At 48.8% G+C, this 72,089-nt stretch overlaps 4 protein-coding genes and 4 long non-coding RNA genes across 37 annotated transcripts in view; all 8 read left to right on the top strand.

Annotated features, from left to right (window-relative positions):
- Positions 1 to 1,456, top strand: part of LOC137840642 (janus kinase and microtubule-interacting protein 3-like) — a 6,238-nt gene extending 4,782 nt beyond the window's left edge. For 4 of the 7 annotated variants that reach the window (XR_011087465.1, XR_011087464.1, XR_011087463.1 and 1 more), the window contains 2 exons: positions 682 to 746; positions 1,162 to 1,456. Coding sequence is in view for 3 of the 7 variants with exons in the window: in XM_068652022.1 (XP_068508123.1) it covers positions 685 to 711 (27 nt within the window). In the remaining 4 variants the exon portion in view is untranslated. The remainder of the gene's footprint in view (positions 1 to 681; positions 747 to 1,161) is intronic. The other 3 variants (XM_068652022.1, XM_068652021.1, XM_068652020.1) reach the window with 1 other exon arrangement.
- A 660-nt stretch (positions 1,457 to 2,116) lies between these two features.
- LOC125974900 (uncharacterized) lies at positions 2,117 to 4,602 on the top strand. Its single transcript, XR_007483778.2, has 4 exons — positions 2,117 to 2,411; positions 2,589 to 2,759; positions 2,905 to 2,982; positions 4,510 to 4,602. It is a non-coding gene; the product is annotated as an uncharacterized lncRNA (long non-coding RNA).
- A 14,163-nt stretch (positions 4,603 to 18,765) lies between these two features.
- Positions 18,766 to 23,323, top strand: LOC137840647 (janus kinase and microtubule-interacting protein 3-like). Of its 10 annotated transcripts, none has more exons than XR_011087478.1 (9): positions 18,766 to 18,835; positions 19,094 to 19,525; positions 19,757 to 19,912; positions 19,973 to 20,095; positions 20,958 to 21,028; positions 21,165 to 21,269; positions 21,413 to 21,526; positions 22,630 to 22,694; positions 23,111 to 23,323. XR_011087478.1 is itself a non-coding variant. In XM_068652053.1 (9 exons), the coding sequence occupies exons 3-8, from the start codon at positions 19,830 to 19,832 to the stop codon at positions 22,657 to 22,659; spliced, it is 468 nt and encodes a 155-aa protein (XP_068508154.1). In that variant the 5' UTR covers positions 18,778 to 18,835; positions 19,094 to 19,525; positions 19,757 to 19,829; the 3' UTR covers positions 22,660 to 22,694; positions 23,111 to 23,323. The 10 variants fall into 10 exon arrangements, 6 of the variants coding, with proteins under 6 accessions (XP_068508154.1, XP_068508155.1, XP_068508157.1 ...); XR_011087477.1 differs by having other exon boundaries at positions 18,777 to 18,835; positions 20,021 to 20,091; positions 21,416 to 21,526; XM_068652053.1 differs by having other exon boundaries at positions 18,778 to 18,835; positions 20,021 to 20,091; positions 21,416 to 21,526; positions 22,633 to 22,694.
- Positions 23,324 to 24,595: 1,272 nt separating this feature from the next.
- LOC125974902 (uncharacterized) lies at positions 24,596 to 36,272 on the top strand. The gene is made up of 5 exons (XR_007483780.2): positions 24,596 to 24,720; positions 24,866 to 24,943; positions 26,471 to 26,561; positions 35,871 to 35,900; positions 36,111 to 36,272. It is a non-coding gene; the product is annotated as an uncharacterized lncRNA (long non-coding RNA).
- Positions 36,273 to 40,036: 3,764 nt separating this feature from the next.
- LOC125974894 (janus kinase and microtubule-interacting protein 3-like) lies at positions 40,037 to 44,587 on the top strand. Of its 8 annotated transcripts, XM_068652047.1 has the most exons (9): positions 40,046 to 40,099; positions 40,358 to 40,789; positions 41,021 to 41,176; positions 41,285 to 41,355; positions 42,222 to 42,292; positions 42,429 to 42,533; positions 42,677 to 42,790; positions 43,897 to 43,958; positions 44,375 to 44,587. In XM_068652047.1, the coding sequence occupies exons 3-8, from the start codon at positions 41,094 to 41,096 to the stop codon at positions 43,921 to 43,923; spliced, it is 471 nt and encodes a 156-aa protein (XP_068508148.1). In that variant the 5' UTR covers positions 40,046 to 40,099; positions 40,358 to 40,789; positions 41,021 to 41,093; the 3' UTR covers positions 43,924 to 43,958; positions 44,375 to 44,587. The 8 variants fall into 8 exon arrangements, 6 of the variants coding, with proteins under 6 accessions (XP_068508149.1, XP_068508148.1, XP_068508147.1 ...); XR_011087475.1 differs by having other exon boundaries at positions 40,037 to 40,099; positions 40,358 to 41,176; positions 42,680 to 42,790; positions 43,894 to 43,958; XM_068652048.1 differs by having other exon boundaries at positions 40,038 to 40,099; positions 40,358 to 41,176; positions 42,680 to 42,790.
- Positions 44,588 to 54,134: 9,547 nt separating this feature from the next.
- LOC125974890 (janus kinase and microtubule-interacting protein 3-like) lies at positions 54,135 to 60,452 on the top strand. 8 transcript variants are annotated; one of them, XM_068652038.1, is made up of 14 exons: positions 54,135 to 54,306; positions 54,478 to 55,525; positions 55,586 to 55,704; positions 56,571 to 56,641; positions 56,778 to 56,882; positions 57,026 to 57,139; positions 58,883 to 58,947; positions 59,161 to 59,223; positions 59,310 to 59,408; positions 59,494 to 59,592; positions 59,674 to 59,733; positions 59,848 to 59,913; positions 59,975 to 60,043; positions 60,121 to 60,450. In XM_068652038.1, the coding sequence occupies exons 7-14, from the start codon at positions 58,888 to 58,890 to the stop codon at positions 60,346 to 60,348; spliced, it is 744 nt and encodes a 247-aa protein (XP_068508139.1). In that variant the 5' UTR covers positions 54,135 to 54,306; positions 54,478 to 55,525; positions 55,586 to 55,704; positions 56,571 to 56,641; positions 56,778 to 56,882; positions 57,026 to 57,139; positions 58,883 to 58,887; the 3' UTR covers positions 60,349 to 60,450. The 8 variants fall into 8 exon arrangements, with proteins under 8 accessions (XP_068508139.1, XP_068508145.1, XP_068508141.1 ...); XM_068652044.1 differs by having other exon boundaries at positions 54,478 to 55,704; positions 57,029 to 57,139; positions 58,886 to 58,947; positions 60,121 to 60,452; XM_068652040.1 differs by having other exon boundaries at positions 54,478 to 55,704; positions 58,886 to 58,947; positions 60,121 to 60,452.
- A 113-nt stretch (positions 60,453 to 60,565) lies between these two features.
- Positions 60,566 to 61,365, top strand: LOC137840646 (uncharacterized). Its single transcript, XR_011087473.1, has 2 exons — positions 60,566 to 60,693; positions 61,063 to 61,365. It is a non-coding gene; the product is annotated as an uncharacterized lncRNA (long non-coding RNA).
- Positions 61,366 to 62,195: 830 nt separating this feature from the next.
- On the top strand, positions 62,196 to 64,728 carry LOC137840584 (uncharacterized). Its single transcript, XR_011087331.1, has 4 exons — positions 62,196 to 62,302; positions 62,480 to 62,650; positions 62,796 to 62,873; positions 64,376 to 64,728. It is a non-coding gene; the product is annotated as an uncharacterized lncRNA (long non-coding RNA).
- Positions 64,729 to 72,089: the final 7,361 nt, after the last annotated feature.

Genomic DNA, 72,089 nt, shown 5'->3' with positions numbered 1-72,089 from the left:
ACTTTTATTTATTACAGTCCTATGTTATACCATAATAACCCCCCGCACATTAATCAAATTGTCAAATCAACCCCGAACCATCGATTGTACATTCAGTACAAATCAGCGCACAACAAAGTAGATGAATATACACAACACATTTATTGAAGAAACATGAAATAGAATTACAAATCTTAATCACTCCAGAAACCGAACAATTTCACCCACTGATACCCGTGTTAATAAAATCATTCAATCCCAGAACAATTCGATTGCAAAACACAGTTCATGAAAGAGGGAATCAATTTTTAGCCAAGCAAAGAAATCAAGAAGTAAAAATCACATTTGTGCTTCTCCAAACAATTTATGTCACGCCACTATTCTCATAGTGACGGGTCCCTTGATCGAATTGACTAACAATATTGCTTTAAGCTGTTACAGAATACATTTTTAGCCAAGCAAAGAAATCAAAAAGTAAAAATCACATTTGTGCGTCCATGCGTGACTCACAATCCGACACCGTGTTCCTGTTTTATTTCTATTTTAACTTGCTTAGCTTATTTTGGCCCCTTTTTTGGTCTCATGTTTTGGTCTGGCGCCATCTTTTGGACAAATTTGGAATTTCAGCTCTGCCAATTTATTCCTGTGAACAATCCATATTTTACCATTTGCACCATCTCTTCCCCCCATGTTACATGACAGTAGAAATGGGTCACTATCAAAGCAGAGTAGCAGATCTGGAGTCAGCGCTGAAGCAACAAGGACAGGTAAGCTTATCAATGAGCACACCTTTTTCTCAGACAAAATAGCTACATTCTTCAGTCACTCATTCGTCTGGCATTACTGGACCGATACACTGCCAGCCGGTCTCAGACGTTGGCAGACGCTCCGATGCCGACGTATACCCCCCGCCACGGTGACAGAGGCACCGCGTCACACCGGCGCTCATCCAATCAGAAGGCAGGAAAGGCAAATTCACATGCAGGGCACTCTTGAACCAGAAGAGAGCGCCACAAAAAACGGTTGTTGCCCCAAAAGCGCACTAAAAAGGGTCAGAATAACAAGAGTCCCACCGGCCAGCCGGGGCCACCCGTCCATCCATTTCTTCAGGGGGGGAAAAAATTGGAGTCACCGGTGAGTACATTTTGCATTTAGCTCTGCTTTTCTGCTTCTGTCTTCAAGTGTGTGGCATCCTGCGACCAAAGATTCAGCCAACCCCAAAGCGGTTGACCTCAACGTCCCACCACCATTCCTACCAGAGCAGGTGACGTGATGCTTTGGACATCCTTCCGTCTCAGATGCCCAAAAGTACTCTTTGCCACATCTGCGGCAATACGGTGTCTTTTCAAATAAATCCAGCGTGGGCGGAACACGCACGTCTTCGGTTTTTCCCGCTTTGTTTGTGTGACAGCTGTTGTGAAAATTTTACACAAATAAAGTTGTATAGTACAGGTTTGGCCAAGCCGCAACTCCTGAACCGCATGCGGCTCTTTTATGTTCATATCAACATTTGTGTGTGTGTGTGTAGGTGTGTGTGTGTGTGTGTGTGTGGGGGGGGGGGGGGGATGCGTGCGTGTTGGCTTCACTTGAGTTCAATTTAGTATTTTCGTCAAAAGCGCATGTGGTGAAATTCCACAAAGTAGGATGGGCAAACACATTCCAGTAAACTATTAGTGTCAATTGGGCTCTCGAAATGGCAGGGAAAAGATGCACAGCAAAACGAAAATATGTAGATGAACACAGGACGTTTTTATCAGAGTGGGAAAGTTTCTATTTTTTGTTGAACGTGATGGCAAACCATTCTGCCTGATACGTCAGACCTCAGCGCATTTCAAAGATTCAAATCTTCAGCGCCATGCACTTCAGCTCACTCCATGCTAACATTGATCAGGCGTCGAACCCGCAACATCATGCTTAAGAGGTGGACATGCTAACCAGTGCGCCATTATGTCAACGCATAACAACTGTAAGAACTTCCGCCGGAATTCAAATCCGCGGGGAGAGTTAACTTGTTTAAAAGGGAGTGGGCAGAAGAATTATTTAATTTATTTAAATCTATTTGGAGTGTGCGCCATTATGTCAATGCATAACAACTGTAAGTCTACTAAACAAAACAGCGGTTGCTATATGACGTCTGCCACGTCGTGGTCACGTGACGCGGACGTGACGTCGACGCCTACTTTACATCCCACCGATCACAGGACCCCTCGGCTGCATAACCGCGCCCCCTTCCCAACCAATCGGATTTGCTATACGCGAAAACGACGCCAATGGGCGGGCTCTTCCGCCAGAATTTAAATCCGTGGGCGTGGCTCGCAACAGGAAGTAGGAAAATGGCGATGTTGACAAAGACACAGCGGATGGTAACATACGACTAACGAGAGAAATATTTTTATTTTCTGCTTGCAACTGGACCGTCCAGAGCGTACACGGTAAGTACAACTCATCGTTTTTAAAAAGAAGTACTTTTGTTGCCCTGAAAAGCGAGTGAGTGTGGCGTTTGGGGGGAACGTCGAATTTCGACGATTCTTTCTGGTCAACGGTTGTAAATGATTGCGTTGATTAAAAAAGAAAACTTGATGTAACTCTACTTTTAACTGCCGTTTCAGATAAGCGGGTATTACGTCGCAGTCATGTGCCGCGGATATGACGTAATTGGCTGAACTTCCACCAAAATTCAAATCTGTTGGCGCGATGGCCGTGAGCCACTGAGCAACGACGAATATCAACAGAAATATCTTTATTTTCTGCTTGCAACTGGACCGTCTACAGCGTACACGGTAAGTAACACTCATTGTGTTTAAAGAGATTTACGTTTGTAATAGCAACGTGTAGCTGAGGCGCTAGCAGAAGTGTAGCCGCGTTGCGTTGTACGTGTGAATATTGGTCCAGGCGAAATGTTAATGTTTAATTTCATTCCTTTAGGTTCCACGGTGTTTGTTGGCTGCAAGTTTTCCACTGCAAGAAGAGGCTCGTATCATTGACCAGGAGCGAGCTACAACGGTGAGTAGCCATAACATTTATGTTAAACACTTCCTATTTCATGTCTAACAGTACTTGATTTAACAAATAACCATAAATAAATACAGTGTGGGCACTGAAGTTAACATATGTGATTATACTGCCTAATCTGTCACCGAGTATATTGTTGCAAAGTAATATAAGATCCAAAGTTGTAATTCAGAATAGTTTTCAAAAGAAGGCCATTAGAATTATATACAAGTCTGATTACCCTGAACATAACAACAAGCTATTAATTAAATCACAAATTCTTCAATTCAAAGATTTGGTAGATTATCAGAATAATAATGTCTAACAGTAATTGATTTAACACATCACGATAAGTAGATTGAGTGTGGGCACTCTCAAGTTAACATATGTGATTATACTGCCTAATCTGTTACAGAGTATGTTGTTGCCAAGTAATGTAGAATAGATCCAAAGTAGTAATCCAGAATAGTTTTGAAAAGGCCATTAGAATAATAAACAAATCTGATTACCTTGAACATAATAGTTAAGTGTTGAATATGTCCTATGAAGTCAAAATTTGGCACCATCATGTGGTGAAATTTGGAATTGCATCACATCCAATTTTGCCTGGGAACAAACAGATTAAATAAATCTTAGACTTAAATAAGCCACTCCTTCTCAAACAAGTAAACTCTGCCCATTTTGCGCAGTAGATGTTCTGTTAATATCTAGTATTTATACAAAGTCATAATTTAAATTGCTTTTAACCTTCATTCATCGCTTCAACCAACATTACTCGCTCTTATTACCAACTTGTATCGATTTAACTGAGCGTTTAATACTTCCTATCAGGTCTCAAGTCAAGATTTGGCAAAATACAATTTCAGCAAATCCAATTTTGCCAGGCAACAAAAAGAGATTAAATAAACTAAATAAGTCTTCTTCCCATTAAATAAATCAGAAAAGTCTGTCTTGCAACCAGTCCTCTTCAAACAAGTAAAGTCTGCCCGTTTTGTGCCGTAGATTTTGTGTCTATGCCTAGTATTTATACAAAATCATAATTTAAACGACTTCATTCCTTCATTCACTTTGGAAATTTGGAATTGCAGCAAATCGAATTTTGCCAGGGAACAAAAATAGATCAATTAAACTAAATAAGTCTTCTTCCCATTAAATAAATTTAAAAAGTCTGTCTTGTAACCAGTCCTTTTCAAACAAGTAAAGTCTGCCCATTTTGTGCCGTAGATTTTGTGTTTATGCCTAGTATTTATACAAAATCATAATTTAAAGGATTTCATTCCTTCATTCACTTTGGAAATTTGGAATTGCAGCACATCAAATTTTGCCTGGGAAGAAAAGTAGATTAAATAAATTTAATAAGTCTTACTACTTCCCAATAAATAAATTAAATACGTCTTACTTGTTCCCACTCCTTTTCAAAAAAGTAGTTTAAAACGAGGGCCCTTCACTCAACCTTTAACCTCAACACCGCACGTCACATTGTGTTGTATCTGTGAATGTTGGTTGTGGCCAAATGATAGTTTTCTTTCATTCGTTTAGGTTCCACGGTGTTTGTTGGCTATATGTTTTCCACTGTCAGAAGGATGAAAATACAAAGTACAACGCTTGGACGTGGGCGACGACGTCACCGGTGAGTCCTTCCTTCCTATTTATTTACCTTCTAGGTGCTAGGTGCCGCACTGAACAACATTATGCCGCACTGAACAACACCATGCCGCACTGAACAACACCATGCCGCACTGAACAACATTATGCCGCACTGAACACCATGCCGCACTGAACAACACCATCCCGCACTGAACAACACCATCCCGCACTGAACAACACCATCCCGCACTGAACAACACCATGCCGCACTGAACAACACCATGCCGCACTGAACAACACCATGCCGCACTGAACACCATGCCGCACTGAACAACACCATCCCGCACTGAACAACACCATCCCGCACTGAACAACACCATGCCGCACTGAACAACACCATGCCGCACTGAACAACACCATGCCGCACTGAACAACACCATGCCGCACTGAACAACACCATGCCGCACTGAACAACACCATGCCGCACTGAACAACACCATGTCGCACTGGACAACACCATCCCGCACTGAACAACATTATGCCGCACTGAACAACATTATGCCGCACTGAACAACATTATGCCGCACTGAACAACATTATGCCGCACTGAACAACATTATGCCGCACTGAACAACATTACGCCGCACTGAACAACACCATGCCGCACTTAACAACACCATGCCGCACTGAACAACACCATGCCGCACTGAACAACACCATTCCGCACTGAACAACACCATGCCGCACTGAACAACACCATGCCGCACTGAACAACACCATGCCGCACTGAACAACACCATGCCGCACTGAACAACACCATGCCGCACTGAACAACACCATGCCGCACTGAACAGCACCATGCCGCACTGAACAACACCATGCCGCACTGAACAACACCATGCCGCACTGAACAACACCATGCCCCACTGAACAACATTACGCCGCACCGAACAACATTACGCCGCACTGAACAACACCATGCCGCACTTAACAACACCATGCCGCACTTAACAACACCATGCCGCACTGAACAACACCATGCCGCACTGAACAACACCATGCCGCACTGAACAACACCATGCCGCACTGAACAACACGACGCCGCACTGAACAACACCATGCCGCACTGAACAACACCATGCCGCACTGAACAACACCATGCCGCACTGAACAACACCATGCCGCACTGAACAACACCATGCCGCACTGAACAACACCATGCCGCACTGAACAACACCATGCCGCACTGAACAACACCATGCCGCACTGAACAACACCATGCCGCACTGAACAACACCATGCCGCACTGAACAACACCATGCCGCACTGAACAACACCATGCCGCACTGAACAACACCATGCCGCACTGAACAACACCATGCCGCACTGAACAACACCATCCCGCACTGAACAACACCTTCCCGCACTGAACAACACCATCCCGCACTGAACAACACCATCCCGCACTGAACAACACCATCCCGCACTGAACAACACCATGCCGCACTGAACAACACCATGCCGCACTGAACAACACCATGCCAAACTGAACAACACCATCCCGCACTGAACAACACCATCACGCACTGAACAACACCATCACGCACTGAACAACACCATGCCGCACTGAACAACACCATGCCGCACTGAACTACACCATGCCGCACTGAACTACACCATGCCGCACTGAACAACACCATGCCGCACTGAACAACACAATGCCGCACTGAACAAAACCATGCCGCACTGAACAACACCATGCCGCACTGAACAACACCATTCCGCACTGAACAACACCATGCTGCACTGAACAACACGACGCCGCACTGAACAACACCATGCCGCACTGAACAACACCATGCCGCACTGAACAACACCATGCCGCACTGAACAACACCATGCCGCACTGAACAACACCATGCCGCACTGAACAACACCATGCCGCACTGAACAACACCATGCCGCACTGAACAACACCATGCCGCACTGAACAACACCATGCCGCACTGAACAACACCATGCCGCACTGAACAACACCATGCCGCACTGAACAACACCATGCCGCACTGAACAACACCATCCCGCACTGAACAACACCATCCCGCACTGAACAACACCATCCCGCACTGAACAACACCATCCCGCACTGAACAACACCATGCCGCACTGAACAACACCATGCCGCACTGAACAACACCATGCCGCACTGAACAACACCATGCCGCACTGAACAACACCATGCCGCACTGAACAACACCATGCCGCACTGAACAACACCATCCCGCACTGAACAACATTATGCCGCACTGAACAACATTATGCCGCACTGAACAACATTATGCCGCACTGAACAACATCATGTCGCACTGAACAACACCATGCCGCACTGAACAACACCATGCCGCACTGAACAACACCATCCCGCACTGAACAACACCATGCCGCACTGAACTACACCATGCCGCACTGAACAACACCATGCCGCACTGAACAACACCATCCCGCACTGAACAACACCATGCCGCACTGAACTACACCATGCCGCACTGAACAACACCATGCAGGACTGAACTACACCATGCCGCACTGAACAACACCATGCCGCACTGAACAACACCATGCCGCACTGAACAACACCATGCCGCACTGAACAACACCATGCCGCACTGAACAACACCATGCCGCACTGAACAACACCATGCCGCACTGAACAACACCATGCCGCACTGAACAACACCATGCCGCACTGAACAACACCATGCCGCACTGAACAACACCATGCCGCACTGAACAACACCATGCCGCACTGAACAACACCATGCAGCACTGAACAACATTATACCGCACTGAACAACATTATGCCGCACTGAACAACATTATGCCGCACTGAACAACACCATGCCGCACTGAACAACACCATCCCGCACTGAACAACACCATCCCGCACTGAACAACACCATGCCGCACTGAACAACACCATGCCGCACTGAACAACACCATGCCGCACTGAACAACACCATGCCGCACTGAACAACACCATGCCGCACTGAACAACACCATGCCGCACTGAACAACACCATGCCGCACTGAACAACACCATGCCGCACTGAACAAAACCATGCCGCACTGAACAACACCATCCCGCACTGAACAACATTATGCCGCACTGAACAACATTATGCCGCACTGAACAACATTATGCCGCACTGAACAACATTATGCCGCACTGAACAACATTATGCCGCACTGAACAACATTATGCCGCACTGAAAAACACCATGCCGCACTGAACAACACCATGCCGCACTGAACAACACCATGCCGCACTGAACAACACCATGCCGCACTGAACAACACCATGCCGCACTGAACAACACCATGCCGCACTGAACAACACCATGCCGCACTGAACAGCACCATGCCGCACTGAACAGCACCATGCCGCACTGAACAACACCATGCCGCACTGAACAACACCATGCCGCACTGAACAACACCATGCCGCACTGAACAACACCATGCCCCACTGAACAACATTACGCCGCACTGAACAACACCATGCCGCACTTAACAACACCATGCCGCACTGAACAACACCATGCCGCACTGAACAACACCATTCCGCACTGAACACCATGCTGCACTGAACAACACGACGCCGCACTAAACAACACCATGCCGCACTGAACAACACCATGCCGCACTGAACAACATTATGCCGCACTGAACAACACCATGCCGCACTGAACAACACCATGCCGCACTGAACAACATTATGCCGCACTGAACAACACCATGCCGCACTGAACAACATTATGCCGCACTGAACAACACCATCCCGCACTGAACAACACCATCCCGCACTGAACAACACCATGCCGCACTGAACAACACCATGCCGCACTGAACAACACCATGCCGCACTGAACAACACCATGCCGCACTGAACAACACCATGCCGCACTGAACAACACCATGCCGCACTGAACAACACCATGCCGCACTGAACAAAACCATGCCGCACTGAACAACACCATCCCGCACTGAACAACATTATGCCGCACTGAACAACATTATGCCGCACTGAACAACATTATGCCGCACTGAACAACATTATGCCGCACTGAACAACATTATGCCGCACTGAACAACATTATGCCGCACTGAAAAACACCATGCCGCACTGAACAACACCATGCCGCACTGAACAACACCATGCCGCACTGAACAACACCATGCCGCACTGAACAACACCATGCCGCACTGAACAACACCATGCCGCACTGAACAACACCATGCCGCACTGAACAGCACCATGCCGCACTGAACAGCACCATGCCGCACTGAACAACACCATGCCGCACTGAACAACACCATGCCGCACTGAACAACACCATGCCCCACTGAACAACATTACGCCGCACTGAACAACACCATGCCGCACTTAACAACACCATGCCGCACTGAACAACACCATGCCGCACTGAACAACACCATTCCGCACTGAACACCATGCTGCACTGAACAACACGACGCCGCACTAAACAACACCATGCCGCACTGAACAACACCATGCCGCACTGAACAACATTATGCCGCACTGAACAACACCATGCCGCACTGAACAACACCATGCCGCACTGAACAACACCATCCCGCACTGAACAACACCATCCCGCACTGAACACCATCCCGCACTGAACAACACCATGCCGCACTGAACAACACCATGCCGCACTGAACAACACCATGCCGAACAACACCATGCCGAACAACACCATGCCGCACTGAACAACACCATGCCGCACTGAACAACACCATCCCGCACTGAACAACACCATCCCGCACTGAACAACACCATCCCGCACTGAACAACACCATCCCGCACTGAACAACACCATGCCGCACTGAACAACACCATGCCGCACTGAACAACACCATCCCGCACTGAACAACACCATCCCGCACTGAACAACACCATCCCGCACTGAACAACACCATCCCGCACTGAACAACACCATGCCGCACTGAACAACACCATCCCGCACTGAACAACACCATCCCGCACTGAACAACACCATCCCGCACTGAACAACACCATCCCGCACTGAACAACACCATGCGGCACTGAACAACACCATGCGGCACTGAACAACACCATGCTGCACTGAACAACACCATGCCGCACTGAACTACACCATGCCGCACTGAACTACACCATGCCGCACTGAACAACACCATGCCGCACTGAACAACACAATGCCGCACTGAACAACACAATGCCGCACTGAACAACACCATGCCGCACTGAACAACACCATGCCGCACTGAACAACACCATGCCGCACTGAACAACACCATCCCGCACTGAACAACACCATGCCGCACTGAACAACATTATGCCCCACTGAACAACAATATACCGCACTGAACAACATTATGCCGCACTGAACAACATTATGCCGCACTGAACAACACCATGCCGCACTGAACAACATTATGCCGCACTGAACAACATTATGCCGCACTGAACACCATGCCGCACTGAACAACACCATCCCGCACTGAACAACACCATGCCGCACTGAACAACACCATGCCGCACTGAACAACACCATGCCGCACTGAACAACACTATGCCGCACTGAACAACACCATGCCGCACTGAACAACACCATCCCGCACTGAACAACACCATGCCGCACTGAACAACATTATGCCGCACTGAACAACATTATGCCGCACTGAACAACATTATGCCGCACTGAACAACATTATGCCGCACTGAACAACATTATGCCGCACTGAACAACATCATGTCGCACTGAACAACACCATGCCGCACTGAACAACACCATGCCGCACTGAACAACACCATGCCGCACTGAACAACACCATGCCGCACTGAACAACACCATGCCGCACTGAACAACACCATGCCGCACTGAACAACACCATGCCGCACTGAACAACACCATCCCGCACTGAACAACACCATGCCGCACTGAACAACACCATGCCGCACTGAACAACACCATGCCGCACTGAATAACACCATGCCGCAGTGAACAACACCATGCCGCACTGAACAACAACATGCCGCACCGAACAACAACATGCCGCACTGAACAACACGCCGCCGCACTGAACAACACTACGCCGCACAGAACAACACGACGCCGCACAGAATAACACAATACCGCACAGAACAACACCATGCCGCACAAACAGTTTTAGATAATATTACGTCGCAGTCATGCGACGCGGACATGACGTCAATAGGCGGAACTCACGGCAAAATTATAATCCGTGGGCGTGGCTTGCAACAGGAAGTAGGAAAGCGGCAATGCTGGCAAACAAGACACAGCAGTTAGTAACACGACGACTAACAAGACAAATATTTTTGTTTTCAGCTTGCAACTTGACCGTCTAGAGCGTACAAGGTAATTACAACTCATTGTTTTGAAAAATATGTTTTTTTTTGTAGCCCTGAAAAGCGAGGGAGTGTGGCATTTGGGAGGAACGTCGAACTCGGCGTCTGCTTCCAGCCACAGACGCCAAATTTCGACGATTATTTCGACTGGTCAACGCACTGAACAGCACCATGCCGCACTGAACAACACCATGCCGCACTGAACAACACCATGCCGCACTGAACAACACCATGCCGCACTGAACAACACCATGCCGCACTGAACAACACCATGCCCCACTGAACAACATTACGCCGCACTGAACAACATTACGCCGCACTGAACAACACCATGCCGCACTTAACAACACCATGCCGCACTGAACAACACCATTCCGCACTGAACAACACCATGCCGCACTGAACAACACGACGCCGCACTGAACAACACCATGCCGCACTGAACAACACCATGCCGCACTGAACAACACCATGCCGCACTGAACAACACCATGCCGCACTGAACAACACCATGCCGCACTGAACAACACCATGCCGCACTGAACAACACCATGCCGCACTGAACAACACCATGCCGCACTGAACAACACCATGCCGCACTGAACAACACCATGCCGCACTGAACAACACCATGCCGCACTGAACAACACCATGCCGCACTGAACAACACCATGCCGCACTGAACAACACCATGCCGCACTGAACAACACCATGCCGCACTGAACAACACCATGCCGCACTGAACAACACCATGCCGCACTGAACAACACCATGCCGCACTGAACAACACCATCCCGCACTGAACAACACCATGCCGCACTGAACAACACCATCCCGCACTGAACAACACCATCCCGCACTGAACAACACCATGCCGCACTGAACAACACCATGCCGCACTGAACAACACCATGCCGCACTGAACTACACCATGCCACACTGAACTACACCATGCCGCACTGAACAACACCATGCCGCACTGAACAACACAATGCCGCACTGAACAACACCATGCCGCACTGAACAACACCATTCCGCACTGAACAACACCATGCTGCACTGAACAACACGACGCCGCACTGAACAACACCATGCCGCAATGAACAACACCATGCCGCAATGAACAACACCATGCCGCAATGAACAACACCATGCCGCACTGAACAACACCATGCCGCACTGAACAACACCATGCCGCACTGAACAACACCATGCCGCACTGAACAACACCATGCCGCACTGAACAACACCATGCCGCACTGAACAACACCATGCCGCACTGAACAACACCATCCCGCACTGAACAACACCATCCCGCACTGAACAACACCATCCCGCACTGAACAACACCATCCCGCACTGAACAACACCATCCCGCACTGAACAACACCATGCCGCACTGAACAACACCATGCCGCACTGAACAACACCATGCCGCACTGAACAACACCATGCCGCACTGAACAACACCATGCCGCACTGAACAACACCATGCCGCACTGAACAACACCATGCCGCACTGAACAACACCATCCCGCACTGAACAACATTATGCCGCACTGAACAACATTATGCCGCACTGAACAACATTATGCCGCACTGAACAACATCATGTCGCACTGAACAACACCATGCCGCACTGAACAACACCATGCCGCACTGAACAACACCATCCCGCACTGAACAACACCATGCCGCACTGAACAACACCATGCCGCACTGAACAACACCATGCAGGACTGAACTACACCATGCCGCACTGAACAACACCATGCCGCACTGAACAACACCATGCCGCACTGAACAACACCATGCCGCACTGAACAACACCATGCCGCACTGAACAACACCATGCCGCACTGAACAACACCATGCCGCACTGAACAAAACCATGCCGCACTGAACAACACCATCCCGCACTGAACAACATTATGCCGCACTGAACAACATTATGCCGCACTGAACAACATTATGCCGCACTGAACAACATTATGCCGCACTGAAAAACACCATGCCGCACTGAACAACACCATGCCGCACTGAACAACACCATGCCGCACTGAACAACACCATGCCGCACTGAACAACACCATGCCGCACTGAACAACACCATGCCGCACTGAACAACACCATGCCGCACTGAACAACACCATGCCGCACTGAACAGCACCATGCCGCACTGAACAGCACCATGCCGCACTGAACAACACCATGCCGCACTGAACAACACCATGCCGCACTGAACAACACCATGCCGCACTGAACAACACCATGCCCCACTGAACAACATTACGCCGCACTGAACAACACCATGCCGCACTTAACAACACCATGCCGCACTGAACAACACCATGCCGCACTGAACAACACCATTCCGCACTGAACACCATGCTGCACTGAACAACACGACGCCGCACTAAACAACACCATGCCGCACTGAACAACACCATGCCGCACTGAACAACATTATGCCGCACTGAACAACACCATGCCGCACTGAACAACACCATGCCGCACTGAACAACACCATCCCGCACTGAACAACACCATCCCGCACTGAACACCATCCCGCACTGAACAACACCATGCCACACTGAACAACACCATGCCGCACTGAACAACACCATGCCGAACAACACCATGCCGCACTGAACAACACCATGCCGCACTGAACAACACCATCCCGCACTGAACAACACCATGCCGCACTGAACAACACCATGCCGCACTGAACAACACCATGCCGCACTGAACAACACCATGCCGCACTGAACAACACTATGCCGCACTGAACAACACCATGCCGCACTGAACAACACCATCCCGCACTGAACAACACATGCCGCACTGAACAACATTATGCCGCACTGAACAACATTATGCCGCACTGAACAACATTATGCCGCACTGAACAACATTATGCCGCACTGAACAACATTATGCCGCACTGAACAACATCATGTCGCACTGAACAACACCATGCCGCACTGAACAACACCATGCCGCACTGAACAACACCATGCCCCACTGAACAACATTACGCCGCACTGAACAATATTACGCCGCACTGAACAACACCATGCCGCACTGAACAACACCATGCCGCACTGAACAACACCATGCCGCACTGAACAACACCATGCCGCACTGAACAACACCATGCCGCACTGAACAACACCATCCCGCACTGAACAACACCATGCCGCACTGAAAAACACCATGCCGCACTGAACAACACCATGCCGCACTGAATAACACCATGCCGCAGTGAACAACACCATGCCGCACTGAACAACAACATGCCGCACCGAACAACAACATGCCGCACTGAACAACATGCCGCCGCACTGAACAACACTACGCCGCACAGAACAACACGACGCCGCACAGAATAACACAATACCGCACAGAACAACACCATGCCGCACAAACAGTTTTAGATAATATTACGTCGCAGTCATGCGACGCGGACATGACGTCAATAGGCGGAACTCACGGCAAAATTATAATCCGTGGGCGTGGCTTGCAACAGGAAGTAGGAAAGCGGCAATGCTGGCAAACAAGACACAGCGGTTAGTAACACGACGACTAACAAGACAAATATTTTTGTTTTCAGCTTGCAACTTGACCGTCTAGAGCGTACAAGGTAATTACAACTCATTGTTTTGAAAAATATGTTTTTTTTTGTAGCCCTGAAAAGCGAGGGAGTGTGGCATTTGGGAGGAACGTCGAACTCGGCGTCTGCTTCCAGCCACAGACGCCAAATTTCGACGATTATTTCGACTGGTCAACGTTTGTAAATTATTGCGTTGATTAAAAACTTTATTTAACTCTACTCTTAACTTTGCCGTTTCAGATATGCGGGTATTACACCGCGGAAATGACGTCAATAGGCTGAACTCTCCCCAAAATTCAAATCTGTGGGCGCAATGGCCTTGAGCGAGACAACGGATACAAACACGACGATTATCAACAGAAATATCTTTATTTTCTGCTTGCAAGTGGACCGTCTAGAGCGTACACGGTAAGTACAACTCATTGTGTTTAAAAAGATTTACGTTTGTGTAGTTTGCGTTGCGTTGTATCTGTGAATGTTGGTTGAGGCTAAATGTTAATGTTTAATTTCCTTCCTTTAGGTTCCACGGTGTTTGTTGGCTGTATGTTTTCCACTGCAAGAAGAAGCTCGTATCATTGACCAGCAGGAGCTACAATGGTGAGTACCCCTTTCGTCGTCCATTTATGTTAAACACTTCCTATTTCATGTCTAACAGTACTCGATTTAACAAATAACCATAAATAAATACAGTGTGGGCAGTCAAGTTAACATATGTGATTATCCTGCCTAATATGTTTATCACAAATATGTCACTAATATGTTTATTTGTTTATCACAACACCTTTGGACCTTCAGCAATCGATTATTTCCCTTCATCTACATAGAGACAGAACGATGGTGTCTTAAACATCTCATTCATTTCACCAAATAACTTCACGCAGGTGGATAACGGCCGTCTCGGTCACGCTATGTTGCGTGATGCAGTTTTGAAGAACCAAATGCATTTATTCAATGAATAAGTCAAGCTAGATCTATGTTTATGATGTTGTACGTTACGGTACCGATTGAAGTTGAGTCCGAAGCCAGTGGAAAACAGCGCTGCGTTTGTGCTCTCCAGGTACAAATGTTGTGATCTCTGACTGACGACCGGGCGAGACTCGAGTAAGAGATGTCCAAACGAGCTCCGGCAGGGCGGGTCAAGGCGGAGCGAACGGACGCCTTTCAGGCCGCCAATGACGAGCTGAGAGCCAAACTGATGGACGTCCAGTTAGAACTTCAGCAGGAGAAGAACAAGGTGAAAACCTCAACAGACAGACACTGCCTTCCTCCCTGCCTGCTTCCCTGCCTGCCTCCCTGCCTGCCTCCCTGCCTGCCTGCCTCCCTGCTTGCCTCCCTCCCGCCCGCCCTCCCTCCCTCCCTCCCTCCCTCCCTCCCAGTTTCCCCGATGTAGATTTGACATGCGTGTGCCATGACTGTGTCAGCCTACGTCAACAAATGCACCGAGGACGTCAGCACCACTAAGAATATCATCACCCGGGGCAACCAACGACCCTGGATGACTGAGGAGGTACGTCAAACGCTACGAGCGCGGAACTCTGCCTTCAAGTCTGGCGACAAGGAGACACTGAGGACAGCGAGAGCCAACTTGAACCGTGCCATCAGGGTAGCGAAGCGAGACCACAGTCGAAAAATTCAGGATCGTTTCCACGACGCCAACAACACCAGGAGTATGTGGCAAGGCATACGGGCGATTACAGACTACAACTCACCCTCCCCCACCCCGGTGGGTGAAGTTGATGCTGACTTTCTAAATGGTCTAAATAACTTCTTTGGGAGGTTCGAGGCACTAAACGGCACTCCAGCAGTTAAAACTGTCCCCCATCAGGAAGAGGAGGTACTCTGCCTTGACTCCGCCGATGTGTTGAAGACCCTGAGGAGAGTCAACCCCCGTAAGGCCCCTGGCCCCGACAACATTCCTGGGCGTGTGTTCAGGGAATGTGCAAGTCAGCTGGCTGGGGTCATCACAGACATTTTTAACACCTCGCTGGGCCAAGCCACAGTGCCAGCGTGCTTTAAGACTGCCTCCATCATTCCGGTGCCGAAGAAACCTCAAATCACCTCATTTAATGATTACCGGCCTGTTGCACTGACTCCGGTCATGATGAAGTGCTTCGAAAGGCTGCTTAAAGATCACATCGTTTCCAGACTCCCCCCATTATTTGACCCGTTCCAGTTTGCCGACCGGCAAAACCGCTCCACTCAGGACGCCATCTCCTCCGTTCTTCACCTGAGCCTGGCTCACCTGGAGGAGAAGAACACCCATGTTCGGATGCTGTTCCTGGACTTCAGCTCAGCGTTTAACACCATCATCCCACAGCATCTAGTAGGAAAATTGGAACACCTGGGCTTCAACACCCCCTTCGCAACTGGCTGCTAGACTTCCTCACCAACAGACCTCAGTCAGTCCGGGTCGGACAGAACACCTCTGATGTCATCACCCTCAGCACAGGCTCCCCTCAGGGCTGCGTCCTGAGCCCCCTGCTGTTCACCCTGATGCCACACGACTGCGTCCCCAGGTTCACCACCAATCACATCGTGAAGTTCGCAGACGACACAACGGTGGTGGGGCTCATCAGAGACAACAACGACCTGGACTACAGAGAGGAGGTGGAGCAGCTGGTGGGCTGGTGCAGAGACAACAGCCTGATCCTGAATGTGGAGAAGATGAAGGAGATCATCGTCGACTTCAGGAAAAACCAGCCTCACCACGCTCCACTGATCATCAACAGCTCAGCTGTGGAGGTGGTCAGCAGCACCAAATTCCTGGGGGTCCACATCACAGAAGACCTCACCTGGACTATGAACACTACGGCACTGATCAAGAGGGCACAGAAGCGCTTGTACTTCCTGCGGAGGATGAGGAGAGACCACCTGCCCCCACCCATCATGAGGACGTTCTACAGGAGCACCATAGAGAGCATTCTGACAAGCTGACTCTCTGTGTGGTGTGGAGGCTGCACCGCCTCCGATTGGAAGAACGTGAGGAGAGTGGTGAGGACAGCAGAGAGGATCATAGGGGCTCCTCTTCCCTCCATTCAGGACATTTCATCTCAGCGCTGCATGTCCCGTGCCCGTAACATCATCAATGACCCATCACACCCCCACCATGGACTGTTCTCCCTGCTGCCCTCTGGGAAGAGGTTTCGCACAATCCGCTGCAGGTCCACCAGGTTCTGCAACAGCTTTTTCCCTGCTGTCATCAGACTGTTGAACATTAGAACTGTTGAGCTCTAAACTGAACTCTGCATCACACATTCACAGATCTGTACTTTATGACACTACGGACCTCTATCTTGCACTATCTCGCACTACCAACTTTACTGAACTTGTGTAAACCCTTTAAATAGAAGTTTAATACATGGTTTAGCATTCCTCTGCACACTCTTGAATACTGTTTTGCCTACTTGCACTATTGCATAATTAGCACTGCTGCACTTTATACTTATTTGTAATATATATATATATATACAGTATATGTATATATATATATATTTTCATAGGATATGTTACTTCTATTCAACTGCAATATCACTACTTTGTTGTAAGCCGTGTGCAACGAAATTTCGTTTTGTATGCACCATGTGCAGACAAGATGACAATAAAGTTTGTCTAAGTCATGTCAGGTCAGCTGTCTGGAGAGAGAGAGAAGTCAGGACCTGCGGGCGGAGCACCACCGTGCCACCGCCGCCATGACGGAACTCAAAAGCAAACTCCATGAGGAGAAGCAGAAAGAGTTAGCCGTTACCAGGGAGACATTACTGCGGCAGCATGAAATGGAGCTGATGAGAGTGATCAAAATCAAAGATGGAGAGATCCAGCGACTGAATGCCTTGGTCCTCAGCCTGAGGGACGGCTCCATGGACAAGGTGATCCGCTCAATCCGTGTCTGACTATCCGCACGCCACGTCGGGCTCCGATGCGGCCGCTACCGTATTGTGTAGCTTGTCCCCAGTAAGCGTCGCGGCGCTCCGTTGCGGTCTCAACGGCCCGATGTGGCGCAATGTCTGCTCAGGTGAGGAGCGGGGGCGCTTTGCTGGCGGAAGTGGAGGAGACGCGGCGGTGTCGGGAGACCGAGCGGTGTCGCCTCCACCAGGAGCGCGGAAGAAGCCCTGGCAGCGGCCCAGCAGGCCTGGCAGTCCCGAGCGGCCGAGCTCCGATCGGCTCATCACCAGCATCGGGAGGAGCTGAGCCGAACCAAGAGAGACTGCGAGAGGGAGATCCGCCGACTGGTAGGACTGATCAGATGCGCGGTGCGTGGCTATGTTCCCAATTTCGTTGTATACCTGCAGTGCAATGACACCTAAGGCATTCTATTCTATTCTATTTCACAAGAAGAAAACGTCCGGTTGCTCGCTTCGCTTTTGTCACAGCAATGGTGTTCTAGTCGATTCAAGATAAAAATTGGCCGGTTGCTCTCTTTGTTTTTGTCACAATTCTGGCAAATGAGTTTGCCCGCCTGCCTGAGCGCTCCCCGTTTGTACATCCAGATGGATGAGATCAAGCTGAAAGACAGAGCGGTTAGTGTTTTGGATAAATCCCTGGGGCCGGCCACGTCCACCGCCTTCAGCTGCAGACTCAGGCTGCCGAGCAGCAGATCGCTGCCCTGAGGGATTCCCAAAGGGCGGGCCTAAACTACCCTGGAAGTGGGGTCAACGGCGCTACTAGCAATCCTCTTCATAGCGTAAGCCACCTCATCACACACTTGCAGTACGCATGACTTAGTTCGTTGCTGGAGGAAGGTAGCACAAAAACAGTTTTGAACTTTGAACGAGTGGTTGTGTGTGTGTGTTGCGGAGCGTTTTCAGTCTCAGGAGGATCGGGACACGCGAAGGTTTCATCTGAAAATCGCTGAGCTCAGCGCAGTCATCAGGAAACTGGAGGATCGAAACGCCCTGCTTTCTGAAGAGCGCAATGAACTGGTGATTTATTGACGGCACGCTTGAAGGTTTGCGCTACGTTTGATGCGCGCCATCCAGCGAGGCACCCATTGCGCTTGCTTATTAGTTGAGCGGCGCGGCGAGTCGGTTGCCTGGTAGATGTCTTTTATTGGGAGCCAAAGCCACGATTCCGTTCAAACCGATGCAAAAGGAATGGATACGTTCTGGCCCGCGTGTTGTGCGTCTTTCGCATCCCGCACTTCATGCTTGCAGCTTAAGCGACTGAGAGAAACAGAAAGCCAGTTTCTGCCACTCCTGGACAAAAACAAACGCCTGAGCAGGAAGAATGAAGAACTCTCACTGGTGCTGTGTCGCCTTGAAAACAAAGTGCGCTTTGTCACCCAGGAGAACGAGGAGATGGCAAGCTTGGTAAGTCGACGCGGACAACGGCGGCGTGCCAACAGAGTCCACTGCATTTGTGTTCCACAGAGAAGGCCTAGTTCGCTCAATGACCTGGAGCGCGGTTGCGGCCAGCAGGACGGTGAAATGGAGTTCCTTCAAGTTGTGGAGCAGCGGCACATCATCGACGACTTGTCCAAGGTCTTCAGGCAGGTGACTCGGTGCACGTACGGCAGCGCCGCGCTCGCTCGCTGTCGCCAGGAAACCTTTTCCGTCCAAAGCTTGGCCGGCGGCCGCCATCCAAAAAATTGGCCCCTTAAATTCCGACCTTTCAAGCAGGAGCATTGTGCGCACGCGTTTGAACACGCTTTAGACTTGTTTTGCCGTTTTCAGCAGCTCAAAGCTCCCGTTTTGTCAGCGCCTTTGCCACTCGCTGTGCGCTGAAAACGACGGACTCGCCCGGCTGCTCAGCCCGTCAACCATGAGCCGCGAGCGCGACGTCATTGTCCGTAGGCAGCTAGTGGCAAAATGCACCCTGTTAGAGTTGCGCTCGCTCCAACTTATTTTGCAAGAACCACACGGGAGACAAGTAAGTTCTTTTGGACACCTGCAGGTGGAGAGTCCATCCGTTGTACGAATGAAGTCTGACTCTCGGCTCCTGCACGAGCATTTTTATTAAGAGAAACAGGGTGGGTGTAAGAGTGGATTGAATAGAGAAAGCCCTTGACCTCTAGTCAAAACATAGCAAGGGATGTTTTACGACTTTGTGTAGGAAGGGATAAGCGATAGGGATAAATAAGGGATAAATAATATTATTTATTACAGGTTGCAGTCAAAGTCAAAGCAACATAATCATACGATAAAGATAATCTGGAAAACCCTGACACACCCTGTAGTTGTCACTTTTGGAAAAGACGAGCGTCCCTCCAATCATCGCCGGTGACGGGTTTTTCAGGCTCTGGAGACAGGAGCTCATGTCAGAAATGTCATCGTGAGTCGCGTTTGTTTCTGCGCCGGAGCCGTTCGTTCCCTTTGCATCCAAAGAATCTCAAAGGCGGATTATTTGTGTCGACAGGAGAGAGATTTGCTGCTACGATACCGACGTCGAGAATCTCTGAGGAGGAACAAAGCGTGAGGTCCTGCAAGGTGAGTCTGTTTGTTTGCGGCTGCTTGGTGTTGCGCAAGATGAAATGGCCTTTTTCTCGCTATCGTTCCTCTCGTCGATTCATCGTGAGGTGTCGCTTCAGTTTGTTCAGAGAGATGTTTGCTTCCGCGCCCGCAGGTCATCGAAACATTTTACGGCTACGACGAAGACGTGTTGGTGGACTCGGACGGATCGTCCTTGTCTTTTCACACCGACAGAACCCCCGACACGGAACCCGAAGAGGTAGCCCGCCATTTCTGCCAGCGTATTGGCGCCAAACATTCCTCTTCAGCCTGGAATCGGACTCGTCTTTGCGTCGCGGGTGCTTTGTCGCCGGTCTGACTGATTCTGGTACTAGTGCTGTGTTGCATTGGTGTGTGCATGAGGAGGCGGAGCTTCGCTACCGCCAGCTGACGCAAGAATATCAAGCGCTGCAACGAGCCTACGCTCTGCTAGCCCAGACCAGCGGAGAGGACTACGACGCCGAGAAGGAGATCAAGGTGGCGCCCCTTCCCGCAACCCCCGACCGGGTCGCAGCCTCCCCGTTCTCACCCAGCCTCGGGTGTTCTCTGGTCTGAAAGGAGGAGGAGGAGCCTCCCTCCTCCTCCTTTCAGACCAGAGAAAAGCTGATGGTAGTGTAAAACGCACCTCTTTCAATAATCACTCTTCCCTTAAATATCTACGAAAGTTATTTAATTCTCTAACATGTTCGGAGTTACTTTTTACGCGGCCCGTCAAAAGGGGAAACGGGCCTGCGCCCTTCAAATAATTAAATTACTTTTAGTTCTACACCAAACCGATAATCCGATTCAAACACTTCCGTTAATTTATTCAGACGAAGCAAACTTTCAAACGGATTGAAATTCACTCGTGTCTCAAATAACTACGAAAGTTATTCAATTCTCTAAAATTGTCTGATGTTACTTTTATTTATTACGGTCCTATGTTATACCATAATAACCCCCCGCACATTAATCAAATTGTCAAATCAACCCCGAACCATCGATTGTACATTCAGTACAAATCAGCGCACAACAAAGTAGATGAATATACACAAGACATTTATTGAAGAAACATGAAATAGAATTACAAATCTTAATCACTCCAGAAACCGAACAATTTCACCCACTGATACCCGTGTTAATAAAATCATTCAATCCCAGAACAATTCGATTGCAAAACACAGTTCATGAAAGAGGGAATCAATTTTTAGCCAAGCAAAGAAATCAAGAAGTAAAAATCACATTTGTGCTTCTCCAAACAATTTATGTCACGCCACTATTCTCATAGTGACGGGTCCCTTGATCGAATTGACTAACAATATTGCTTTAAGCTGTTACAGAATACATTTTTAGCCAAGCAAAGAAATCAAAAAGTAAAAATCACATTTGTGCGTCCATGCGTGACTCACAATCCGACACCGTGTTCCTGTTTTATTTCTATTTTAACTTGCTTAGCTTATTTTGGCCCCTTTTTTGGTCTCATGTTTTGGTCTGGCGCCATCTTTTGGACAAATTTGGAATTTCAGCTCTGCCAATTTATTCCTGTGAACAATCCATGTTTTACCATTTGCACCATCTCTTCCCCCCATGTTACATGACAGTAGAAATGGGTCACTATCAAAGCAGAGTAGCAGATCTGGAGTCAGCGCTGAAGCAACAAGGACAGGTAAGCTTATCAATGAGCACACCTTTTTCTCAGACAAAATAGCTACATTCTTCAGTCACTCATTCGTCTGGCATTACTGGACCGATACACTGCCAGCCGGTCTCAGACGTTGGCAGACGCTCCGATGCCGACGTATACCCCCCGCCACGGTGACAGAGGCACCGCGTCACACCGGCGCTCATCCAATCAGAAGGCAGGAAAGGCAAATTCACATGCAGGGCACTCTTGAACCAGAAGAGAGCGCCACAAAAAAACGGTTGTTGCCCCAAACGCGCACTAAAAAGGGTCAGAATAACAAGAGTCCCACCGGCCAGCCGGGGCCACCCGTCCATCCATTTCTTCAGGGGGGGAAAAAATTGGAGTCACCGGTGAGTACATTTTGCATTTAGCTCTGCTTTTCTGCTTCTGTCTTCAAGTGTGTGGCATCCTGCGACCAAAGATTCAGCCAACCCCAAAGCGGTTGACCTCAACGTCCCACCACCATTCCTACCAGAGCAGGTGACGTGATGCTTTGGACATCCTTCCGTCTCAGATGCCCAAAAGTACTCTTTGCCACATCTGCGGCAATACGGTGTCTTTTCAAAGGTGCAAATAAATCCAGCGTGGGCGGAACACGCACGTCTTCGGTTTTTCCCGCTTTGTTTGTGTGACAGCTGTTGTGAAAATTTTACACAAATAAAGTTGTATAGTACAGGTTTGGCCAAGCCGCAACTCCCGAACCGCATGCGGCTCTTTTATGTTCATATCAACATTTGTGTGTGTGTAGGTGTGTGTGTGTGTGTGGGGGGGGGGGGGGGGGGGGGGGGGGGGGGTGGTTGTGCGTGTTGGCTTCACTTGAGTTCAATTTAGTATTTTCGTCAAAAGCGCATGTGGTGAAATTCCACAAAGTAGGATGGGCAAACACATTCCAGTAAACTATTAGTGTCAATTGGGCTCTCGAAATGGCAGGTAAAAGATGCACAGCAAAACGAAAATATGTAGATGAACACAGGACGTTTTTATCAGAGTGGGAAAGTTTCTATTTTTTGTTGAACGTGATGGCAAACCATTCTGCCTGATACGTCAGACCTCAGCGCATTTCAAAGATTCAAATCTTCAGCGCCATGCACTTCAGCTCACTCCATGCTAACATTGATCAGGCGTCGAACCCGCAACATCATGCTTAAGAGGTGGACATGCTAACCAGTGCGCCATTATGTCAACGCATAACAACTGTAAGAACTTCCGCCGGAATTCAAATCCGCGGGGAGAGTTAACTTGTTTAAAAGGGAGTGGGTAGAAGAATTATTTAATTTATTTAAATCTATTTGGAGTGTGCGCCATTATGTCAATGCATAACAACTGTAAGTCTACTAAACAAAACAGCGGTTGCTATATGACGTCTGCCACGTCGTGGTCACGTGACGCGGACGTGACGTCGACGCCTACTTTACATCCCACCGATCACAGGACCCCTCGGCTGCATAACCGCGCCCCCTTCCCAACCAATAGGATTTGCTATACGCGAAAACGACGCCAATGGGCGGGCTCTTCCGCCAGAATTTAAATCCGTGGGCGTGGCTCGCAACAGGAAGTAGGAAAATGGCGATGTTGACAAAGACACAGCGGATGGTAACATACGACTAACGAGAGAAATATTTTTATTTTCTGCTTGCAACTGGACCGTCCAGAGCGTACACGGTAAGTACAATTCATCGTTTTTAAAAAGAAGTACTTTTGTTGCCCTGAAAAGCGAGTGAGTGTGGCGTTTGGGGGAAACGTCGAATTTCGACGATTCTTTCTGGTCAACGGTTGTAAATGATTGCGTTGATTAAAAAAGAAAACTTGATGTAACTACTTTTAACTGCCGTTTCAGATAAGCGGGTATTACATCGCAGTCATGTGCCGCGGATATGACGTAATTGGCTGAACTTCCACCAAAATTCAAATCTGTTGGCGCGATGGCCGTGAGCCACTGAGCAACGACGAATATCAACAGAAATATCTTTATTTTCTGCTTGCAACTGGACCGTCTACAGCGTACACGGTAAGTAACACTCATTGTGTTTAAAGAGATTTACGTTTGTAATAGCAACGTGTAGCTGAGGCGCTAGCAGAAGTGTAGCCGCGTTGCGTTGTACGTGTGAATATTGGTCCAGGCGAAATGTTAATGTTTAATTTCATTCCTTTAGGTTCCACGGTGTTTGTTGGCTGCAAGTTTTCCACTGCAAGAAGAGGCTCGTATCATTGACCAGGAGCGAGCTACAACGGTGAGTAGCCATAACATTTATGTTAAACACTTCCTATTTCATGTCTAACAGTACTTGATTTAACAAATAACCATAAATAAATACAGTGTGGGCACTGAAGTTAACATATGTGATTATACTGCCTAATCTGTCACCGAGTATATTGTTGCAAAGTAATATAAGATCCAAAGTTGTAATTCAGAATAGTTTTCAAAAGAAGGCCATTAGAATTATATACAAGTCTGATTACCCTGAACATAACAACAAGCTATTAATTAAATCACAAATTCTTCAATTCAAAGATTTGGTAGATTATCAGAATAATAATGTCTAACAGTAATTGATTTAACACATCACGATAAGTAGATTGAGTGTGGGCACTCTCAAGTTAACATATGTGATTATACTGCCTAATCTGTTACAGAGTATGTTGTTGCCAAGTAATGTAGAATAGATCCAAAGTAGTAATCCAGAATAGTTTTGAAAAGGCCATTAGAATAATAAACAAATCTGATTACCTTGAACATAATAGTTAAGTGTTGAATATGTCCTATGAAGTCAAAATTTGGCACCATCATGTGGTGAAATTTGGAATTGCATCACATCCAATTTTGCCTGGGAACAAACAGATTAAATAAATCTTAGACTTAAATAAGCCACTCCTTCTCAAACAAGTAAACTCTGCCCATTTTGCGCAGTAGATGTTCTGTTAATATCTAGTATTTATACAAAGTCATAATTTAAATTGCTTTTAACCTTCATTCATCGCTTCAACCAACATTACTCGCTCTTATTACCAACTTGTATCGATTTAACTGAGCGTTTAATACTTCCTATCAGGTCTCAAGTCAAGATTTGGCAAAATACAATTTCAGCAAATCCAATTTTGCCAGGCAACAAAAAGAGATTAAATAAACTAAATAAGTCTTCTTCCCATTAAATAAATCAGAAAAGTCTGTCTTGCAACCAGTCCTCTTCAAACAAGTAAAGTCTGCCCGTTTTGTGCCGTAGATTTTGTGTCTATGCCTAGTATTTATACAAAATCATAATTTAAACGACTTCATTCCTTCATTCACTTTGGAAATTTGGAATTGCAGCAAATCGAATTTTGCCAGGGAACAAAAATAGATCGATTAAACTAAATAAGTCTTCTTCCCATTAAATAAATTAAAAAAGTCTGTCTTGTAACCAGTCCTTTTCAAACAAGTAAAGTCTGCCCATTTTGTGCCGTAGATTTTGTGTTTATGCCTAGTATTTATACAAAATCATAATTTAAAGGATTTCATTCCTTCATTCACTTTGGAAATTTGGAATTGCAGCACATCAAATTTTGCCTGGGAAGAAAAGTAGATTAAATAAATTTAATAAGTCTTACTACTTCCCAATAAATAAATTAAATACGTCTTACTTGTTCCCACTCCTTTTCAAAAAAGTAGTTTAAAACGAGGGCCCTTCACTCAACCTTTAACCTCAACACCGCACGTCACATTGTGTTGTATCTGTGAATGTTGGTTGTGGCCAAATGATAGTTTTCTTTCATTCGTTTAGGTTCCACGGTGTTTGTTGGCTATATGTTTTCCACTGTCAGAAGGATGAAAATACAAAGTACAACGCTTGGACGTGGGCGACGACGTCACCGGTGAGTCCTTCCTTCCTATTTATTTACCTTCTAGGTGCTAGGTGCCGCACTGAACAACATTATGCCGCACTGAACAACACCATGCCGCACTGAACAACACCATGCCGCACTGAACAACATTATGCCGCACTGAACACCATGCCGCACTGAACAACACCATCCCGCACTGAACAACACCATCCCGCACTGAACAACACCATCCCGCACTGAACAACACCATGCCGCACTGAACAACACCATGCCGCACTGAACAACACCATGCCGCACTGAACAACACCATGCCGCACTGAACAACACCATGCCGCACTGAACAACACCATGTCGCACTGAACAACACCATCCCGCACTGAACAACACCATCCCGCACTGAACAACATTATGCCGCACTGAACAACATTATGCCGCACTGAACAACATTATGCCGCACTGAACAACATTATGCCGCACTGAACAACATTATGCCGCACTGAACAACATTACGCCGCACTGAACAACACCATGCCGCACTTAACAACACCATGCCGCACTGAACAACACCATGCCGCACTGAACAACACCATTCCGCACTGAACAACACCATGCCGCACTGAACAACACCATGCCGCACTGAACAACACCATGCCGCATTGAACAACACCATGCCGCACTGAACAACACCATGCCGCACTGAACAACACCATGCCGCACTGAACAACACCATGCGGCACTGAACAGCACCATGCCGCACTGAACAACACCATGCCGCACTGAACAACACCATGCCGCACTGAACAACACCATGCCCCACTGAACAACATTACGCCGCACTGAACAACATTACGCCGCACTGAACAACACCATGCCGCACTTAACAACACCATGCCGCACTGAACAACACCATGCCGCACTGAACAACACCATTCCGCACTGAACAACACCATGCTGCACTGAACAACACGACGCCGCACTGAACAACACCATGCCGCACTGAACAACACCATGCCGCACTGAACAACACCATGCCGCACTGAACAACACCATGCCGCACTGAACAACACCATGCCGCACTGAACAACACCATGCCGCACTGAACAACACCATGCCGCACTGAACAACACCATGCCGCACTGAACAACACCATGCCGCACTGAACAACACCATGCCGCACTGAACAACACCATGCCGCACTGAACAACACCATGCCGCACTGAACAACACCATGCCGCACTGAACAACACCATGCCGCACTGAACAACACCATCCCGCACTGAACAACACCATCCCGCACTGAACAACACCATGCCGCACTGAACAACACCATGCCGCACTGAACAACACCATGCCGCACTGAACAACACCATGCCAAACTGAACAACACCATCCCGCACTGAACAACACCATCCCGCACTGAACAACACCATCACGCACTGAACAACACCATGCCGCACTGAACAACACCATGCCGCACTGAACTACACCATGCCGCACTGAACTACACCATGCCGCACTGAACAACACCATGCCGCACTGAACAACACAATGCCGCACTGAACAACACCATGCCGCACTGAACAACACCATGCCGCACTGAACAACACCATTCCGCACTGAACAACACCATTCCGCACTGAACAACACCATGCCGCACTGAACAACACCATGCCGCACTGAACAACACCATGCCGCACTGAACAACACCATGCCGCACTGAACAACACCATGCCGCACTGAACAACACCATCCCGCACTGAACAACACCATGCCGCACTGAACAACATTATGCCCCACTGAACAACACCATGCCGCACTGAACAACACCATGCCCCACTGAACAACATTACGCCACACTGAACAACACCATGCCGCACTGAACAACACCATGCCGCACTGAACAACACCATGCCGCACTGAACAACACCATGCCGCACTGAACAACACCATTCCGCACTGAACAACACGACGCCGCACTGAACAACACCATGCCGCACTGAACAACACCATGCCGCACTGAACAACACCATGCCGCACTGAACAACACCATGCCGCACTGAACAACACCATGCCGCACTGAACAACACCATGCCGCACTGAACAACACCATGCCGCACTGAACAACACCATGCCGCACTGAACAACACCATGCCGCACTGAACAACACCATGCCGCACTGAACAACACCATGCCGCACTGAACAACACCATGCCGCACTGAACAACACCATGCCGCACTGAACAACACCATGCCGCACTGAACAACACCATGCCGCACTGAACAACACCATGCCGCACTGAACAACACCATGCAGCACTGAACAACATTATACCGCACTGAACAACATTATGCCGCACTGAACAACACCATGCCGCACTGAACAACACCATGCCGCACTGAACAACATTATGCCGCACTGAACAACACCATCCCGCACTGAACAACACCATCCCGCACTGAACAACACCATGCTGCACTGAACAACACCATGCCGCACTGAACAACACCATGCCGCACTGAACAACACCATGCCGCACTGAACAACACCATGCCGCACTGAACAACACCATGCCGCACTGAACAACACCATGCCGCACTGAACAAAACCATGCCGCACTGAACAACACCATCCCGCACTGAACAACACTATGCCGCACTGAACAACATTATGCCGCACTGAACAACATTATGCCGCACTGAACAACATTATGCCGCACTGAACAACATTATGCCGCACTGAAAAACACCATGCCGCACTGAACAACACCATGCCGCACTGAACAACACCATGCCGCACTGAACAACACCATGCCGCACTGAACAACACCATGCCGCACTGAACAACACCATGCCGCACTGAACAACACCATGCCGCACTGAACAGCACCATGCCGCACTGAACAGCACCATGCCGCACTGAACAACACCATGCCGCACTGAACAACACCATGCCGCACTGAACAACACCATGCCGCACTGAACAACACCATGCCCCACTGAACAACATTACGCCGCACTGAACAACACCATGCCGCACTTAACAACACCATGCCGCACTGAACAACACCATGCCGCACTGAACAACACCATTCCGCACTGAACACCATGCTGCACTGAACAACACGATGCCGCACTAAACAACACCATGCCGCACTGAACAACACCATGCCGCACTGAACAACATTATGCCGCACTGAACAACACCATGCCGCACTGAACAACACCATGCCGCACTGAACAACACCATCCCGCACTGAACAACACCATCCCGCACTGAACAACACCATGCCGCACTGAACAACACCATGCCGCACTGAACAACACCATGCCGAACAACACCATGCCGCACTGAACAACACCATGCCGCACTGAACAACACCATCCCGCACTGAACAACACCATCCCGCACTGAACAACACCATCCCGCACTGAACAACACCATGCCGCACTGAACAACACCATGCCGCACTGAACAACACCATCCCGCACTGAACAACACCATGCGGCACTGAACAACACCATCCCGCACTGAACAACACCATCCCGCACTGAACAACACCATCCCGCACTGAACAACACCATGCGGCACTGAACAACACCATGCGGCACTGAACAACACCATGCCGCACTGAACAACACCATGCCGCACTGAACAACACCATGCCGCACTGAACTACACCATGCCGCACTGAACTACACCATGCCGCACTGAACAACACCATGCCGCACTGAACAACACCATGCCGCACTGAACAACACAATGCCGCACTGAACAACACCATGCCGCACTGAACAACACCATGCCGCACTGAACAACACCATGCCGCACTGAACAACACCATCCCGCACTGAACAACACCATGCCGCACTGAACAACATTATGCCCCACTGAACAACAATATACCGCACTGAACAACATTATGCCGCACTGAACAACATTATGCCGCACTGAACAACACCATGCCGCACTGAACAACATTATGCCGCACTGAACAACATTATGCCGCACTGAACACCATGCCGCACTGAACAACACCATCCCGCACTGAACAACACCATGCCGCACTGAACAACACCATGCCGCACTGAACAACACCATGCTGCACTGAACAACACTATGCCGCACTGAACAACACCATGCCGCACTGAACAACACCATCCCGCACTGAACAACACCATGCCGCACTGAACAACATTATGCCGCACTGAACAACATTATGCCGCACTGAACAACATTATGCCGCACTGAACAACATTATGCCGCACTGAACAACATTATGCCGCACTGAACAACATCATGTCGCACTGAACAACACCATGCCACACTGAACAACACCATGCCGCACTGAACAACACCATGCCCCACTGAACAACATTACGCCACACTGAACAATATTACGCCGCACTGACCAACACCATGCCGCACTGAACAACACCATGCCGCACTGAACAACACCATGCCGCACTGAACAACACCATGCCGCACTGAACAACACCATGCCGCACTGAACAACACCATGCCGCACTGAACAACACCATCCCGCACTGAACAACACCATGCCGCACTGAACAACACCATGCCGCACTGAACAACACCATGCCGCACTGAATAACACCATGCCGCAGTGAACAACACCATGCCGCACTGAACAACAACATGCCGCACCGAACAACAACATGCCGCACTGAACAACACGCCGCCGCACTGAACAACACTACGCCGCACAGAACAACACGACGCCGCACAGAATAACACAATACCGCACAGAACAACACCATGCCGCACAAACAGTTTTAGATAATATTACGTCGCAGTCATGCGACGCGGACATGACGTCAATAGGCGGAACTCACGGCAAAATTATAATCCGTGGGCGTGGCTTGCAACAGGAAGTAGGAAAGCGGCAATGCTGGCAAACAAGACACAGCGGTTAGTAACACGACGACTAACAAGACAAATATTTTTGTTTTCAGCTTGCAACTTGACCGTCTAGAGCGTACAAGGTAATTACAACTCATTGTTTTGAAAAATATGTTTTTTTTTGTAGCCCTGAAAAGCGAGGGAGTGTGGCATTTGGGAGGAACGTCGAACTCGGCGTCTGCTTCCAGCCACAGACGCCAAATTTCGACGATTATTTCGACTGGTCAACGCACTGAACAGCACCATGCCGCACTGAACAACACCATGCCGCACTGAACAACACCATGCCGCACTGAACAACACCATGCCCCACTGAACAACATTACGCCGCACTGAACAACATTACGCCGCACTGAACAACACCATGCCGCACTGAACAACACCATGCCGCACTGAACAACACCATGCCGCACTGAACAGCACCATGCCGCACTGAACAGCACCATGCCGCACTGAACAACACCATGCCGCACTGAACAACACCATGCCGCACTGAACAACACCATGCCGCACTGAACAACACCATGCCCCACTGAACAACATTACGCCGCACTGAACAACACCATGCCGCACTTAACAACACCATGCCGCACTGAACAACACCATGCCGCACTGAAAAACACCATTCCGCACTGAACACCATGCTGCACTGAACAACACGACGCCGCACTAAACAACACCATGCCGCACTGAACAACACCATGCCGCACTGAACAACATTATGCCGCACTGAACAACACCATGCCGCACTGAACAACACCATGCCGCACTGAACAACACCATCCCGCACTGAACAACACCATCCCGCACTGAACACCATCCCGCACTGAACAACACCATGCCGCACTGAACAACACCATGCCGCACTGAACAACACCATGCCGCACTGAACAACACCATGCCGCACTGAACAACACCATGCCGCACTGAACAACACCATGCCGCACTGAACAACACCATCCCGCACTGAACAACACCATCCCGCACTGAACAACACCATCCCGCACTGAACAACACCATCCCGCACTGAACAACACCATGCCGCACTGAACAACACCATGCCGCACTGAACAACACCATGCCGCACTGAACAACACCATGCCGCACTGAACAACACCATGCCGCACTGAACAACACCATGCCGCACTGAACAACACCATCCCGCACTGAACAACATTATGCCGCACTGAACAACATTATGCCGCACTGAACAACATCATGCCGCACTGAACAACATCATGTCGCACTGAACAACACCATGCCGCACTGAACAACACCATGCCGCACTGAACAACACCATCCCGCACTGAACAACACCATGCCGCACTGAACTACACCATGCCGCACTGAACAACACCATGCAGGACTGAACTACACCATGCCGCACTGAACAACACCATGCCGCACTGAACAACACCATGCCGCACTGAACAACACCATGCCGCATTGAACAACACCATGCCGCACTGAACAACACCATGCCGCACTGAACAACACCATGCCGCACTGAACAACACCATGCCGCACTGAACAACACCATGCCGCACTGAACAACACCATGCCGCACTGAACACCATGCCGCACTGAACAACACCATGCAGCACTGAACAACATTATACCGCACTGAACAACATTATGCCGCACTGAACAACATTATGCCGCACTGAACAACACCATGCCGCACTGAACAACATTATGCCGCACTGAACAACATTATGCCGCACTGAACAACACCATCCCGCACTGAACAACATTATGCCGCACTGAACAACACCATGCCGCACTGAACAACACCATGCCGCACTGAACAACACCATGCCGCACTGAACAACACCATGCCGCACTGAACAACACCATGCCGCACTGAACAAAACCATGCCGCACTGAACAACACCATCCCGCACTGAACAACATTATGCCGCACTGAACAACATTATGCCGCACTGAACAACATTATGCCGCACTGAACAACATTATGCCGCACTGAAAAACACCATGCCGCACTGAACAACACCATGCCGCACTGAACAACACCATGCCGCACTGAACAACACCATGCCGCACTGAACAACACCATGCCGCACTGAACAACACCATGCCGCACTGAACAACACCATGCCGCACTGAACAACACCATGCCGCACTGAACAGCACCATGCCGCACTGAACAGCACCATGCCGCACTGAACAACACCATGCCGCACTGAACAACACCATGCCGCACTGAACAACACCATGCCGCACTGAACAACACCATGCCCCACTGAACAACATTACGCCGCACTGAACAACACCATGCCGCACTTAACAACACCATGCCGCACTGAACAACACCATGCCGCACTGAAAAACACCATTCCGCACTGAACACCATGCTGCACTGAACAACACGACGCCGCACTAAACAACACCATGCCGCACTGAACAACACCATGCCGCACTGAACAACACCATCCCGCACTGAACAACACCATCCCGCACTGAACACCATCCCGCACTGAACAACACCATGCCGCACTGAACAACACCATGCCGCACTGAACAACACCATGCCGAACAACACCATGCCGCACTGAACAACACCATGCCGCACTAAACAACACCATCCCGCACTGAACAACACCATCCCGCACTGAACAACACCATCCCGCACTGAACAACACCATGCCGCACTGAACAACACCATGCCGCACTGAACAACACCATCCCGCACTGAACAACACCATCCCGCACTGAACAACACCATCCCGCACTGAACAACACCATCCCGCACTGAACAACACCATCCCGCACTGAACAACACCATGCGGCACTGAACAACACCATGCGGCACTGAACAACACCATGCCGCACTGAACAACACCATGCCAAACTGAACAACACCATCCCGCACTGAACAACACCATCCCGCACTGAACAACACCATCACGCACTGAACAACACCATGCCGCACTGAACAACACCATGCCGCACTGAACTACACCATGCCGCACTGAACTACACCATGCCGCACTGAACAACACCATGCCGCACTGAACAACACAATGCCGCACTGAACAACACCATGCCGCACTGAACAACACCATGCCGCACTGAACAACACCATTCCGCACTGAACAACACCATGCCGCACTGAACAACACCATGCCGCACTGAACTACACCATGCCGCACTGAACTACACCATGCCGCACTGAACAACACAATGCCGCACTGAACAACACAATGCCGCACTGAACAACACCATGCCGCACTGAACAACACCATGCCGCACTGAACAACACCATGCCGCACTGAATAACACCATCCCGCACTGAACAACACCATGCCGCACTGAACAACATTATGCCCCACTGAACAACAATATACCGCACTGAACAACATTATGCCGCACTGAACAACATTATGCCGCACTGAACAACACCATGCCGCACTGAACAACATTATGCCGCACTGAACAACATTATGCCGCACTGAACACCATGCCGCACTGAACAACACCATCCCGCACTGAACAACACCATGCCGCACTGAACAACACCATGCCGCACTGAACAACACCATGCCGCACTGAACAACACTATGCCGCACTGAACAACACCATGCCGCACTGAACAACACCATCCCGCACTGAACAACACCATGCCGCACTGAACAACATTATGCCGCACTGAACAACATTATGCCGCACTGAACAACATTATGCCGCACTGAACAACATTATGCCGCACTGAACAACATTATGCCGCACTGAACAACATCATGTCGCACTGAACAACACCATGCCGCACTGAACAACACCATGCCGCACTGAACAACACCATGCCCCACTGAACAACATTACGCCGCACTGAACAATATTACGCCGCACTGAACAACACCATGCCGCACTGAACAACACCATGCCGCACTGAACAACACCATGCCGCACTGAACAACACCATGCCGCACTGAACAACACCATGCCGCACTGAACAACACCATCCCGCACTGAACAACACCATGCCGCACTGAACAACACCATGCCGCACTGAACAACACCATGCCGCACTGAATAACACCATGCCGCAGTGAACAACACCATGCCGCACTGAACAACAACATGCCGCACCGAACAACAACATGCCGCACTGAACAACACGCCGCCGCACTGAACAACACTACGCCGCACAGAACAACACGACGCCGCACAGAATAACACAATACCGCACAGAACAACACCATGCCGCACAAACAGTTTTAGATAATATTACGTCGCAGTCATGCGACGCGGACATGACGTCAATAGGCGGAACTCACGGCAAAATTATAATCCGTGGGCGTGGCTTGCAACAGGAAGTAGGAAAGCGGCAATGCTGGCAAACAAGACACAGCGGTTAGTAACACGACGACTAACAAGACAAATATTTTTGTTTTCAGCTTGCAACTTGACCGTCTAGAGCGTACAAGGTAATTACAACTCATTGTTTTGAAAAATATGGTTTTTTTTGTAGCCCTGAAAAGCGAGGGAGTGTGGCATTTGGGAGGAACGTCGAACTCGGCGTCTGCTTCCAGCCACAGACGCCAAATTTCGACGATTATTTCGACTGGTCAACGTTTGTAAATTATTGCGTTGATTAAAAACTTTATTTAACTCTACTCTTAACTTTGCCGTTTCAGATATGCGGGTATTACACCGCGGAAATGACGTCAATAGGCTGAACTCTCCCCAAAATTCAAATCTGTGGGCGCAATGGCCTTGAGCGAGACAACGGATACAAACACGACGATTATCAACAGAAATATCTTTATTTTCTGCTTGCAAGTGGACCGTCTAGAGCGTACACGGTAAGTACAACTCATTGTGTTTAAAAAGATTTACGTTTGTGTAGTTTGCGTTGCGTTGTATCTGTGAATGTTGGTTGAGGCTAAATGTTAATGTTTAATTTCCTTCCTTTAGGTTCCACGGTGTTTGTTGGCTGTATGTTTTCCACTGCAAGAAGAAGCTCGTATCATTGACCAGCAGGAGCTACAATGGTGAGTACCCCTTTCGTCGTCCATTTATGTTAAACACTTCCTATTTCATGTCTAACAGTACTCGATTTAACAAATAACCATAAATAAATACAGTGTGGGCAGTCAAGTTAACATATGTGATTATCCTGCCTAATATGTTTATCACAAATATGTCACTAATATGTTTATTTGTTTATCACAACACCTTTGGACCTTCAGCAATCGATTATTTCCCTTCATCTACATAGAGACAGAACGATGGTGTCTTAAACATCTCATTCATTTCACCAAATAACTTCACGCAGGTGGATAACGGCCGTCTCGGTCACGCTATGTTGCGTGATGCAGTTTTGAAGAACCAAATGCATTTATTCAATGAATAAGTCAAGCTAGATCTATGTTTATGATGTTGTACGTTACGGTACCGATTGAAGTTGAGTCCGAAGCCAGTGGAAAACAGCGCTGCGTTTGTGCTCTCCAGGTACAAATGTTGTGATCTCTGACTGACGACCGGGCGAGACTCGAGTAAGAGATGTCCAAACGAGCTCCGGCAGGGCGGGTCAAGGCGGAGCGAACGGACGCCTTTCAGGCCGCCAATGACGAGCTGAGAGCCAAACTGATGGACGTCCAGTTAGAACTTCAGCAGGAGAAGAACAAGGTGAAAACCTCAACAGACAGACACTGCCTTCCTCCCTGCCTGCTTCCCTGCCTGCCTCCCTGCCTGCCTCCCTGCCTGCCTCCCTGCCTGCCTGCCTCCCTGCTTGCCTCCCTCCCGCCCTCCCTCCCTCCCTCCCTCCCAGTTTCCCCGATGTAGATTTGACATGCGTGTGCCATGACTGTGTCAGCCTACGTCAACAAATGCACCGAGGACGTCAGCACCACTAAGAATATCATCACCCGGGGCAACCAACGACCCTGGATGACTGAGGAGGTACGTCAAACGCTACGAGCGCGGAACTCTGCCTTCAAGTCTGGCGACAAGGAGACACTGAGGACAGCGAGAGCCAACTTGAACCGTGCCATCAGGGTAGCGAAGCGAGACCACAGTCGAAAAATTCAGGATCGTTTCCACGACGCCAACAACACCAGGAGTATGTGGCAAGGCATACGGGCGATTACAGACTACAACTCACCCTCCCCCCCCCCCGGTGGGTGAAGTTGATGCTGACTTTCTAAATGGTCTAAATAACTTCTTTGGGAGGTTCGAGGCACTAAACGGCACTCCAGCAGTTAAAACTGTCCCCCATCAGGAAGAGGAGGTACTCTGCCTTGACTCCGCCGATGTGTTGAAGACCCTGAGGAGAGTCAACCCCCGTAAGGCCCCTGGCCCCGACAACATTCCTGGGCGTGTGTTCAGGGAATGTGCAAGTCAGCTGGCTGGGGTCATCACAGACATTTTTAACACCTCGCTGGGCCAAGCCACAGTGCCAGCGTGCTTTAAGACTGCCTCCATCATTCCGGTGCCAAAGAAACCTCAAATCACCTCATTTAATGATTACCGGCCTGTTGCACTGACTCCGGTCATGATGAAGTGCTTCGAAAGGCTGCTTAAAGATCACATCGTTTCCAGACTCCCCCCATTATTTGACCCGTTCCAGTTTGCCGACCGGCAAAACCGCTCCACTCAGGACGCCATCTCCTCCGTTCTTCACCTGAGCCTGGCTCACCTGGAGGAGAAGAACACCCATGTTCGGATGCTGTTCCTGGACTTCAGCTCAGCGTTTAACACCATCATCCCACAGCATCTAGTAGGAAAATTGGAACACCTGGGCTTCAACACCCCCCTTCGCAACTGGCTGCTAGACTTCCTCACCAACAGACCTCAGTCAGTCCGGGTCGGACAGAACACCTCTGATGTCATCACCCTCAGCACAGGCTCCCCTCAGGGCTGCGTCCTGAGCCCCCTGCTGTTCACCCTGATGCCACACGACTGCGTCCCCAGGTTCACCACCAATCACATCGTGAAGTTCGCAGACGACACAACGGTGGTGGGGCTCATCAGAGACAACAACGACCTGGACTACAGAGAGGAGGTGGAGCAGCTGGTGGGCTGGTGCAGAGACAACAGCCTGATCCTGAATGTGGAGAAGATGAAGGAGATCATCGTCGACTTCAGGAAAAACCAGCCTCACCACGCTCCACTGATCATCAACAGCTCAGCTGTGGAGGTGGTCAGCAGCACCAAATTCCTGGGGGTCCACATCACAGAAGACCTCACCTGGACTATGAACACTACGGCACTGATCAAGAGGGCACAGAAGCGCTTGTACTTCCTGCGGAGGATGAGGAGAGACCACCTGCCCCCACCCATCATGAGGACGTTCTACAGGAGCACCATAGAGAGCATTCTGACAAGCTGACTCTCTGTGTGGTGTGGAGGCTGCACCGCCTCCGATTGGAAGAACGTGAGGAGAGTGGTGAGGACAGCAGAGAGGATCATAGGGGCTCCTCTTCCCTCCATTCAGGACATTTCATCTCAGCGCTGCATGTCCCGTGCCCGTAACATCATCAATGACCCATCACACCCCCACCATGGACTGTTCTCCCTGCTGCCCTCTGGGAAGAGGTTTCGCACAATCCGCTGCAGGTCCACCAGGTTCTGCAACAGCTTTTTCCCTGCTGTCATCAGACTGTTGAACATTAGAACTGTTGAGCTCTAAACTGAACTCTGCATCACACATTCACAGATCTGTACTTTATGACACTACGGACCTCTATCTTGCACTATCTCGCACTACCAACTTTACTGAACTTGTGTAAACCCTTTAAATAGAAGTTTAATACATGGTTTAGCATTCCTCTGCACACTCTTGAATACTGTTTTGCCTACTTGCACTATTGCATAATTAGCACTGCTGCACTTTATACTTATTTGTAATATATATATATATATACAGTATATGTATATATATATATTTTCATAGGATATGTTACTTCTATTCAACTGCAATATCACTACTTTGTTGTAAGCCGTGTGCAACGAAATTTCGTTTTGTATGCACCATGTGCAGACAAGATGACAATAAAGTTTGTCTAAGTCATGTCAGGTCAGCTGTCTGGAGAGAGAGAGAAGTCAGGACCTGCGGGCGGAGCACCACCGTGCCACCGCCGCCATGACGGAACTCAAAAGCAAACTCCATGAGGAGAAGCAGAAAGAGTTAGCCGTTACCAGGGAGACATTACTGCGGCAGCATGAAATGGAGCTGATGAGAGTGATCAAAATCAAAGATGGAGAGATCCAGCGACTGAATGCCTTGGTCCTCAGCCTGAGGGACGGCTCCATGGACAAGGTGATCCGCTCAATCCGTGTCTGACTATCCGCACGCCACGTCGGGCTCCGATGCGGCCGCTACCGTATTGTGTAGCTTGTCCCCAGTAAGCGTCGCGGCGCTCCGTTGCGGTCTCAACGGCCCGATGTGGCGCAATGTCTGCTCAGGTGAGGAGCGGGGGCGCTTTGCTGGCGGAAGTGGAGGAGACGCGGCGGTGTCGGGAGACCGAGCGGTGTCGCCTCCACCAGGAGCGCGGAAGAAGCCCTGGCAGCGGCCCAGCAGGCCTGGCAGTCCCGAGCGGCCGAGCTCCGATCGGCTCATCACCAGCATCGGGAGGAGCTGAGCCGAACCAAGAGAGACTGCGAGAGGGAGATCCGCCGACTGGTAGGACTGATCAGATGCGCGGTGCGTGGCTATGTTCCCAATTTCGTTGTATACCTGCAGTGCAATGACACCTAAGGCATTCTATTCTATTCTATTTCACAAGAAGAAAACGTCCGGTTGCTCGCTTCGCTTTTGTCACAGCAATGGTGTTCTAGTCGATTCAAGATAAAAATTGGCCGGTTGCTCTCTTTGTTTTTGTCACAATTCTGGCAAATGAGTTTGCCCGCCTGCCTGAGCGCTCCCCGTTTGTACATCCAGATGGATGAGATCAAGCTGAAAGACAGAGCGGTTAGTGTTTTGGATAAATCCCTGGGGCCGGCCACGTCCACCGCCTTCAGCTGCAGACTCAGGCTGCCGAGCAGCAGATCGCTGCCCTGAGGGATTCCCAAAGGGCGGGCCTAAACTACCCTGGAAGTGGGGTCAACGGCGCTACTAGCAATCCTCTTCATAGCGTAAGCCACCTCATCACACACTTGCAGTACGCATGACTTAGTTCGTTGCTGGAGGAAGGTAGCACAAAAACAGTTTTGAACTTTGAACGAGTGGTTGTGTGTGTGTGTTGCGGAGCGTTTTCAGTCTCAGGAGGATCGGGACACGCGAAGGTTTCATCTGAAAATCGCTGAGCTCAGCGCAGTCATCAGGAAACTGGAGGATCGAAACGCCCTGCTTTCTGAAGAGCGCAATGAACTGGTAATTTATTGACGGCACGCTTGAAGGTTTGCGCTACGTTTGATGCGCGCCATCCAGCGAGGCACCCATTGCGCTTGCTTATTAGTTGAGCGGCGCGGCGAGTCGGTTGCCTGGTAGATGTCTTTTATTGGGAGCCAAAGCCACGATTCCGTTCAAACCGATGCAAAAGGAATGGATACGTTCTGGCCCGCGTGTTGTGCGTCTTTCGCATCCCGCACTTCATGCTTGCAGCTTAAGCGACTGAGAGAAACAGAAAGCCAGTTTCTGCCACTCCTGGACAAAAACAAACGCCTGAGCAGGAAGAATGAAGAACTCTCACTGGTGCTGTGTCGCCTTGAAAACAAAGTGCGCTTTGTCACCCAGGAGAACGAGGAGATGGCAAGCTTGGTAAGTCGACGCGGACAACGGCGGCGTGCCAACAGAGTCCACTGCATTTGTGTTCCACAGAGAAGGCCTAGTTCGCTCAATGACCTGGAGCGCGGTTGCGGCCAGCAGGACGGTGAAATGGAGTTCCTTCAAGTTGTGGAGCAGCGGCACATCATCGACGACTTGTCCAAGGTCTTCAGGCAGGTGACTCGGTGCACGTACGGCAGCGCCGCGCTCGCTCGCTGTCGCCAGGAAACCTTTTCCGTCCAAAGCTTGGCCGGCGGCCGCCATCCAAAAAATTGGCCCCTTAAATTCCGACCTTTCAAGCAGGAGCATTGTGCGCACGCGTTTGAACACGCTTTAGACTTGTTTTGCCGTTTTCAGCAGCTCAAAGCTCCCGTTTTGTCAGCGCCTTTGCCACTCGCTGTGCGCTGAAAACGACGGACTCGCCCGGCTGCTCAGCCCGTCAACCATGAGCCGCGAGCGCGACGTCATTGTCCGTAGGCAGCTAGTGGCAAAATGCACCCTGTTAGAGTTGCGCTCGCTCCAACTTATTTTGCAAGAACCACACGGGAGACAAGTAAGTTCTTTTGGACACCTGCAGGTGGAGAGTCCATCCGTTGTACGAATGAAGTCTGACTCTCGGCTCCTGCACGAGCATTTTTATTAAGAGAAACAGGGTGGGTGTAAGAGTGGATTGAATAGAGAAAGCCCTTGACCTCTAGTCAAAACATAGCAAGGGATGTTTTACGACTTTGTGTAGGAAGGGATAAGCGATAGGGATAAATAAGGGATAAATAATATTATTTATTACAGGTTGCAGTCAAAGTCAAAGCAACATAATCATACGATAAAGATAATCTGGAAAACCCTGACACACCCTGTAGTTGTCACTTTTGGAAAAGACGAGCGTCCCTCCAACCATCGCCGGTGACGGGTTTTTCAGGCTCTGGAGACAGGAGCTCATGTCAGAAATGTCATCGTGAGTCGCGTTTGTTTCTGCGCCGGAGCCGTTCGTTCCCTTTGCATCCAAAGAATCTCAAAGGCGGATTATTTGTGTCGACAGGAGAGAGATTTGCTGCTACGATACCGACGTCGAGAATCTCTGAGGAGGAACAAAGCGTGAGGTCCTGCAAGGTGAGTCTGTTTGTTTGCGGCTGCTTGGTGTTGCGCAAGATGAAATGGCCTTTTTCTCGCTATCGTTCCTCTCGTCGATTCATCGTGAGGTGTCGCTTCAGTTTGTTCAGAGAGATGTTTGCTTCCGCGCCCGCAGGTCATCGAAACATTTTACGGCTACGACGAAGACGTGTTGGTGGACTCGGACGGATCGTCCTTGTCTTTTCACACCGACAGAACCCCCGACACGGAACCCGAAGAGGTAGCCCGCCATTTCTGCCAGCGTATTGGCGCCAAACATTCCTCTTCAGCCTGGAATCGGACTCGTCTTTGCGTCGCGGGTGCTTTGTCGCCGGTCTGACTGATTCTGGTACTAGTGCTGTGTTGCATTGGTGTGTGCATGAGGAGGCGGAGCTTCGCTACCGCCAGCTGACGCAAGAATATCAAGCGCTGCAACGAGCCTACGCTCTGCTAGCCCAGACCAGCGGAGAGGACTACGACGCCGAGAAGGAGATCAAGGTGGCGGCCCTTCCCGCAACCCCCGACCGGGTCGCAGCCTCCCCGTTCTCACCCAGCCTCGGGTGTTCTCTGGTCTGAAAGGAGGAGGAGGAGCCTCCCTCCTCCTCCTTTCAGACCAGAGAAAAGCTGATGGTAGTGTAAAACGCACCTCTTTCAATAATCACTCTTCCCTTAAATATCTACGAAAGTTATTTAATTCTCTAACATGTTCGGAGTTACTTTTTACGCGGCCCGTCAAAAGGGGAAACGGGCCTGCGCCCTTCAAATAATTAAATTACTTTTAGTTCTACACCAAACCGATAATCCGATTCAAACACTTCCGTTAATTTATTCAGACGAAGCAAACTTTCAAACGGATTGAAATTCACTCGTGTCTCAAATAACTACGAAAGTTATTCAATTCTCTAAAATTGTCTGATGTTACTTTTATTTATTACGGTCCTATGTTATACCATAATAACCCCCCGCACATTAATCAAATTGTCAAATCAACCCCGAACCATCGATTGTACATTCAGTACAAATCAGCGCACAACAAAGTAGATGAATATACACAAGACATTTATTGAAGAAACATGAAATAGAATTACAAATCTTAATCACTCCAGAAACCGAACAATTTCACCCACTGATACCCGTGTTAATAAAATCATTCAATCCCAGAACAATTCGATTGCAAAACACAGTTCATGAAAGAGGGAATCAATTTTTAGCCAAGCAAAGAAATCAAGAAGTAAAAATCACATTTGTGCTTCTCCAAACAATTTATGTCACGCCACTATTCTCATAGTGACGGGTCCCTTGATCGAATTGACTAACAATATTGCTTTAAGCTGTTACAGAATACATTTTTAGCCAAGCAAAGAAATCAAAAAGTAAAAATCACATTTGTGCGTCCATGCGTGACTCACAATCCGACACCGTGTTCCTGTTTTATTTCTATTTTAACTTGCTTAGCTTATTTTGGCCCCTTTTTTGGTCTCATGTTTTGGTCTGGCGCCATCTTTTGGACAAATTTGGAATTTCAGCTCTGCCAATTTATTCCTGTGAACAATCCATGTTTTACCATTTGCACCATCTCTTCCCCCCATGTTACATGACAGTAGAAATGGGTCACTATCAAAGCAGAGTAGCAGATCTGGAGTCAGCGCTGAAGCAACAAGGACAGGTAAGCTTATCAATGAGCACACCTTTTTCTCAGACAAAATAGCTACATTCTTCAGTCACTCATTCGTCTGGCATTACTGGACCGATACACTGCCAGCCGGTCTCAGACGTTGGCAGACGCTCCGATGCCGACGTATACCCCCCGCCACGGTGACAGAGGCACCGCGTCACACCGGCGCTCATCCAATCAGAAGGCAGGAAAGGCAAATTCACATGCAGGGCACTCTTGAACCAGAAGAGAGCGCCACAAAAAAACGGTTGTTGCCCCAAACGCGCACTAAAAAGGGTCAGAATAACAAGAGTCCCACCGGCCAGCCGGGGCCACCCGTCCATCCATTTCTTCAGGGGGGGAAAAAATTGGAGTCACCGGTGAGTACATTTTGCATTTAGCTCTGCTTTTCTGCTTCTGTCTTCAAGTGTGTGGCATCCTGCGACCAAAGATTCAGCCAACCCCAAAGCGGTTGACCTCAACGTCCCACCACCATTCCTACCAGAGCAGGTGACGTGATGCTTTGGACATCCTTCCGTCTCAGATGCCCAAAAGTACTCTTTGCCACATCTGCGGCAATACGGTGTCTTTTCAAAGGTGCAAATAAATCCAGCGTGGGCGGAACACGCACGTCTTCGGTTTTTCCCGCTTTGTTTGTGTGACAGCTGTTGTGAAAATTTTACACAAATAAAGTTGTATAGTACAGGTTTGGCCAAGCCGCAACTCCCGAACCGCATGCGGCTCTTTTATGTTCATATCAACATTTGTGTGTGTGTGTGTAGGTGTGTGTGTGTGTGGGGGGGGGGGGGGGGGGTGGTTGTGCGTGTTGGCTTCACTTGAGTTCAATTTAGTATTTTCGTCAAAAGCGCATGTGGTGAAATTCCACAAAGTAGGATGGGCAAACACATTCCAGTAAACTATTAGTGTCAATTGGGCTCTCGAAATGGCAGGGAAAAGATGCACAGCAAAACGAAAATATGTAGATGAACACAGGACGTTTTTATCAGAGTGGGAAAGTTTCTATTTTTTGTTGAACGTGATGGCAAACCATTCTGCCTGATACGTCAGACCTCAGCGCATTTCAAAGATTCAAATCTTCAGCGCCATGCACTTCAGCTCACTCCATGCTAACATTGATCAGGCGTCGAACCCGCAACATCATGCTTAAGAGGTGGACATGCTAACCAGTGCGCCATTATGTCAACGCATAACAACTGTAAGAACTTCCGCCGGAATTCAAATCCGCGGGGAGAGTTAACTTGTTTAAAAGGGAGTGGGCAGAAGAATTATTTAATTTATTTAAATCTATTTGGAGTGTGCGCCATTATGTCAACGCATAACAACTGTAAGTCTACTAAACAAAACAGCGGTTGCTATATGACGTCTGCCACGTCGTGGTCACGTGACGCGGACGTGACGTCGACGCCTACTTTACATCCCACCGATCACAGGACCCCTCGGCTGCATAACCGCCCCCCCTTCCCAACCAATCGGATTTGCTATACGCGAAAACGACGCCAATGGGCGGGCTCTTCCGCCAGAATTTAAATCCGTGGGCGTGGCTCGCAACAGGAAGTAGGAAAATGGCGATGTTGACAAAGACACAGCGGATGGTAACATACGACTAACGAGAGAAATATTTTTATTTTCTGCTTGCAACTGGACCGTCCAGAGCGTACACGGTAAGTACAATTCATCGTTTTTAAAAAGAAGTACTTTTGTTGCCCTGAAAAGCGAGTGAGTGTGGCGTTTGGGGGCAACGTCGAATTTCGACGATTCTTTCTGGTCAACGGTTGTAAATGATTGCGTTGATTAAAAAAGAAAACTTGATGTAACTACTTTTAACTGCCGTTTCAGATAAGCGGGTATTACGTCGCAGTCATGTGCCGCGGATATGACGTAATTGGCTGAACTTCCACCAAAATTCAAATCTGTTGGCGCGATGGCCGTGAGCCACTGAGCAACGACGAATATCTTTATTTTCTGCTTGCAACTGGACCGTCTACAGCGTACACGGTAAGTAACACTCATTGTGTTTAAAGAGATTTACGTTTGTAATAGCAACGTGTAGCTGAGGCGCTAGCAGAAGTGTAGCCGCGTTGCGTTGTACGTGTGAATATTGGTCCAGGCGAAATGTTAATGTTTAATTTCATTCCTTTAGGTTCCACGGTGTTTGTTGGCTGCAAGTTTTCCACTGCAAGAAGAGGCTCGTATCATTGACCAGGAGCGAGCTACAACGGTGAGTAGCCATAACATTTATGTTAAACACTTCCTATTTCATGTCTAACAGTACTTGATTTAACAAATAACCATAAATAAATACAGTGTGGGCACTGAAGTTAACATATGTGATTATACTGCCTAATCTGTCACCGAGTATATTGTTGCAAAGTAATATAAGATCCAAAGTTGTAATTCAGAATAGTTTTCAAAAGAAGGCCATTAGAATTATATACAAGTCTGATTACCCTGAACATAACAACAAGCTATTAATTAAATCACAAATTCTTCAATTCAAAGATTTGGTAGATTATCAGAATAATAATGTCTAACAGTAATTGATTTAACACATCACGATAAGTAGATTGAGTGTGGGCACTCTCAAGTTAACATATGTGATTATACTGCCTAATCTGTTACAGAGTATGTTGTTGCCAAGTAATGTAGAATAGATCCAAAGTAGTAATCCAGAATAGTTTTGAAAAGGCCATTAGAATAATAAACAAATCTGATTACCTTGAACATAATAGTTAAGTGTTGAATATGTCCTATGAAGTCAAAATTTGGCACCATCATGTGGTGAAATTTGGAATTGCATCACATCCAATTTTGCCTGGGAACAAACAGATTAAATAAATCTTAGACTTAAATAAGCCACTCCTTCTCAAACAAGTAAACTCTGCCCATTTTGCGCAGTAGATGTTCTGTTAATATCTAGTATTTATACAAAGTCATAATTTAAATTGCTTTTAACCTTCATTCATCGCTTCAACCAACATTACTCGCTCTTATTACCAACTTGTATCGATTTAACTGAGCGTTTAATACTTCCTATCAGGTCTCAAGTCAAGATTTGGCAAAATACAATTTCAGCAAATCCAATTTTGCCAGGCAACAAAAAGAGATTAAATAAACTAAATAAGTCTTCTTCCCATTAAATAAATCAGAAAAGTCTGTCTTGCAACCAGTCCTCTTCAAACAAGTAAAGTCTGCCCGTTTTGTGCCGTAGATTTTGTGTCTATGCCTAGTATTTATACAAAATCATAATTTAAACGACTTCATTCCTTCATTCACTTTGGAAATTTGGAATTGCAGCAAATCGAATTTTGCCAGGGAACAAAAATAGATCGATTAAACTAAATAAGTCTTCTTCCCATTAAATAAATTAAAAAAGTCTGTCTTGTAACCAGTCCTTTTCAAACAAGTAAAGTCTGCCCATTTTGTGCCGTAGATTTTGTGTTTATGCCTAGTATTTATACAAAATCATAATTTAAAGGATTTCATTCCTTCATTCACTTTGGAAATTTGGAATTGCAGCACATCAAATTTTGCCTGGGAAGAAAAGTAGATTAAATAAATTTAATAAGTCTTACTACTTCCCAATAAATAAATTAAATACGTCTTACTTGTTCCCACTCCTTTTCAAAAAAGTAGTTTAAAACGAGGGCCCTTCACTCAACCTTTAACCTCAACACCGCACGTCACATTGTGTTGTATCTGTGAATGTTGGTTGTGGCCAAATGATAGTTTTCTTTCATTCGTTTAGGTTCCACGGTGTTTGTTGGCTATATGTTTTCCACTGTCAGAAGGATGAAAATACAAAGTACAACGCTTGGACGTGGGCGACGACGTCACCGGTGAGTCCTTCCTTCCTATTTATTTACCTTCTATGTGCTAGAGGCTAAGTGTTAGAAGCTAAGTGTTAGAGGCAACACAATACGAACAACTCAACACAATACGAACAACTCAACACAATATGAACAACTCAACACAATATGAACAACACAACAAAATACGAACAACACAACACAATACCAACAACACAATACAAACAACACAACACATAACGAACAACACAACACAATACGAACAACACAACGATACCGCACTGAACAACACGATACCGCACTGAACAACACGATACCGCACTGAACAACACGATACCGCACTGAACAACACGATGCCGCACTGAACAACACAATACCGCACTGAACAACACGATACCGCACTGAACAACACCATGCCGCACCGAACAACACCATGCCGCACCGAACAACACCATGCCGCACCGAACAACACCATGCCGCACTGAACAACACTATGCCGCACTGAACAACACCATGCCGCACTGAACAACACCATGCCGCACTGAACAACACCATGCCGCACTGAACAACACCATGCCGCACTGAACAACACCATCCCGCACTGAACAACACCATGCAGCACTGAACAACACCATGCAGCACTGAACAACATTATACCGCACTGCACAACATTATGCCGCACTGAACAACATTATGCCGCACTGAACAACATTATGCCGCACTGAACAACACCATGCCGCACTGAACAACATTATGCCGCACTGAACAACATTATGCCGCACTGAACAACACCATCCCGCACTGAACAACACCATGCCGCACTGAACAACACCATGCCGCACTGAACAACACCATGCCGCACTGAACAACACCATGCCGCACTGAACAACACCATGCCGCACTGAACAACACCATGCCGCACTGAACAACACCATGCCGCACTGAACAACACCATGCCGCACTGAACAACACAATGCCGCACTGAACAACACCATGCCGCACTGAACAACACCATGCCGCACTGAACAACACCATGCCGCACTGAACAACACCATGCCGCACTGAACAACACCATGCCGCACTGAACAACACCATCCCGCACTGAAAAACACCATGCCGCACTGAACAACATTATGCCCCACTGAACAACAATATACCGCACTGAACAACATTATGCCGCACTGAACAACATTATGCCGCACTGAACAACACCATGCCGCACTGAACAACATTATGCCGCACTGAACAACATTATGCCGCACTGAACACCATGCCGCACTGAACAACACCATCCCGCACTGAACAACACCATGCCGCACTGAACAACACCATGCCGCACTGAACAACACCATGCCGCACTGAACAACACCATGCCGCACTGAACAACACCATGCCGCACTGAACAACACCATGCCGCACTGAACAACACCATCCCGCACTAAACAACACCATGCCGCACTGAACAACATTATGCCGCACTGAACATTATGCCGCACTGAACAACATTATGCCGCACTGAACAACACCATGTCGCACTGAACAACACCATGCCGCACTGAACAACACCATGCCGCACTGAACAACACCATGCCGCACTGAACAACACCATGCCGCACTGAACTACACCATGCCGCACTGAACAACATCATGCAGCACTGAACTACACCATGCCGCACTGAACAACACCATGCCGCACTGAACAACACCATGCCGCACTGAACAACACCATGCCGCACTGAACAACACCATGCCGCACAGAACAACACCATGCCGCACTGAACAACACCATGCCGCACTGAACAACACCATGCCGCACTGAACAACACCATCCCGCACTGAACAACACCATGCAGCACTGAACAACATTATACCGCACTGAACAACATTATGCCGCACTGAACAACATTATGCCGCACTGAACAACATTATGCCGCACTGAACAACACCATGCCGCACTGAACAACATTATGCCGCACTGAACAACACCATCCCGCACTGAACAACACCATCCCGCACTGAACAACACCATGCCGCACTGAACAACACCATGCCGCACTGAACAACACCATGCCGCACTGAACAACACCATGCCGCACTGAACAACACCATGCCGCACTGAACAACACAATGCCGCACTGAACAACACCATGCCGCACTGAACAACACCATGCCGCACTGAACAACACCATGCCGCACTGAACAACACCATGCCGCACTGAACAACACCATGCCGCACTGAACAACACCATCCCGCACTGAAAAACACCATGCCGCACTGAACAACATTATGCCCCACTGAACAACAATATACCGCACTGAACAACATTATGCCGCACTGAACAACATTATGCCGCACTGAACAACACCATGCCGCACTGAACAACATTATGCCGCACTGAACACCATGCCGCACTGAACAACACCATCCCGCACTGAACAACACCATCCCGCACTGAACAACACCATGCCGCACTGAACAACACCATGCCGCACTGAACAACACCATGCCGCACTGAACAACACCATGCCGCACTGAACAACACCATGCCGCACTGAACAACACCATCCCGCACTAAACAACACCATGCCGCACTGAACAACATTATGCCGCACTGAACAACATTATGCCGCACTGAACAACATTATGCCGCACTGAACACCATGCCGCACTGAACAACACCATCCCGCACTGAACAACACCATGCCGCACTGAACAACACCATGCCGCACTGAACAACACCATGCCGCACTGAACAACACCATGCCGCACTGAACAACACCATCCCGCACTGAACAACACCATGCAGCACTGAACAACATTATGCCGCACTGAACAACATTATGCCGCACTGAACAACATTATGCCGCACTGAACAACATTATGCCGCACTGAACAACACCATGCCGCACTGAACAACATTATGCCGCACTGAACAACACCATCCCGCACTGAACAACACCATCCCGCACTGAACAACACCATGCCGCACTGAACAACACCATGCCGCACTGAACAACACCATGCCGCACTGAACAACACCATGCCGCACTGAACAACACCATGCCGCACTGAACAACACCATGCCGCACTGAACAACACCATGCCGCACTGAACAACACCATGCCGCACTGAACAACACCATCCCGCACTGAACAACATTATGCCGCACTGAACAACATTATGCCGCACTGAACAACATTATGCCGCACTGAACAACATTATGCCGCACTGAAAAACACCATGCCGCACTGAACAACACCATGCCACAACACCATGCCGCACTGAACAACACCATGCCGCACTGAACAACACCATGCCGCACTGAACAACACCATGCCGCACTGAACAACACCATGCCGCACTGAACAGCACCATGCCGCACTGAACAACACCATGCCGCACTGAACAACACCATGCCGCACTGAACAACACCATGCCGCACTGAACAACACCATGCCCCACTGAACAACATTACGCCACACTGAACAACACCATGCCGCACTTAACAACACCATGCCGCACTGAACAACACCATGCCGCACTGAACAACACCATTCCGCACTGAACAACACCATGCTGCACTGAACAACACGACGCCGCACTGAACAACACCATGCCGCACTGAACAACACCATGCCGCACTGAACAACACCATGCCGCACTGAACAACACCATGCCGCACTGAACAACACCATGCCGCACTGAACAACACCATGCCGCACTGAACAACACCATCCCGCACTAAACAACACCATGCCGCACTGAACAACATTATGCCGCACTGAACAACATTATGCCGCACTGAACAACATTATGCCGCACTGAACAACATCATGTCGCACTGAACAACACCATGCCGCACTGAACAACACCATGCCGCACTGAACAACACCATCCCGCACTGAACAACACCATGCCGCACTGAACTACACCTTGCCGCACTGAACAACACCATGCCACAACACCATCCCGCACTAAACAACACCATGCCGCACTGAACAACATTATGCCCCACTGAACAACAATATACCGCACTGAACAACATTATGCCGCACTGAACAACATTATGCCGCACTGAACAACACCATGCCGCACTGAACAACATTATGCCGCACTGAACAACATTATGCCGCACTGAACACCATGCCGCACTGAACAACACCATGCCGCACTGAACAACACCATGCCGCACTGAACAACACCATGCCGCACTGAACAACACCATGCCGCACTGAACAACACCATGCCGCACTGAACAACACCATGCCGCACTGAACAACACCATCCCGCACTAAACAACACCATGCCGCACTGAACAACACCATGCCGCACTGAACAACACCATCCCGCACTGAACAACACCATGCCGCACTGAACAACACCATGCCGCACTGAACAACACCATGCCGCACTGAACAACACCATGCCGCACTGAACAACACCATGCCGCACTGAACAACACCATCCCGCACTGAACAACATTATGCCGCACTGAACAACATTATGCCGCACTGAACAACATTATGCCGCACTGAACAACATTATGCCGCACTGAACAACATCATGTCGCACTGAACAACACCATGCCGCACTGAACAACACCATGCCCCACTGAACAACATTACGCCGCACTGAACAATATTATGCCGCACTGAACAACACCATGCCGCACTGAACAACACCATGCCGCACTGAACAACACCATGCCGCACTGAACAACACCATGCCGCACTGAACAACACCATGCCGCACTGAACAACACCATCCCGCACTGAACAACACCATCCCGCACTGAACAACACCATGCCGCACTGAACAACACCATGCCGCACTGAACAACACCATGCCGCACTGAACAACACCATGCCGCACTGAACAACACCATGCCGCACTTAACAACACCATGCCGCACTGAACAACACCATGCCGCACTGAACAACAACATGCCGCACTGAACAACAACATGCCGCACTGAACAACAACATGCCGCACTGAACAACAACATGCCGCACTGAACAACACGACGCCGCACTGAACAACACTACGCCGCACAGAACAACACGACGCCGCACAGAATAACACAATACCGCACAGAACAACACCATGCCGCACAAACAGTTTTAGATAATATTACGTCGCAGTCATGCGACGCGGACATGACGTCAATAGGCGGAACTCATGGCAAAATTATAATCCGTGGGCGTGGCTTGCAACAGGAAGTAGGAAAGCGGCAATGCTGGCAAACAAGACACAGCGGTTAGTAACACGACGACTAACAAGACAAATATTTTTGTTTTCAGCTTGCAACTTGACCGTCTAGAGCGTACAAGGTAATTATAACTCATTGTTTTGAAAAATATGTTTTTTTGTTGGCCTGAAAAGCGAGGCAGTGTGGCATTTGGGAGGAACGTCGAACTCGGCGTCTGCTTCCAGCCACAGACGCCAAATTTCGACGATTATTTCGACTGGTCAACGTTTGTAAATTATTGCGTTGATTAAAAACTTTATTTAACTCTACTCTTAACTTTGCCGTTTCAGATATGCGGGTATTACACCGCGGAAATGACGTCAATGGGCTGAACTCTCGCCAAAATTCAAATCTGTGGGCGCAATGGCCTTGAGCGAGACAACGGATACAAACACGACGATTATCAACAGAAATATCTTTATTTTCTGCTTGCAAGTGGACCGTCTAGAGCGTACACGGTAAGTACAACTCATTGTGTTTAAAAAGATTTACGTTTGTGTAGTTTGCGTTGCGTTGTATCTGTGAATGTTGGTTGAGGCTAAATGTTAATGTTTAATTTCCTTCCTTTAGGTTCCACGGTGTTTGTTGGCTGTATGTTTTCCACTGCAAGAAGAGGCTCGTATCATTGACCAGCAGGAGCTACAATGGTGAGTACCCCTTTCGTCGTCCATTTATGTTAAACACTTCCTGTTTCATGTCTAACAGTACTCGATTTAACAAATAACCATAAATAAATACAGTGTGGGCAGTCAAGTTAACATATGTGATTATCCTGCCTAATATGTTTATCACAAATATGTCACTAATATGTTTATTTGTTTATCACAACACCTTTGGACCTTCAGCAATCGATTATTTCCCTTCATCTACATAGAGACAGAACGATGGTGTCTTAAACATCTCATTCATTTCACCAAATAACTTCACGCAGGTGGATAACGGCCGTCTCGGTCACGCTATGTTGCGTGATGCAGTTTTGAAGAACCAAATGCATTTATTCAATGAATAAGTCAAGCTAGATCTATGTTTATGATGTTGTACGTTACGGTACCGATTGAAGTTGAGTCCGAAGCCAGTGGAAAACAGCGCTGCGTTTGTGCTCTCCAGGTACAAATGTTGTGATCTCTGACTGACGACCGGGCGAGACTCGAGTAAGAGATGTCCAAACGAGCTCCGGCAGGGCGGGTCAAGGCGGAGCGAACGGACGCCTTTCAGGCCGCCAATGACGAGCTGAGAGCCAAACTGATGGACGTCCAGTTAGAACTTCAGCAGGAGAAGAACAAGGTGAAAACCTCAACAGACAGACACTGCCTTCCTCCCTGCCTGCTTCCCTGCCTGCCTCCCTGCCTGCCTACCTGCCTGCCTGCCTCCCTGCTTGCCTCCCTCCCGCCCTCCCTCCCTCCCTCCCAGTTTCCCCGATGTAGATTTGACATGCGTGTGCCATGACTGTGTCAGCCTACGTCAACAAATGCACCGAGGACGTCAGCACCACTAAGAATATCATCACCCGGGGCAACCAACGACCCTGGATGACTGAGGAGGTACGTCAAACGCTACGAGCGCGGAACTCTGCCTTCAAGTCTGGCGACAAGGAGACACTGAGGACAGCGAGAGCCAACTTGAACCGTGCCATCAGGGTAGCGAAGCGAGACCACAGTCGAAAAATTCAGGATCGTTTCCACGACGCCAACAACACCAGGAGTATGTGGCAAGGCATACGGGCGATTACAGACTACAACTCACCCTCCCCCCCCGGTGGGTGAAGTTGATGCTGACTTTCTAAATGGTCTAAATAACTTCTTTGGGAGGTTCGAGGCACTAAACGGCACTCCAGCAGTTAAAACTGTCCCCCATCAGGAAGAGGAGGTACTCTGCCTTGACTCCGCCGATGTGTTGAAGACCCTGAGGAGAGTCAACCCCCGTAAGGCCCCTGGCCCCGACAACATTCCTGGGCGTGTGTTCAGGGAATGTGCAAGTCAGCTGGCTGGGGTCATCACAGACATTTTTAACACCTCGCTGGGCCAAGCCACAGTGCCAGCGTGCTTTAAGACTGCCTCCATCATTCCGGTGCCGAAGAAACCTCAAATCACCTCATTTAATGATTACCGGCCTGTTGCACTGACTCCGGTCATGATGAAGTGCTTCGAAAGGCTGCTTAAAGATCACATCGTTTCCAGACTCCCCCCATTATTTGACCCGTTCCAGTTTGCCGACCGGCAAAACCGCTCCACAGATGTCTTTTATTGGGAGCCAAAGCCACGATTCCGTTCAAACCGATGCAAAAGGAATGGATACGTTCTGGCCCGCGTGTTGTGCGTCTTTCGCATCCCGCACTTCATGCTTGCAGCTTAAGCGACTGAGAGAAACAGAAAGCCAGTTTCTGCCACTCCTGTACAAAAACAAACGCCTGAGCAGGAAGAATGAAGAACTCTCACTGGTGCTGTGTGGCCTTGAAAACAAAGTGCGCTTTGTCACCCAGGAGAACGAGGAGATGGCAAGCTTGGTAAGTCGACGCGGACAACGGCGGCGTGCCAACGGAGTCCACTGCATTTGTGTTCCACAGAGAAGGCCTAGTTCGCTCAATGACCTGGAGCGCGGTTGCGGCCAGCAGGACGGTGAAATGGAGTTCCTTCAAGTTGTGGAGCAGCGGCACATCATCGACGACTTGTCCAAGGTCTTCAGGCAGGTGACTCGGTGCACGTACGGCAGCGCCGCGCTCGCTCGCTGTCGCCAGGAAACCTTTTCCGTCCAAAGCTTGGCCGGCGGCCGCCATCCAAAAAATTGGCCCCTTAAATTCCGACCTTTCAAGCAGGAGCATTGTGCGCACGCGTTTGAACACGCTTTAGACTTGTTTTGCCGTTTTCAGCAGCTCAAAGCTCCCGTTTTGTCAGCGCCTTTGCCACTCGCTGTGCGCTGAAAACGACGGACTCGCCCGGCTGCTCAGCCCGTCAACCATGAGCCGCGAGCGCGACGTCATTGTCCGTAGGCAGCTAGTGGCAAAATGCACCCTGTTAGAGTTGCGCTCGCTCCAACTTATTTTGCAAGAACCACACGGGAGACAAGTAAGTTCTTTTGGACACCTGCAGGTGGAGAGTCCATCCGTTGTACGAATGAAGTCTGACTCTCGGCTCCTGCACGAGCATTTTTATTAAGAGAAACAGGGTGGGTGTAAGAGTGGATTGAATAGAGAAAGCCCTTGACCTCTAGTCAAAACATAGCAAGGGATGTTTTACGACTTTGTGTAGGAAGGGATAAGCGATAGGGATAAATAAGGGATAAATAATATTATTTATTACAGGTTGCAGTCAAAGTCAAAGCAACATAATCATACGATAAAGATAATCTGGAAAACCCTGACACACCCTGTAGTTGTCACTTTTGGAAAAGACGAGCGTCCCTCCAATCATCGCCGGTGACGGGTTTTTCAGGCTCTGGAGACAGGAGCTCATGTCAGAAATGTCATCGTGAGTCGCGTTTGTTTCTGCGCCGGAGCCGTTCGTTCCCTTTGCATCCAAAGAATCTCAAAGGCGGATTGTTTGTGTCGACAGGAGAGAGATTTGCTGCTACGATACCGACGTCGAGAATCTCTGAGGAGGAACAAAGCGTGAGGTCCTGCAAGGTGAGTCTGTTTGTTTGCGGCTGCTTGGTGTTGCGCAAGATGAAATGGCCTTTTTCTCGCTATCGTTCCTCTCGTCGATTCATCGTGAGGTGTCGCTTCAGTTTGTTCAGAGAGATGTTTGCTTCCGCGCCCGCAGGTCATCGAAACATTTTACGGCTACGACGAAGACGTGTTGGTGGACTCGGACGGATCGTCCTTGTCTTTTCACACCGACAGAACCCCCGACACGGAACCCGAAGAGGTAGCCCGCCATTTCTGCCAGCGTATTGGCGCCAAACATTCCTCTTCAGCCTGGAATCGGACTCGTCTTTGCGTCGCGGGTGCTTTGTCGCCGGTCTGACTGATTCTGGTACTAGTGCTGTGTTGCATTGGTGTGTGCATGAGGAGGCGGAGCTTCGCTACCGCCAGCTGACGCAAGAATATCAAGCGCTGCAACGAGCCTACGCTCTGCTAGCCCAGACCAGCGGAGAGGACTACGACGCCGAGAAGGAGATCAAGGTGGCGCCCCTTACCGCAACCCCCGACCGGGTCGCAGCCTCCCCGTTCTCACCCAGCCTCGGGTGTTCTCTGGTCTGAAAGGAGGAGGAGGAGCCTCCCTCCTCCTCCTTTCAGACCAGAGAAAAGCTGATGGTAGTGTCAAACGCACCTCTTTCAATAAGGTGCCCCCGGCTTCCCGGTAACGGGTTTGTCTTAGCCGGGTTCGGAGATTCGTCCGTAATCTAACCACCCGAGTTAAATTAACTCCACCGGAATCAATCTAATTTCTGTACGACGCCAATCCCTCTCAAGTCACCCTAAGCTCGAGCCGAGTAACTCAATTCGAGGCAAGACTTCGAAGTGACCGCATCGTATTGATGGCTCCCCGCTAATGTTTGAAGTTCTTATTATGTTACGGATATTTTTAGATGTCTTTGTTAAGACCTCAGGGATTCGTTTGTATAGCGCACCCTAGCACTAGTTTTGCCGAAGTAAATGTTGATATGGGTCCGTTCTACTTGGTCGCTCAAGCAGCGAGCCGACCAACTTGTTTATTCGAAAGAGAATCGAATTAATAAAAGTGTGACAATAATAGCATTTAAGGAGAAAATTAATGCACTTTACGTTATTAATTCTAACTTCTTATATGTAGATCTAGCACTTAACTGTCGGAGTGCTTCACCCCACTTGATTGCTTTAAAAAGAATAACAACTTTCTTAAAACGAATAAAAATGTCTTACTCTATTTAGATTTGCCCAGTAATTAATTTGGAAGGCAAGTCTATTTTTCGATCGTGTCCTGTTTAACTTTTGACGCGGCCCGACAAAATTAAGAACTGGGCCGCGCCCGACGGACAATCGAAATACTTTTATCCTTCACCAACTCAAATGATCTATTTTAACCATCGTCGTTATTTTATTTAGAGGAAGTACATTTTCAAACGAATTCACTTTTGACGAAATTCACTCTTCCCTTAAATATCTACGAAAGTTATTTAATTCTCTAACATGTTCGGAGTTACTTTTTACGCGGCCCGTCAAAAGGGGAAACGGGCCTGCGCCCTTCAAATAATTAAATTACTTTCAGTTCTACACCAAACCGATAATCCGATTCAAACACTTCCGTTAATTTATTCAGACGAAGCAAACTTTCAAACGGATTGAAATTCACTCGTGTCTCAAATAACTACGAAAGTTATTCAATTCTCTAAAATTGTCTGATGCTACTTTTATTTATTACAGTCCTATGTTATACCATAATAACCCCCCGCACATTAATCAAATTGTCAAATCAACCCCGAACCATCGATTGTACATTCAGTACAAATCAGTGCACAACAAAGTAGATGAATATACACAACACATTTATTGAAGAAACATGAAATAGAATTACAAATCTTAATCACTCCAGAAACCGAACAATTTCACCCACTGATACCCGTGTTAATAAAATCATTCAATCCCAGAACAATTCGATTGCAAAACACAGTTCATGAAAGAGGGAATCAATTTTTAGCCAAGCAAAGAAATCAAAAAGTAAAAATCACATTTGTGCGTCCATGCGTGACTCACAATCCGACACCGTGTTCCTGTTTTATTTCTATTTTAACTTGCTTAGCTTATTTTGGCCCCTTTTTTGGTCTCATATTTTGGTCTGGCGCCATCTTTTGGACAAATTTGGAATTTCAGCTCTGCCAATTTATTCCTGTGAACAATCCATATTTTACCATTTGCACCATCTCTTCCCCCCATGTTACATGACAGTAGAAATGGGTCACTATCAAAGCAGAGTAGCAGATCTGGAGTCAGCGCTGAAGCAACAAGGACAGGTAAGCTTATCAATGAGCACACCTTTTTCTCAGACAAAATAGCTACATTCTTCAGTCACTCATTCGTCTGGCATTACTGGACCATCCCCCCCCCCCCTGAACGTGGCTGGGAAAATGCGGAGAAAAGCAAATGTCATTTTCCAGTCAACCAAAGAATTTGTGGATGAAAATGACACAACATTCCAAAGCTGTCCACGCGTTTGTCTCTTCTAGAATGTCAAGTGGGTGGAGGAGAAGCAGCTGCTGCGTCAGAGCAATCAGCAGTTGGCCGAAAAGGTGACGGAAAGAAAGGCGCTGGGCGGAGTCGCTTGGCGTCACACCCGTCCGGAAGCCCCGCAGATGAGGTCTGACTGTCTTTTCAGGTCAGGCGGATGGAGGCGGAAGAAGCGCGTCTGAAAGAGCACATCCAGGATATCCGAGACCAAAACGAACTCCTTGAGTTCCGCATCCTGGAGCTGGAGGTGGGAAGACTCGCACAAGTGTGTTGAGGCCAGAGATGTGACGGACGGACGGACGGACGGACGGATGCATGCCTCTGCCTTTCAGGAGAGGGAGTGGCGCTCCCCCGTCTTGAAGTTTCTGCAAGTCCGTTTCCCAGACGGCCTCAGCCCTTTGCAGATCTACTGCGAGGCCGACGGCGTGAGCGTACGTAAGGCGTCCCTCGCAACCCTAACCTTAACCTGAGGTCCCAGAACACCTTACATTGCTCCTTGCGCCTTTCCCCAGGACATCGTCATCAGTGATCTGATGAAGAAGCTGGACATCCTGGGCGATAACGCCGTAAGTGTATGTCGAACTCCTTATGTTCGCACTCCACGAGACTCGGCGGCTCAAATGTGACTTTTGGAAGGCTTTGCGCTGAAAGAACCTTGTTGACGCTGTGCCTTTGGGCTCTTGCAGAATCTCACCAACGAGGAGCAGGTGGTCGTGATTCACGCCAGGACCCTTCCCACCCTAGCCGAGAAGGTAACGCGCACGTCCACGCACGCTCTCGCATTCTGCTTATGTGACAGCAGCCTTTCCTCAGTGGTTAGAATACATCAAAGTGACCAAGTCAGCACTTCAACAGAAGATGTTGGACATTGAAAGTGAGAAGGTAGACAGACACGCGACATCAGCCAAGGGGAACTCGGGGCAATGTGCCCCAACAATTCTGACCTTGAGCTGTGCTAGGATATGTTCTGCAACCAGAAGGGCTACCTGGATGAAGAGTTGGACTTCAGGAAGCGTTCCATGGACCAGGCTCATAAGGTAAGCCGCCCTCAAATCTCCCGCCGGACCACTGATGGACGAGGATTGCGGCCCAGAGGATCATGGAGCTGGAGGCCATGTTGTACGAGGCGCTACCGCAGCGGGACTGCCCCGCCACGGACGGCGAAAAAGCCAGCCACGCTGGCGTGAATGACGTCCTGACGGCGGATCAGAGACAAGAGCTTAGGAGCGCCGTGGACCAATGGAAGCGAGCCCTGATGTGGGAGTTGAGGGAGCGCGACGCTTGCATCCTCCAAGAGAGAATGGATCTGCTGCACAGCGCGCAACAGGTAAGGGCCCAAAGTCAGCCCGGCACTTACTTGCACGCTTACTGGCTTTTGAAGGCTACTTTCCATTTGTCCGTCCTAGAGGAACAAAGAGCTGAAAGAATTCATCGAAGCTCAGAAGAGACAAATCAAACAATTGGAGGAGAAGTTTCTGTTTCTCTTTCTAGTCTTCTCCTTGGCCTTCATTCTGTGGCCCTAACACCAGCTGGTGAGTGAGCTCCAGCGGCACCGCACTCGACACCTCCGATACACTGCCAGCCGGTCTCAGACGTTGGCAGACGCTCCGATGCCGACGTATACCCCCCGCCACGGTGACAGAGGCACCGCGTCACACCGGCGCTCATCCAATCAGAAGGCAGGAAAGGCAAATTCACATGCAGGGCACTCTTGAACCAGAAGAGAGCGCCACAAAAAACGGTTGTTGCCCCAAACGCGCACTAAAAAGGGTCAGAATAACAAGAGTCCCACCGGCCAGCCGGGGCCACCCGTCCATCCATTTCTTCAGGGGGGGAAAAAATTGGAGTCACCGGTGAGTACATTTTGCATTTAGCTCTGCTTTTCTGCTTCTGTCTTCAAGTGTGTGGCATCCTGCGACCAAAGATTCAGCCAACCCCAAAGCGGTTGACCTCAACGTCCCACCACCATTCCTACCAGAGCAGGTGACGTGATGCTTTGGACATCCTTCCGGCTCAGATGCCCAAAAGTACTCTTTGCCACATCTGCGGCAATACGGTGTCTTTTCAAAGGTGCAAATAAATCCAGCGTGGGCGGAACACGCACGTCTTCGGTTTTTCCCGCTTTGTTTGTGTGACAGCTGTTGTGAAAATTTTACACAAATAAAGTTGTATAGTACAGGTTTGGCCAAGCCGCAACTCCTGAACCGCATGCGGCTCTTTTATGTTCATATCAACATTTGTGTGTGTGTGTGTGTGTGTGTGTGGGGGGGGGGGGGTTGTGCGTGTTGGCTTCACTTGAGTTCAATTTAGTATTTTCGTCAAAAGCGCATGTGGTGAAATTCCACAAAGTAGGATGGGCAAACACATTCCAGTAAACTATCAGTGTCAATTGGGCTCTCGAAATGGCAGGGAAAAGATGCACAGCAAAACGAAAATATGTAGATGAACACAGGACGTTTTTATCAGAGTGGGAAAGTTTCTATTTTTTGTTGAACGTGATGGCAAACCATTCTGCCTGATACGTCAGACCTCAGCGCATTTCAAAGATTCAAATCTTCAGCGCCATGCACTTCAGCTCACTCCATGCTAACATTGATCAGGCGTCGAACCCGCAACATCATGCTTAAGAGGTGGACATGCTAACCAGTGCGCCATTATGTCAACGCATAACAACTGTAAGAACTTCCGCCGGAATTCAAATCCGCGGGGAGAGTTAACTTGTTTAAAAGGGAGTGGGCAGAAGAATTATTTAATTTATTTAAATCTATTTGGAGTGTGCGCCATTATGTCAATGCATAACAACTGTAAGTCTACTAAACAAAACAGCGGTTGCTATATGACGTCTGCCACGTCGTGGTCACGTGACGCGGACGTGACGTCGACGCCTACTTTACATCCCACCGATCACAGGACCCCTCGGCTGCATAACCGCGCCCCTTTCCCAACCAATCGGATTTGCTATACGCGAAAACGACGCCAATGGGCGGGCTCCTCCGCCAGAATTTAAATCCGTGGGCGTGGCTCGCAACAGGAAGTAGGAAAATGGCGCTGTTGACAAAGACACAGCGGATGGTAACATACGACTAACGAGAGAAATATTTTTATTTTCTGCTTGCAACTGGACCGTCCAGAGCGTACACGGTAAGTACAACTCATCGTTTTTAAAAAGAAGTACTTTTGTTGCCCTGAAAAGCGAGTGAGTGTGGCGTTTGGGGGGAACGTCGAATTTCGACGATTCTTTCTGGTCAACGGTTGTAAATGATTGCGTTGATTAAAAAAGAAAACTTGATGTAACTCTACTTTTAACTGCCGTTTCAGATAAGCGGGTATTACGTCGCAGTCATGTGCCGCGGATATGACGTAATTGGCTGAACTTCCACCAAAATTCAAATCTGTTGGCGCGATGGCCGTGAGCCACTGAGCAACGACGAATATCAACAGAAATATCTTTATTTTCTGCTTGCAACTGGACCGTCTACAGCGTACACGGTAAGTAACACTCATTGTGTTTAAAGAGATTTACGTTTGTAATATCAACGTGTAGCTGAGGCGCTAGCAGAAGTGTAGCCGCGTTGCGTTGTACGTGTGAATATTGGTCCAGGCGAAATGTTAATGTTTAATTTCATTCCTTTAGGTTCCACGGTGTTTGTTGGCTGCAAGTTTTCCACTGCAAGAAGAGGCTCGTATCATTGACCAGGAGCGAGCTACAACGGTGAGTAGCCATAACATTTATGTTAAACACTTCCTATTTCATGTCTAACAGTACTTGATTTAACAAATAACCATAAATAAATACAGTGTGGGCACTGAAGTTAACATATGTGATTATACTGCCTAATCTGTCACCGAGTATATTGTTGCAAAGTAATATAAGATCCAAAGTTGTAATTCAGAATAGTTTTCAAAAGAAGGCCATTAGAATTATATACAAGTCTGATTACCCTGAACATAACAACAAGCTATTAATTAAATCACAAATTCTTCAATTCAAAGATTTGGTAGATTATCAGAATAATAATGTCTAACAGTAATTGATTTAACACATCACGATAAGTTAACATATGTGATTATACTGCCTAATCTGTTACAGAGTATGTTGTTGCCAAGTAATGTAGAATAGATCCAAAGTAGTAATCCAGAATAGTTTTGAAAAGGCCATTAGAATAATAAACAAATCTGATTACCTTGAACATAATAGTTAAGTGTTGAATATGTCCTATGAAGTCAAAATTTGGCACCATCATGTGGTGAAATTTGGATTTGCATCACATCCAATTTTGCCTGGGAACAAACAGATTAAATAAATCTTAGACTTAAATAAGCCACTCCTTCTCAAACAAGTAAACTCTGCCCATTTTGCGCAGTAGATGTTCTGTTAATATCTAGTATTTATACAAAGTCATAATTTAAATTGCTTTTAACCTTCATTCATCGCTTCAACCAACATTACTCGCTCTTATTACCAACTTGTATCGATTTAACTGAGCGTTTAATACTTCCTATCAGGTCTCAAGTCAAGATTTGGCAAAATACAATTTCAGCAAATCCAATTTTGCCAGGCAACAAAAAGAGATTAAATAAACTAAATAAGTCTTCTTCCCATTAAATAAATCAGAAAAGTCTGTCTTGCAACCAGTCCTCTTCAAACAAGTAAAGTCTGCCCGTTTTGTGCCGTAGATTTTGTGTCTATGCCTAGTATTTATACAAAATCATAATTTAAACGACTTCATTCCTTCATTCACTTTGGAAATTTGGAATTGCAGCAAATCGAATTTTGCCAGGGAACAAAAATAGATCAATTAAACTAAATAAGTCTTCTTCCCATTAAATAAATTAAAAAAGTCTGTCTTGTAACCAGTCCTTTTCAAACAAGTAAAGTCTGCCCATTTTGTGCCGTAGATTTTGTGTTTATGCCTAGTATTTATACAAAATCATAATTTAAAGGATTTCATTCCTTCATTCACTTTGGAAATTTGGAATTGCAGCACATCAAATTTTGCCTGGGAAGAAAAGTAGATTAAATAAATTTAATAAGTCTTACTACTTCCCAATAAATAAATTAAATACGTCTTACTTGTTCCCACTCCTTTTCAAAAAAGTAGTTTAAAACGAGGGCCCTTCACTCAACCTTTAACCTCAACACCGCACGTCACATTGTGTTGTATCTGTGAATGTTGGTTGTGGCCAAATGATAGTTTTCTTTCATTCGTTTAGGTTCCACGGTGTTTGTTGGCTATATGTTTTCCACTGTCAGAAGGATGAAAATACAAAGTACAACGCTTGGACGTGGGCGACGACGTCACCGGTGAGTCCTTCCTTCCTATTTATTTACCTTCTATGTGCTAGAGGCTAAGTGTTAGAAGCTAAGTGTTAGAGGCAACACAATACGAACAACTCAACACAATACGAACAACTCAACACAATATGAACAACTCAACACAATATGAACAACACAACAAAATACGAACAACACAACACAATACCAACAACACAATACAAACAACACAACACATAACGAACAACACAACACAATACGAACAACACAACGATACCGCACTGAACAACACGATACCGCACTGAACAACACGATACCGCACTGAACAACACGATACCGCACTGAACAACACGATGCCGCACTGAACAACACAATACCGCACTGAACAACACGATACCGCACTGAACAACACCATGCCGCACCGAACAACACCATGCCGCACCGAACAACACCATGCCGCACCGAACAACACCATGCCGCACTGAACAACACTATGCCGCACTGAACAACACCATGCCGCACTGAACAACACCATGCCGCACTGAACAACACCATGCCGCACTGAACAACACCATGCCGCACTGAACAACACCATGCCGCACTGAACAACACCATGCCGCACTGAACAACACCATGCCGCACTGAACAACACCATGCCGCACTGAACAACACCATCCCGCACTGAACAACACCATCCCGCACTGAACAACACCATCCCGCACTGAACAACACCATCCCGCACTGAACAACACCATGCCGCACTGAACAACACCATGCCGCACTGAACAACACAATGCCGCACTGAACAACACCATGCCGCACTGAACAACACCATGCCGCACTGAACAACACCATGCCGCACTGAACAACACCATGCCGCACTGAACAACACCATCCCGCACTGAACAACACCATGCCGCACTGAACAACATTATGCCCCACTGAACAACACCATGCCGCACTGAACAACACCATGCCCCACTGAACAACATTACGCCACACTGAACAACACCATGCCGCACTGAACAACACCATGCCGCACTGAACAACACCATGCCGCACTGAAGAACACCATTCCGCACTGAACAACACCATGCTGCACTGAACAACACGACGCCGCACTGAACAACACCATGCCGCACTGAACAACACCACGCCGCACTGAACAACACCATGCCGCACTGAACAACACCATGCCGCACTGAACAACACCATGCCGCACTGAACAACACGACGCCGCACTGAACAACACCATGCCGCACTGAACAACACCATGCCGCACTGAACAACACCATGCCGCACTGAACAACACCATGCCGCACTGAACAACACCATGCCGCACTGAACAACACCATGCCGCACTGAACAACACCATGCCAAACTGAACAACACCATCCCGCACTGAACAACACCATCCCGCACTGAACAACACCATCACGCACTGAACAACACCATGCCGCACTGAACAACACCATGCCGCACTGAACTACACCATGCCGCACTGAACTACACCATGCCGCACTGAACAACACCATGCCGCACTGAACAACACAATGCCGCACTGAACAACACCATGCCGCACTGAACAACACCATGCCGCACTGAACAACACCATTCCGCACTGAACAACACCATTCCGCACTGAACAACACCATGCCGCACTGAACAACACCATGCCGCACTGAACAACACCATGCCGCACTGAACAACACCATGCCGCACTGAACAACACCATGCCGCACTGAACAACACCATCCCGCACTGAACAACACCATGCCGCACTGAACAACATTATGCCCCACTGAACAACACCATGCCGCACTGAACAACACCATGCCCCACTGAACAACATTACGCCACACTGAACAACACCATGCCGCACTGAACAACACCATGCCGCACTGAACAACACCATGCCGCACTGAACAACACCATGCCGCACTGAACAACACCATTCCGCACTGAACAACACCATGCTGCACTGAACAACACGACGCCGCACTGAACAACACCATGCCGCACTGAACAACACCATGCCGCACTGAACAACACCATGCCGCACTGAACAACACCATGCCGCACTGAACAACACCATGCCGCACTGAACAACACCATGCCGCACTGAACAACACCATGCCGCACTGAACAACACCATGCCGCACTGAACAACACCATGCCGCACTGAACAACACCATGCCGCACTGAACAACACCATGCCGCACTGAACAACACCATGCAGCACTGAACAACATTATACCGCACTGAACAACATTATGCCGCACTGAACAACATTATGCCGCACTGAACAACACCATGCCGCACTGAACAACATTATGCCGCACTGAACAACACCATCCCGCACTGAACAACACCATCCCGCACTGAACAACACCATGCTGCACTGAACAACACCATGCCGCACTGAACAACACCATGCCGCACTGAACAACACCATGCCGCACTGAACAACACCATGCCGCACTGAACAACACCATGCCGCACTGAACAACACCATGCCGCACTGAACAAAACCATGCCGCACTGAACAACACCATCCCGCACTGAACAACATTATGCCGCACTGAACAACATTATGCCGCACTGAACAACATTATGCCGCACTGAACAACATTATGCCGCACTGAACAACATTATGCCGCACTGAAAAACACCATGCCGCACTGAACAACACCATGCCGCACTGAACAACACCATGCCGCACTGAACAACACCATGCCGCACTGAACAACACCATGCCGCACTGAACAACACCATGCCGCACTGAACAACACCATGCCGCACTGAACAGCACCATGCCGCACTGAACAGCACCATGCCGCACTGAACAACACCATGCCGCACTGAACAACACCATGCCGCACTGAACAACACCATGCCGCACTGAACAACACCATGCCCCACTGAACAACATTACGCCGCACTGAACAACACCATGCCGCACTTAACAACACCATGCCGCACTGAACAACACCATGCCGCACTGAACAACACCATTCCGCACTGAACACCATGCTGCACTGAACAACACGATGCCGCACTAAACAACACCATGCCGCACTGAACAACACCATGCCGCACTGAACAACATTATGCCGCACTGAACAACACCATGCCGCACTGAACAACACCATGCCGCACTGAACAACACCATCCCGCACTGAACAACACCATCCCGCACTGAACACCATCCCGCACTGAACAACACCATGCCGCACTGAACAACACCATGCCGCACTGAACAACACCATGCCGAACAACACCATGCCGCACTGAACAACACCATGCCGCACTGAACAACACCATCCCGCACTGAACAACACCATCCCGCACTGAACAACACCATCCCGCACTGAACAACACCATGCCGCACTGAACAACACCATGCCGCACTGAACAACACCATCCCGCACTGAACAACACCATGCGGCACTGAACAACACCATCCCGCACTGAACAACACCATCCCGCACTGAACAACACCATCCCGCACTGAACAACACCATGCGGCACTGAACAACACCATGCGGCACTGAACAACACCATGCCGCACTGAACAACACCATGCCGCACTGAACAACACCATGCCGCACTGAACTACACCATGCCGCACTGAACTACACCATGCCGCACTGAACAACACCATGCCGCACTGAACAACACCATGCCGCACTGAACAACACAATGCCGCACTGAACAACACCATGCCGCACTGAACAACACCATGCCGCACTGAACAACACCATGCCGCACTGAACAACACCATCCCGCACTGAACAACACCATGCCGCACTGAACAACATTATGCCCCACTGAACAACAATATACCGCACTGAACAACATTATGCCGCACTGAACAACATTATGCCGCACTGAACAACACCATGCCGCACTGAACAACATTATGCCGCACTGAACAACATTATGCCGCACTGAACACCATGCCGCACTGAACAACACCATCCCGCACTGAACAACACCATGCCGCACTGAACAACACCATGCCGCACTGAACAACACCATGCTGCACTGAACAACACTATGCCGCACTGAACAACACCATGCCGCACTGAACAACACCATCCCGCACTGAACAACACCATGCCGCACTGAACAACATTATGCCGCACTGAACAACATTATGCCGCACTGAACAACATTATGCCGCACTGAACAACATTATGCCGCACTGAACAACATTATGCCGCACTGAACAACATCATGTCGCACTGAACAACACCATGCCACACTGAACAACACCATGCCGCACTGAACAACACCATGCCCCACTGAACAACATTACGCCACACTGAACAATATTACGCCGCACTGACCAACACCATGCCGCACTGAACAACACCATGCCGCACTGAACAACACCATGCCGCACTGAACAACACCATGCCGCACTGAACAACACCATGCCGCACTGAACAACACCATCCCGCACTGAACAACACCATGCCGCACTGAACAACACCATGCCGCACTGAACAACACCATGCCGCACTGAATAACACCATGCCGCAGTGAACAACACCATGCCGCACTGAACAACAACATGCCGCACCGAACAACAACATGCCGCACTGAACAACACGCCGCCGCACTGAACAACACTACGCCGCACAGAACAACACGACGCCGCACAGAATAACACAATACCGCACAGAACAACACCATGCCGCACAAACAGTTTTAGATAATATTACGTCGCAGTCATGCGACGCGGACATGACGTCAATAGGCGGAACTCACGGCAAAATTATAATCCGTGGGCGTGGCTTGCAACAGGAAGTAGGAAAGCGGCAATGCTGGCAAACAAGACACAGCGGTTAGTAACACGACGACTAACAAGACAAATATTTTTGTTTTCAGCTTGCAACTTGACCGTCTAGAGCGTACAAGGTAATTACAACTCATTGTTTTGAAAAATATGTTTTTTTTTGTAGCCCTGAAAAGCGAGGGAGTGTGGCATTTGGGAGGAACGTCGAACTCGGCGTCTGCTTCCAGCCACAGACGCCAAATTTCGACGATTATTTCGACTGGTCAACGCACTGAACAGCACCATGCCGCACTGAACAACACCATGCCGCACTGAACAACACCATGCCGCACTGAACAACACCATGCCCCACTGAACAACATTACGCCGCACTGAACAACATTACGCCGCACTGAACAACACCATGCCGCACTGAACAACACCATGCCGCACTGAACAACACCATGCCGCACTGAACAGCACCATGCCGCACTGAACAGCACCATGCCGCACTGAACAACACCATGCCGCACTGAACAACACCATGCCGCACTGAACAACACCATGCCGCACTGAACAACACCATGCCCCACTGAACAACATTACGCCGCACTGAACAACACCATGCCGCACTTAACAACACCATGCCGCACTGAACAACACCATGCCGCACTGAAAAACACCATTCCGCACTGAACACCATGCTGCACTGAACAACACGACGCCGCACTAAACAACACCATGCCGCACTGAACAACACCATGCCGCACTGAACAACATTATGCCGCACTGAACAACACCATGCCGCACTGAACAACACCATGCCGCACTGAACAACACCATCCCGCACTGAACAACACCATCCCGCACTGAACACCATCCCGCACTGAACAACACCATGCCGCACTGAACAACACCATGCCGCACTGAACAACACCATGCCGCACTGAACAACACCATGCCGCACTGAACAACACCATGCCGCACTGAACAACACCATGCCGCACTGAACAACACCATCCCGCACTGAACAACACCATCCCGCACTGAACAACACCATCCCGCACTGAACAACACCATCCCGAGCTGAACAACACCATGCCGCACTGAACAACACCATGCCGCACTGAACAACACCATGCCGCACTGAACAACACCATGCCGCACTGAACAACACCATGCCGCACTGAACAACACCATGCCGCACTGAACAACACCATCCCGCACTGAACAACATTATGCCGCACTGAACAACATTATGCCGCACTGAACAACATCATGCCGCACTGAACAACATCATGTCGCACTGAACAACACCATGCCGCACTGAACAACACCATGCCGCACTGAACAACACCATCCCGCACTGAACAACACCATGCCGCACTGAACTACACCATGCCGCACTGAACAACACCATGCAGGACTGAACTACACCATGCCGCACTGAACAACACCATGCCGCACTGAACAACACCATGCCGCACTGAACAACACCATGCCGCATTGAACAACACCATGCCGCACTGAACAACACCATGCCGCACTGAACAACACCATGCCGCACTGAACAACACCATGCCGCACTGAACAACACCATGCCGCACTGAACAACACCATGCCGCACTGAACACCATGCCGCACTGAACAACACCATGCAGCACTGAACAACATTATACCGCACTGAACAACATTATGCCGCACTGAACAACATTATGCCGCACTGAAAGACACCATGCCGCACTGAACAACATTATGCCGCACTGAACAACATTATGCCGCACTGAACAACACCATCCCGCACTGAACAACATTATGCCGCACTGAACAACACCATGCCGCACTGAACAACACCATGCCGCACTGAACAACACCATGCCGCACTGAACAACACCATGCCGCACTGAACAACACCATGCCGCACTGAACAAAACCATGCCGCACTGAACAACACCATCCCGCACTGAACAACATTATGCCGCACTGAACAACATTATGCCGCACTGAACAACATTATGCCGCACTGAACAACATTATGCCGCACTGAAAAACACCATGCCGCACTGAACAACACCATGCCGCACTGAACAACACCATGCCGCACTGAACAACACCATGCCGCACTGAACAACACCATGCCGCACTGAACAACACCATGCCGCACTGAACAACACCATGCCGCACTGAACAACACCATGCCGCACTGAACAGCACCATGCCGCACTGAACAGCACCATGCCGCACTGAACAACACCATGCCGCACTGAACAACACCATGCCGCACTGAACAACACCATGCCGCACTGAACAACACCATGCCCCACTGAACAACATTACGCCGCACTGAACAACACCATGCCGCACTTAACAACACCATGCCGCACTGAACAACACCATGCCGCACTGAAAAACACCATTCCGCACTGAACACCATGCTGCACTGAACAACACGACGCCGCACTAAACAACACCATGCCGCACTGAACAACACCATGCCGCACTGAACAACACCATCCCGCACTGAACAACACCATCCCGCACTGAACACCATCCCGCACTGAACAACACCATGCCGCACTGAACAACACCATGCCGCACTGAACAACACCATGCCGAACAACACCATGCCGCACTGAACAACACCATGCCGCACTGAACAACACCATGCCGCACTGAACAACACCATCCCGCACTGAACAACACCATCCCGCACTGAACAACACCATCCCGCACTGAACAACACCATGCCGCACTGAACAACACCATGCCGCACTGAACAACACCATCCCGCACTGAACAACACCATCCCGCACTGAACAACACCATCCCGCACTGAACAACACCATCCCGCACTGAACAACACCATCCCG

The sequence above is a fragment of the Syngnathus scovelli genome, chromosome 9 (assembly GCF_024217435.2).
Source record: "Syngnathus scovelli strain Florida chromosome 9, RoL_Ssco_1.2, whole genome shotgun sequence".
NCBI lineage: Eukaryota > Metazoa > Chordata > Actinopteri > Syngnathiformes > Syngnathidae > Syngnathus > Syngnathus scovelli.
The sequence above is the reverse complement of the archived record's forward strand: the minus strand, read 5'-3'. Positions and strand labels throughout refer to the sequence as shown.

Coding starts and splice junctions, on each gene's coding strand:
- LOC137840647 (XM_068652052.1), top strand. CDS start 19,830: ATGAAGAACTCTCACTGGTGCTGTGTCGCCTTGAAAACAAAGTGCGCT. Junction 20,092..20,957: donor GACTTGTCCAAGGTCTTCAG/GCAGGTGACTCG, acceptor TTGTGTCGACAG/GAGAGAGATTTGCTGCTACG. Junction 21,029..21,164: donor AAAGCGTGAGGTCCTGCAAG/GTGAGTCTGTTT, acceptor CCGCGCCCGCAG/GTCATCGAAACATTTTACGG.
- LOC125974894 (XM_068652047.1), top strand. CDS start 41,094: ATGAAGAACTCTCACTGGTGCTGTGTCGCCTTGAAAACAAAGTGCGCT. Junction 42,534..42,676: donor CCGACACGGAACCCGAAGAG/GTAGCCCGCCAT, acceptor TGTGTGCATGAG/GAGGCGGAGCTTCGCTACCG. Junction 42,791..43,896: donor ACGCCGAGAAGGAGATCAAG/GTGGCGGCCCTT, acceptor ACATGACAGTAG/AAATGGGTCACTATCAAAGC.
- LOC125974890 (XM_068652044.1), top strand. CDS start 58,888: ATGGGTCACTATCAAAGCAGAGTAGCAGATCTGGAGTCAGCGCTGAAG. Junction 59,734..59,847: donor TGGGCGATAACGCCGTAAGT/GTATGTCGAACT, acceptor GGGCTCTTGCAG/AATCTCACCAACGAGGAGCA. Junction 59,914..59,974: donor TTCCCACCCTAGCCGAGAAG/GTAACGCGCACG, acceptor GCCTTTCCTCAG/TGGTTAGAATACATCAAAGT.